This window comes from Mustela lutreola, chromosome 3 (genome assembly GCF_030435805.1).
Source record: "Mustela lutreola isolate mMusLut2 chromosome 3, mMusLut2.pri, whole genome shotgun sequence".
NCBI classification, from domain to species: Eukaryota; Metazoa; Chordata; class Mammalia; order Carnivora; family Mustelidae; genus Mustela; species Mustela lutreola.
Genome location: NC_081292.1, coordinates 58,868,174 through 58,940,262, shown reverse-complemented (window position 1 = coordinate 58,940,262; position 72,089 = coordinate 58,868,174). Strand labels below are relative to the sequence as shown.

General features: G+C 36.0%; 1 protein-coding gene across 1 annotated transcript; it reads left to right on the top strand.

The window, feature by feature from the left end:
* The first annotated feature begins 11,603 nt into the window (after positions 1-11,603).
* On the top strand, positions 11,604-45,437 carry PI15 (peptidase inhibitor 15). The gene is made up of 6 exons (XM_059166188.1): positions 11,604-11,748; positions 12,281-12,621; positions 34,398-34,516; positions 35,447-35,579; positions 35,700-35,815; positions 39,466-45,437. Exons 2-6 carry the CDS (start codon positions 12,349-12,351, stop codon positions 39,599-39,601), a joined length of 777 nt encoding a protein of 258 aa, XP_059022171.1. The 5' UTR covers positions 11,604-11,748; positions 12,281-12,348; the 3' UTR covers positions 39,602-45,437.
* The last annotated feature ends 26,652 nt before the right edge of the window (positions 45,438-72,089 follow it).

The following is a 72,089-nucleotide window of genomic DNA, read 5'->3' as shown; positions in this document are numbered from 1 at the left end:
CTCCAGATGATTCTGATAATGCTAAAGTTTGAGAAGCTCCGCTTTAAGAGAATTAGGAAGGTAAAGTGAATGAGAAGCTGTGAGTGGGTCGGGTGGGGTTTGGGAGGTCGTTGGTGTAGGCCATCTATGCCTTTTAAGGGGAATATGGCAAAATCAACTTATGATATCAGTGTACTGACAGGGATAAAAGATTAAAAAGTTGCTTTTACATATCACAAATCAATGTTACCATTGACATTTTGTACACATTTGTCTTGCATTTGTTGCCCATTTCATTAGAGACTCTCATATGGACAACCACATCAGAGAAGGCATATGGGGTTCCACCATAATACATAGTGGTAAGTATCAAGTGGTAAGTAGATGCTTCAAATTTTTTCAAAACACATGTTATAATCAGTAGTTTACATGTACATGGAACACCAGGTCTACACAATGACACCTTCAAATTAATCAAGGCCTTTATTTTCTATAATACTACATTGTATGGCTTGTATTTACTAATTTTTATATAATCTTTAAATGCAGATAAATTAGGGTGAAACATGATGTGTATGATCGTAGTTGGAAGAAAACCAGAATAATTCCTTCTTCTTCTCCTTGTCTTAATCATTCTTTCATCTCTTTTCTTTGATTTTTATTCTTTTACTTTTAACACGTATCGTTATCCGAAGACTGTTCTCTGACCTTTTTCTCTGAACCAACCCTACTTTAAGTAACTAGTACAATTTCAAGGATCTCACTTGCATCTCTATTTTGAAGATTATATTTATTTCTAGTCTTCTCAGAGTATCTTGAAAGTCTAGTGCTATTTTTGTAATCACAGTCTACTAAATTTTATGGAATTTAGTCTTTGTTTACTTCCAGGTGTATACACTCTTATCTAATCACCCATCTATACCTAACAACATATAGCTTAGGCTTCAAATGAGAGAGTGTATGTTCTGGTTCCTTCCCTACCACCACCAAGATCTTTTCCACCTCTTTTTCTCATTTATATAACCTTCTCAAACTTTACACCTGCTCCCTTGCCGGGACTAAGATGAGTTACTTATTCACATATTAACTAATTCTCTAGTGTTTATTGGTTTCTGGGCAGAACCTGGCCTGCAGTATATTCTGTGTCCAGTACTCATCTATCCCAGTGTGATACATCCTGACCATTACCACTTCCTCACAGCTTGATATTTCCAAGTGGATATCATTTCAGACTCAACACATGCAACACATGCAAACTAACTTCCCATTTATTCCTCAAATGGGATTTTGTTAGTCAGACTTTTTCCCCAAGCTTCTAGGCTTAGAATTTTCGAGGCATGTAAACCTTATTAGTGATTCACTTATGAAACCTTATTCCTTGACTACAATCTAATCACTTTATGTCATAAAATTGTTCTTGTCATTTTTGTCCATGTGCCTAATTTCTACCTATTCCCTTCTGTGGAAGGCTCTGTCTTCCCCTCCACCAATTTTATTCTTAACCATACTTTATATGGTTATTTTCATTTCTTGATAAGAAATCCCCAATTAACATAATATTGGATCTTTTCCTCCATTTAAACATTTCCAGATGACTTTCTTTTATTATTTAGTTTGTGAGCAAATTTAGTTACAAATTCCCTTCTATAATTTTTTTCTATAATTTATACTTAAGACCCTAGGAATGCAGGGTGACTTACTATTTTATTTCTATTGTGATCGCTAGTGCCCAACAGAAGCTTGAAAATGAGTAAATAATTCATAGTTGTTTAATAATTGATAATTCATTTATATAAATCTCATTTTCCTCCAAAATGGTGGCATACTATAGCAACTAAGAGATCAGCCTCTGCCTTCAGAAAGATATAGGTTTGTATCCAAGCTTGAACCCTTTCTTTTCTTTTTAAATGGGACCAGCTCAAGCATTTTCTAGTTTTGTGAACTTGAGTAAATTGCCTAGTTTCATTAAACTGTTTTCTCAGCAGTAAAATAAAGATGTGTGGGAACTTTTCCATAGGTTATAGATTTTGTGAGGATTAAACTTATCTTTTAAGAGTCCCTACTATAAGAAGTCTCAATATGTCATGGCAATTATTATTTGCTATTATGAAAGAGTATTTAATCTAATCTAACTTAATTTAATCTAATCTAATATTTATCCATTTAAAACTAGATAAGAAGAGGGTGCCTGGGTGGCTCAGTGGGTTAAAGCTTCTGCCTTTGGCTCAGGTCATGATCCCAGGGTCCTGGAATCAAGCCCCACATCAGGCTCTCAGCTCAGCAGGGAACCTGCTTCCCCCTTTCTCTCTGCCTGCCTCTCTGCCTACTTGTGATCTCTCTGTCAAATAAATAATAAAATCTTTAAAAATAGATAAGAAAAATGTTAAAATAAAAGTAATAATTTAAAATCATGGCTGGCAAAAATACAAATAGACCAGGAATATAAAAACAGGTGGATATGTAGATATGCAATTCTAGAGTCAACAGCAGACACTGAAATAGACTGTCAGGTTCTGTTAACCTAAGAAGAAAAGGAAATACAATGAATTACAAGGTTTGAAACTCTCCAAAGGAAAAACATACAAATTCTGGTGGAGAAATATTTTTTGCTATTATCTATAAGAAACAGACTTTTCATACTAAGACTTCTGATGGAAACACTAGATGTGGTTGACAACATGTTTAACAATATCCCTAGAATTACTGAGATAGCACCATTCCCCTTTCAGTTAGCACTCTTACACCTGAGGCTCAGTATCAATGTTTAAGACAGGTGAAGCATTATTGCAGCAGGTTCAAAGGAATGTGGTCCAAATTTGTGGCTCTCTGTTGACAATTGGCTTAATCCAGAGATAACATCTGGACAGTCTAGGTAGATCTTCCAAACAATCTGATGTAAACATCTACAGCATATTTCAAAGTCTATGTGTCACAGTTCAAGACGGTTCCAAAAGCAGTTTAGCTCTTTTCTTTTCCTTAATCTCCAAAAGCCTTCACTTCTAGGTAGTTGCATTTGGGGGCAAATAGATCCTCCAGTTTGCTAAAAGAGGGAATTTCACATTCTCACAGGTTAACTCAATCTCTTTTGAGTAAATACTCAGTAGTTTAGGGTTTCTTCTCCATCCTGACCATGAGGACATAAGGGATGGAGGAAATCTTAGGTAATTTCATGATGATAGAGCTTTTTGTTTTTACTAGATTTTATCAGCTCTCCTGGTATTACAGGTCTTCAGAATTTCAATCAGGTTGTTCTTTGTCACTCTTGGTTTGGCTTCTCCACCTCCGCTTGCGGCCTCTGATACAAGGTTACCTCATTCTGCATTGTTGTCCCTCTTCTGTCCTCCAATCTCTCTACCACTAGAGCATGCTGAAAATTGCTTTCTGTGATATCTATGATCAGAGAGAGATTTGGCATATATCACAGTTTCTCCTCTGCTCAATTATGCCATGCTCTCAATGACACTCCTCCATCCAGTGGAAATTTCATACTGGTATGGGGGCACCCTGCAATGTGCTTTCTTTCTAAAAGCTCAAATTGGAAGTGAGTCAACGTCTTTCTACTGTTGGCCTTCTGCTCTGTGTATATGAAATATCTACTTTTTGCCATCCATGCTTCATGTGCCAGGAATGCAAGCTGAAATTATAACTGTAGCATTTATCTTCCTGGTTTTCTTCTTATGTTCCCTGGAACAAGAACGTTCTTTTTATTCCTTTCTGTCTAGAAAAGACTTCTATTATATGAAAGCTCCTTATCCTTGAAGTATCATTAACCCATTCCCTTCCTTGGGATCATAGTGGCAGGCAGTCAGGCTTTGTAGGAACATGATTTAAGGGAGGAATAATCATTCTTGCAGCTTTTCATTTTTGGAATATTAACCCATTATGTATAATTTTACTCAGAAGAATTTTCCAAAACTGTTGATTACCAGATAGTCTGAGATTATTATCAAATGTCTGGAATGGCACATATTTAATTCTCTTTCTGTGACTCTTCATTCAAGCTGCCCTATTGCACACCTCTAATCATGGTATGTGTGAATGACAAATGATGGATTTTGTGATATATAATCTGACTAATGGCTCCACACAGCCTAATATAACCATCCCATATGTTCATTTCTAAATTTTTACTGGGTAGCTAACAAGACTTTCCCACAAAGTTTATCCAGACCTTCTTCATAGTGAGTGAAAGGACCAAGGAGAATTGATGACTCTGGCTGGAGTGCAGATGACTGTTGGAAAGCCCAAGTTTTTTCTGGCTGTGTGCTGAGGTCTTGGATTAGGAAAAGGCCATGCTGATATAGCATTTGTTTATTTATCAAATTTAACAAACATCTTTTGAATACCCACTATAGGCAAAGTCTGAAATCATGCCACGGAAAAGTGCGTTAAAATCTCTCAGTCTACTTGACCACAACATGAACCTCTTGGGTTTTATTTTGATATATTCTTGGCAAGCAGAAAATAAATATCTTATCTTTGGTTCATCGTGCTGTTGTTCTTTTCTAGCAACAACTTCCTAAACATTAGGGAATGGAAATATATATATATATATATATATATATATATATATACACACACACATACACACACACACATATATATGTGTATATATATAATATTTATATATTAAAGGCTATAATATATATTGTATATGTATGTATATATACCTGCATGTGTGTGTACACATATATATCAAATATATGTATTAGAATAGAACTTCAGGGATTTTCATCTCTGTAGGATAACCATACAATTTCTATATGATCCTAACACCTGACTCCTTTTTCCTTTCACAAAATAACAAACACCCACACCCCAACTCCAACTATCTGCCTTTAAGTACTTTGGATTCTTCATGTGTTTTACCAGATATAACCAATATTTCATGCCAGAATTTACCACTGTAACTACATCTTTTATCTACTCACCATGAATGTTTTTTATATACCTCCTGGAGCCAAATAGTTACACGTTCATACTCATTAAAGTCTAATGTATCTAGAAACCTCTTAGTGGAGAATGACCCAGCTTTCCTGCTGGTTGTTTTGTAGATACCAACACAAACATACTGGCTGTTTGAAGAGCTCCTTCATGCCTGTCCTCCTTCAAGGCTGTCAAAGTCCATAAATTTATGAAGGCCAGTTAAGCTGTGAGATTTTTCTTTTCTTTATCCACCAGACACATTGGTCTTAAAAGCCTTGAGATTATTATCCAAGATTTCTGAAGGATGTCTAGGGGAGGCAGGGAAACGTATGTGCCTGTTTTAAAGATTGATTAGAAAACTGAAAGAGTGCCTTTGTCTTTTATAGACCTTGAAGGAACCATAGGCCATGGTGTTCATACATTTTGTTTTAAAGCCTTAAAACAATCCCTGAGATGAGTGAAATCTAACCTGTCTTATTCCAGGCCCATGAAATATCCACAGTAGCAACTACTACATACATGTTCATTCAGGATACCATTTCTTCCATGAATTATAGAAAGCTGAAAGCCTAGCCTTAAATTCAGTAGGACAAAAAAGGTAGACAAGGAGCCTCTAAAACAGTAGGGTTTTTCTAGGAGTGTAGTTAAATTTTTAAGATAAGTGGCTCTAGTCTGTTAGAAGTTCCTATAACAGAATCAAACCCAATGAGAGAGATTCTAAGCAAACTCAAATGTGGCTTCCCTTTTATCTACATTCCCAGTTTTATATGTTTATTAGTTCAGTGAACATACTTTGATCTGTGCTGTTTACCAAATTAATTTTTATCAATAAATTAATGTATTTTATTCTAATTCCATAAAATTAAAATAAAAAATACAATAGTCCTATGTTCTTCATTTTCACCTACATTTGTTCTCCCCAGAAGCTATGATTTTCACAACTATTTCCAGTGGGAAACCTCAGGTTTGGTTATACTTAAAATTGTTAATTTTTACGGTTTTTTTCTGTATTTTAATACAGATCACCTAAAATTTTTTTTCCTTGAAGAAAAATAAAATGATTATTTGAATAATCATAAATAAATGATTATTTGAATAATCATTCAAATATCATTATGTTACATTTAGTTCCTAATTACTTTTTGTTAGGAAGATTAAAAAAAAGATAAAAGAATATTTTTAAAAAGAGAGAATGGTAAATTAAAATGCAAAACCTTGAATCTGGTTTCACAGTACTGAATAATATAGTAAAATAAATGATACTATATATAGATAGTATTATGTATATTTTACAAAATTTATCAACTACTTTGAAAATGCAGTATTTTTGTATTATGCATCATAATTATATATATTATTATATAATATGTAAAATTTGTGTAAGTATATGACATATAAACCATATATTTTATATATATGGTATTAAACAAAGAGCTCAAAATTTGAGAATATTTTGAATGTTTATTCTGCGCCTTTTCTGAACCAATAAATTCATGATCCTCTACATTATAAATTAGACACCAAAACCCTGTCATTTTTTTTTCTTAAAGATTTTATTTATTTATTTGACAGCGAGGGAGGAAACACAAGCAGAGCGAGTGGTAGAGGGAGAAGCAGGCTTCCCACTGAGCAGGGAGCACGATGCAGGGCTTGATGCAGCGTTCGATCCTAGGGCCCTGGGATCATGACCCGAGCTCAAGGCAGATGCTTAGCTACTGAGCCTCCCAGGTGCCCCCAAACTCTATCATTCTTACAAGTCCTCTACCCTTCATCAGTTACCTGCTGTGTGTGTATATATATATATTTGTGTTCAGTTAGCCAGCATATAGTAAACCATAAGTTTTTGTTGTAGTGTTCAACGATTTATTAGTTGCATATAACACCCAGTGCTCATCACAACACGTGCCCTCCTTAATGCCCATCACCCAGTTACACCATCTCCCTACCACTCTCCCTTCTGTAACCCTCAGTTTGGTTCCTGGAGTCCAGAGTCTCTCATGGTTTTTCTTCCTCTCTGACCTCTTCCCATTCAGTTTTCCCTCCTTCCCCCACGGTTCTTCACTCTATTCCTTTATGTTCCACATATCAGTGAAACCTTATAATAATTGTGTTTCCTTGCTTGACTTATCTCTTAACATAATACCCTCCAGTTCCATCTATGTCAGTGCAAATGGTGGATATTCATCCTCTCCGATGGCTGAGTAACATTGCATTGTACATTCAGACCACATCTTCTTTATCCATTCATCTGTTGAAGGGCATCTTGGCTCCTTCCACAGTTTAGCTATTGTGGTCATGGCTGCTATGAACATTGGGGTGCATGTGCCCCTTCCTTTTACTGCATATGTATCTAGGGTAGCTCTATTTTTAACATCTTGATAAAACTTCTTACTATTTTCCAGAGTGTCTACAAGCTTGCATTCCCACCAACAGTGTAGAAGGGTTCCCCTTTCTCCACACCTCACCAACACTTGTTTCCTTTCTTGTTAATTTTTGCCATTGTAACTGGTTTAAATTGGTATTTCATCATGGTAAGGTGGTATTTAATTGTGGTTTTGATTTGTATTTCCCTGATGGCTAGTGATGTTGAACATATTTTCATGTGTCTGTTAGGCATTTGTATGTATTCTTTGGAGAAGTGTCTTCAGGTCTTCTGCCCATTCTTGACTGGGTTATTTGTTTTTTTTTTGGTGCTGAGTATGATAAGTTCTTTACAGATCTTGGATATCAGCCCTTTATGTGAAATATCATAAATTGATTAGTAATTATTAATGGTTAATCTGGTGAAAAAGTTTGCAAACCTCACTTAGACATCTGTAAATATTGATGGCTCTAGAATGCAATTGAGACTTGTAATTGAGTAAGAAAATATTTTAATAAAGAGAAGTTAATATACTGTTTATGCAGTTATCTTATAGTTTGCTGAGCTTTTTTAATAATAACATATTGATCTATACTCTCAAGCCCCCTGTACATTCAAGGCACTTGGACTTGATCTTATGGGCAATGGGCAGCCAAAAGTGTTACATGTAAGTGAGAGAAATTATTCTGTTTGCTTTTCAAGAATGAAAAGCAATGTGACTAGTGAATGAGAGGAGAGACACTAGAGTAATCCTAGAAAAAGAAAATGGGATTAACTTTAAGAAGTCATAATAATAATTTAGAGAGAGAGAGAGAGGAGCCAAGAAACAGACTCTTAGCTGTAGAGAACAAACTGTTGGTTACCAGGGGGAACTGGATAGGGGATGCATGAAATAGGTGATGGGAATTAAGGAGTGCACTTATCATAATGAGCACCGGGTGATGTATGGAACTGTTGAATCACTATTTTGTACACCTGAAACTACTATAATATTGTATATTAACTAGCTGGAGTTAAAGTAAAAAAAAAAAAAAACTAACTGAATAAATAAATACGTAAACAAACAAATAAAGCTAAGTAAAGACTAAATAAAAATAAATAAGTAGAGAAATTTTTTAAAAAGACATAATAATACTATTACAAAAAGGGTAGTTTGGTGAGACATCTCAGAGATAAAATACACAACAGTTGGTTGCCATGGGAAATGGGATGGGAGCTTGGGTAAAACTGAAGGGGAGTAGAAAATACAGGCTTCCAGCTATGAAATGAATAAGTCATGAGAATAAAAGTTACAGCATAAGGAATATAGTAAGTGATATTGTAAGAGTGATGATATAATGGGACAGATGGTAGCTACACTTGTAGTGAACAGAGAAAAATGTATAAATTTGTCAAATCAAGTTGTACACGTGAAACTAATGTAACATTGTGTGTCAACAATGCTCAAATAAAAACAAAATAAATCCACATGTTGTACAAAGCCAGTGGATATATGAAACAAGGGGAGAATGAGTGAGGAGCATAGGATGATTGGGGTCTCTGTCCTGGGGGTGAGAGAATACAATTATAGTTTCTATTTATACAGCACATCACAATTCACTAAGCACTTTCTGGGATATTTATATCTTATTTCATTTTAAAAATCATAAGCATTTTCTCACAGGTTTCAAGGTAGAAAGTAATTGTTACCAATTGTATATGTCATATGTGTGTTTTCTTTTCTTTCTTTTTTTTTTTCCAGTACAATAGCTATATTTCATTTCTGTCACTGTTGGCAAGCATTCCCCTAAGGTTTCTAAACATGTTAGTGGTCTTTTTCAAGAAGATATCTTATAAAGAACCACCTCATTGTTAGTTGTTCATTAATAGTTCTCTTACTGGCAACTTGGATGTATGCCCCTTAATTTTGCAAGTATTTTAAAATTAAAATTACTTTCAAAGCATTTCAAATACTCCTGGCAATAACGTCTGCTTGGAGGCAGAATTTTTAATTCTCCTCCCACAGGTCTTTCCTTTTATGATTCCATAGCCTTGTGGGTTTCCTTAATAGTCTGAAATTCCACAATATAATCCATGTGTGTTGAAAGACATCTGAAATCATTGACATGCCTCAGGGTCTCAGGATGAAGCAACTATCAGCTCTGTCTTCATGTATTTGACTCAAAGAGGTAATCTCCCATTTAGGTCCAACTCAGAAATTCCTTCCTTCTCTTTCTCCTCCTCTAGCCCTCTATTTCCTTTTAGAGGAAACTCATTTGTGGTCCAGACACATTACTCAAGTAATACATTTTTATCCCCATGGAAGTCCCTTAGTTTGAACCTCAGTAGAGGGACAATATCTCTTAGTGGACATGACAAAGAGGTAACCTTGGAAGTAGTGGTTAATTTTTATGAGACTCTAAGCAAGAGCTCAGCCACCCTGGAGAAAGAAAAGCTCATCTCTGATGTTTAGCTAATAAAAGTCCTTTAGTCCCATTTAGGCCAGAAAGCTATGGAGATATATTGAAAGATAAAGGCTAATCAGTGCTAGCACTAAATTCTCAAATGTCCTGGGATCTTTGAACTGGATGGCCACAGACAGGATGTTGCCTAACTTCCTATTCAATTCAGGAATCCTTAACACTGTGTTCTTGAGATTCATTCAAGGTGCCATGAGTACCTTCTGAAGAGGTGAGACCCTTGCTGGACAGCTCCAGTTGTTAAACATCTGTAACTGTGGACAGCCACGTGCATTCTCTCAAGCCGCTCTAATGTTTTATTCTCTTCCTGTTCACCTCCTGTGCTTTTGTGTTCTTGTCTTTCCAGTTCTCCAGTGCTAATTAATTCCTGTTTACAACTTGCAGTATTATACAGTAAGCTCTTCTAAAATGACTTGACTTTAGTTAGGAGCTTAAATCTCATTAAAATCTGGTAACACTTGACCCTTGTTAACATCTAAGACTGCATCTCATCACTGTACTTTGAAATTCAGAGAAACTTCTGGTTTCAAATGCCTTACTGCTCTCTTAAGGAATTGGAAGTTGTAGATCTCACCATAAGATATGTACCTTTTTCCTCCCAGTTTTCGCTGCACCAGTGAAGAGTTAAACAGTACGCATCAGGCCACACATAGTGCTGAAGACCCAACTGGGAATATAGCCCAGGAAACTTGGCTCCCAGTCTGGTGTATTTCTAACCACATGACCGTCATTTCTGATGACTGTAAATTCACATAGTACTCTTCCTGCTGAAATATGCAGGAGACAATCACATTGGTAAACTAGACAAGTCAGTGCATGTAAGTAAGTTCTTAAACGGAATAGTGTGTATCCTCCAGGATTCCTATTGCCACTGACTGAGAATGGTCCACATTTTACTAGTGATATCATGACACATGGCATTTTTGAGGGTCCTTTCATTGTAGATTGCCCTAACATTTGCATTCTTGGCTCTTGTTCTTGCTGGACACAGATTTTGCTCCACTGCCATCTTTCTGAGAAAGCACTTTTTACTGTTGGCAGCTGGCTGCTGCTGTTAAATTCTTCATGGCCTCTATGCTATGCCCTTCAGTATGCTTCCTGAGAGTCTGAACCCCTCTCTGCTTAGATTTCAACTATATGCTTTTAAACCTGAAACAGATGTTATCTTGGCTACTGTCATTTGTCCTGAGCTTCTCTATTCACATTGTATACAAAGCAGGTAAAAGGCAGGTAATTTGCTGCCTTCCTCTGTGGAGAAAGAAAAAAAAAAATGGAGAGAGGGTGAAACAAGACAAAGGGAGAGAATAAATATATAAACTAGAAGAATAAAGCCACATGGAGACAGAAAGTACAACCACTTGAACATCTATCATCCTAATATCATATGCTATAGTTTGGCTACTACTGATCTGCCTGGCATCCCTCTTGAGTCATATTTGTGGCCACCCAGATTAATGATGTGAGCTGATCTCTTGATTTAATATCAGCTTGCTCTTTCAGCTCCCATGTCATTTACTGTCTTATAAAAAATGTACTGCTTGTTACTCAGCCGTCTGTGTTTCAAGAACTCAATCTTTTTTTTTTTTCCTCCTTTTTGTATGGGAACCAGGAACTAGAAAGCTTTAAATAAGGAAAATTAACCACTCACAGAAAAGGTGGAAGCCCAGAGAAAAGGGGTTTGTCTTTTATGGTTTGTACTTCGTAAGCTGTGGGTGTGACTCAATTTCCTCACCACCCACATAAAAAGGTTGCCACCCAATCACTGTTTTTTCTATCCAAAACCCCTCCCCTTTGATTTTGGCTAAGAAAGACCCTAAGAAAGACTGCCCTTTCTGGAAGTTGCAGACTGTGACATATAAAAGCTGTTAGCTGCTCCTGCAGCCAACAGCATTCAAACCTTGCAGAGTTTTGCTCTCTGAGAGCTTGTAATAAGACACACTCTTATAAGAGTTCATGCTACAACCTAGCAAAGAATTTTAAATTTTTGGAAGAACAATATATTCATTTTGGCATTCTGCAGAGGTAAGCTCTTTAGCTCAACAAGTTTATTTTGCATGCATTGGTTTTATACTAGCTTACATTTTTATTTTTATTTTTTTAGAAATGAGATTGGCTTTAATATAACTTTTTTTGGGTTTGTATTCTATCCCTTGGTGTCCATATATGTCTGGGACACATTATCAGAACATTCTCTGTTGTTACCTGTGATGCATTTTTCCTTCTCACTCTCAAGATTAATTTCAATTCCTAAAGTTTTCCCTCTGAAAATATGCAGTAATGTATTACATGGTTCAGGCATTTGGGGCAAATGGCCCACATTCATTTTAGGGTTAGTAATCATGTTGTTTATTTTTCTCTAGCTATAGGAAGTTTCTTTTAGGAATCTGCCTCATAACACCCAGGGAAATGTATAACAACTACTGTAGGTTGTTTCCTAGACTTGAGTTCAATATTTTGAATTTTTCAGAGAAAATCAAATCCAGCGATGCTCCCAATGATAACTTTGTAAATTCATACTCACTGCCACCCCCCACTGTTTTTTCTTTTCTCATAGGTACTAACTCTATCTTTCTGCTTTAAAGCAAAGTACACTTGGTGGCCTCTCCTCCTCCATTCCTCAAAATGATAGCAGTCTCTGCAGTCAGCAGTGCACTCCTGTTCTCCCTTCTCTGTGAAGCAAGTGCCGTGGTCTTACTCAATTCCACTGACTCATCCCTGCCAACCAATAATTTCACTGATATTGAAGCAGCACTGAAAGCACAACTAGATTCTGCGGATATCCCCAAAGCCAGGCGGAAGCGCTACATTTCGCAGAATGACATGATCGCCATTCTTGATTACCATAATCAAGTTCGGGGCAAGGTGTTCCCACCGGCAGCAAACATGGAATATATGGTAAGAGGAATTTGTTTTCTCTGAGTTCCGAGTGAGGATGCTGGATTTAAATTGTTCGTTGAAGAACCTAAAGAGTGTTTATATGTTAAGGGATATGGAGCTCTGCTATACATTTTTTTTTTAAGATTTTATTTATTTATTTGACAGAGAGAGAGAGAAAGAGATCATAAGTAGGCAGAGAGGCAGGCAGAGAGAGGGGGAAGCAGGCTCCCTGCTGAGGGGAGAACCCCATGTGGGGCTCCATCCCAGGACCCTGAGATCATGACCTGAGCTGAAAGCAGAGGCTTTAACCCACTGAGCCACCCAGGTGTCCCTCTGCTATACATTTTAACTTAGGAAAGGTTCTTATATGCCTAGTAAGCTTAAATTTTGTTGCATCATAGAATTAAAGGGAGGGGAGGTTCTCATTTTGTTTTGTGAGTTCTGTAACCACTGATGAATCTGGTCTTACATAAGAAACAGAGATAAAGAATGGGGTAAGTTGACTGACCACATTTGAAAGACACACTTTTTTTTTTTTTTTTTTTTAAATATTCACATGGAAATATTTCTGTGTTTGTGTAACTAATAGTCATACTTTTCAGCTAAAACATTTCTTGAAAAAATTTTTTTAAATTATAGGTTTTGTGTACATAATTTATCTTTGGGTAGGTGTCTCTTCCCTTTCTGGGACAAAGCTCTTCCTGATGCTAATCTATTTGTGTTTTCAGAGAACATGCTGACTTTTTCCTCTTTGTGATTTAATGCTTTGTCGTTCAGATAACAGTGAAGCCAGCACACTTGCACGCTGTTCCAACTTGCCATGAACACATTCTTTGCTCTTTTAAAAATAGGCACTCTATGTTTAAATCACTCTACTTAAGAATACTTAGGAAGTAAAAAATAAAACAAAACCCTTGAGTTGATACTGAAAGGATAGCTGTGCTTTTTTAAGTTGCTTTATTTTGTGTTTTGTATTTATGTAAGCTTATGGTTTAGAGTCCAGTACCTTCTAAGAGCACAGCTTGACACTCCTTTAAGGCAATGATGACCACAGCCTGGTTTTTCTAAGTTGGGGAGAAGAGGTGGTACCACTAACAACTTTTTATAAGTGACCTAAAATTTGATATTTTTCTCAGTTTCTCAATTCATCTCTTCTACTTAAATAAGCTTTTTAAGTTTGACTGATGGCAGAAGTCAAAGTTAGAGGGAAAATAGACTTGCCAAAAGTAAGAGAGTCATAGTTCATAGAAGTACAATTTAGATTCTATGAAAATGCACTTTCCTAGGAGTTTTCTGTAAAGAAATTGGAAGAGGAGATATAATCAGTCCTGGTTTAGGAATAGCATTATACCCTCATGGTTAAGAAATGGACTTTGGAATCTAAATGTTTGGGTTCAAACCTCAGTCCTGAAATACAACCTGTATGAACGTTTCATTTCATTTTCATCATCTTTTATATGAAGATAAACATAATACCTGCCATATAGGGCTGTAATCAGGAAAGTATGAGTTGAAGGACTGAGCAAGTAGATCAGAGCCTTACAAAATAGACCTCCGATAAACAGCACTTTCTAGAAGGTGATATATGGATATAGAAAAAAGAACAAATAAGTTTTTTAGTTACCATAAATTAGGAGAGAAATATATATAAGATTCTAAATGAGATTAGAAAAGTATAATATATAGACTGTGGGTTTAGGAAATAATTCCTGGTGCCAATCACAACACTATGTAGACAAAAGTAGGGTGAAGACAGCTGAAGTGTTTTAGAGGTGAGCTCTTCTGCGTTCAAACCCTAACACTGTTGCTTACTTTGTGACTTTGGACAAGTTACTTAATGTGTGTGAGATTCCATTTCCTTATCTTTAAAATGGGAATAATAATATAGATAATAACCAACCTATATATAATGCAATTCACTATTCTAATGATATTGAAGGCAGAGGGATCATCATGAGTAAAGGTGGGGTACAACACAGTATAAATGGTTGAAATAGCCACATCCTTTCTGGCTATATTTTCCCCCACTGATTAAGTATTCATTCATTCCACACGCATTTATTTAATTTTTTTCTATGTGTCAATGACTTGGCTAATTGTTTCTGTAGATGAGTAGGCCAAGGTGGCATGGACAGTGAATGGTATTAATGGAGTTAGAATTTAGATCTATGGAATTTCAAAGCCAATGCTTGTGTTGGAAAGCATCTTTCCATTGGCTAAGTTTATTAAATGCTCCACTGGGGGGAGCCCCTGAAGGTGTCAGGGTATCTTTGTTCCTCCTTTAAAATGCCAGCTGAAATCTTGTAGTATTTCTATTCTATTCTATTCTTATTTCTCAATATAGGAGCTAAGATATGATTTATTTTGTAAGAACCAGATAGAGTGCTGGTTATGTCAGTAGATATTTTATAAATCCTCCTTCACTCAGTTAAGGTAATGAGAAGTAGTAATTGGAACAGTAAGTTCTATAAAATTAAATATAACTGTATCAAATTGTCATGTAAATACTGCATATTTGCCCATGTACTTACTCATTTATTATTTATTGAGCACTTACTATATGTCAGGCACTATTCTAAACACTGGGTTACATTCATGAATAAAATAGACAGTCCTTGGCTTCCTGGGTAGAAAACCAGACAATAAATAAGATAAATTTTAAAAGTACATAGTACATTAGAAGGTGATAAGGTTGTTAAGAAAAATAAAGTAGGTTGTGGTGAGATTGTGAAATTTAATAGGATGGCCAGGAAAGGCCTCACTAAGAGTGTCCTGGAGAGAGGTGAGGGAGTCCACCACACTGATAGATGAGCGAAGAACTTGCCAGGTAGAGGGAAGAGCAATGGAAAAGGCCCTGAGAAGGACAAAACTGATTAGTTTGGTTAGAAAACTGTGTTCAATTTAATGAAATTGTAAGTTAGAAAGACTGTTTGAATAAATGAAGTCATTGAAATAAGTCACATGGATCCTTCATGAAGTCTCATTGAGGAAACTACAATGTAAGAGGCTACTTGGAGGTTGGAGCACAAACTGTAAATGACTAATCTCTAGGCCAGGCGAAAAATATAGATCTCAATTTACCACATACCTGTTCAGCATTGATTTGGACTGTGAGCAGTCTGAAAGTGAGCTCCATTCCTAACACTTATTATGTAAATTAAACACTTAGGACCCTTAGCTCACCAGGACCACTAGCCACTTGTTTAAGTCCTCATCAGTGTGTGATAGTAGCTGCGGGAACCTCCTTGAAGATGGTCTTTAGCTCAGGGCTTTTGTTAAACGTGCTGGCAAGATGGGGGTTCCTTTCATCCGCAACTTTTCTCTCTGAACCTTCTTTCCAGGCTGTTTCTCTTCATCTTTCTCTTCCTTAACTTATTTCATGATTTACAACCCTGACCTTCAAGTTTTGTCAGAATGCTATATTCTTTATTGATTTTTTTTTACCCTCACGACCATATTCAATTTTTCCTTTTTTTTTTTTTTTAAAGGGGGAAGGACAGAGGGAGACAGAATCTTAAACAGGCTCCACACCCCAAGCAGGGAGCCCTATTGGAGGCTCAATCTCAGGACCCTGAGATCATGACCTGAGCCAAAATCAATAGTCCGTCACTTAACTAACTAAGCCATGCAGGCACCTCATCAATTTCTTGTTCTTTTAACTGCTATAAATAACCCTTCATGTCTGCTATTTTGCTCTTATCAATATCAAAATCTATACTTAATTCTTTAGTTCTTACAAGATTTTTGGGTGCTAAATCTATTTTTATTCACCTTTGTATCTCTATTTGTTTTGAACCAGTTCTTGAGTATAGACAGTGATCAACATGTATTTGATGATTTAATTGAATTCTCTATGAATCATTATATGTTTACAAGTAGCATCAATTTTGATATATATTTTAATGAAAATTTTATTATCATGTATAATAATATTTTATCACATTCACCTAAAGTTTAAAACTAAAATTTTTCCTAAATTCTAAAATAATCCCTCAAAATTAAATGATTTTATCTCCTTTTAAGTACTTGGTTATGTCAGTGTACCTTTGACTAAATAAAGTAGAAATAATTTAAATGGAGTGTTGACATTTATGTTACAGTTATATAATATTTCTTTGGATATTTTGTCCATGATTTTAGTAAAAAATACATATTTAAAATATCTAATTTTCTAAACACAGTATCTTTAAAAAAATAGTAATACAATAGATAGGGCTTAAGATATGCAAGTCAAACTTCTTTACTCTTGGCTTCTGTTCCACAATTAGTTTATTGACAAATTTCCAGAGCTTCTTGGACACCAGCTGTTTTTCATTCTTCTAAGGGCAGCTTAAACCATGACTCTAAACCACAAACCACACTAGTTTCTTAGAATAAGAATTATCTCCCCCAAAGAATGAAATTGCAAGACTCACACATAGAGTAGAATTTGTAAGATATTCCTTGAATACACATCAATTGAATAAATTGATCTTAAAAATGTTGAGTTCCTTCCATAAGAAGATAAGATCCATCGATAACAGAAATCTTTGTCTTTAGAGTAATAAACAAAACCATGAGAAACCAAAAAAAGAAAGAAAACACTAAGCATATAATTCAGCATTATACTGAATATAATGCACTGTTGTGTAGGATTGATGTAATCAGTGAGGTACAGATAAATATCATGGAGAAATCAAAGAAAGAAGTGATAATCTCTTATTGGCAAAATCAAGAAAGGTTCTTTGGAGGAGGGACATTTGAGATAGATGTCCAGGAAGGGGAAGTGTTGACTGATAGCAGATAAAGCAATGCATGCACAAAATCACCAGGAGAGGAGGAGTATAATGTGTTAGCCATATTTTTGAGGAGTTTGAGAAAATACTGAGAATCACTTCATAGAAAAGTGATTAAGGAGGCTATTGAAGTTTTAGAGTAGCGTCAGAGCTGCAGTTTGGAAAGATGGCCCTAGAAGTTGATGTATTTCAAATTGTCAATGAAGTTGACTGGGGAAATGGCAATCACTAAGTTAACAGTGCCACTTCTTTAGGTAAGAAGGAGTCAGACACCTGCCCGTACGCCATAACAGGTATGAACAGCTAACTGAAGCATGGCGTGTGGAATCAGAGTCTTTGTAGTCGGTGTACAAAATGGAAAAAGAGGTGAGGGACAGTGAAAAGATAATGACAGATATGAACCAAGCAACTTAAAGCTGAGAAAGTGTAACATAATTTGACTCTGTTGATAATGTGATCCATTTCATTTGTTTGGTGTCTGCAAGTATTTTTTGCAGAGCTAAAAGGACTTAAGGCTTCTTAGACTTTTCTAGAAAAGAGAAAAGTACTAGTTACCAAGTCATGGCAGGTAGTAAAGTAACAGAAAGCATGACTCCAATGAATGAATGGAGAATAGATTAATCCATCCTTGGAAATAGCCAAAATACTATTTGCTTACTATAATTTATGACTCAGGCAGGAATAATGAAAATGCTGATTTTGTTCATTTGGGCCTTATGTGGAAGAGAATGTTGATGATGTTAAACTCCTTTTTTTTTCTTTATTCAGTAGTTGACCAAACACTTGATATGTCTATCCTTGTCTTTTTTTTTTTTTTTTTAATGAAACCCTATATTGTCCCAGATGGCACATTTTCCTCTCATTTGGGAAGGATAGCTCAATTTTCTTGTTATAAACATGAGAAATTTGATGTGTCTAACCTAAATCTTTTCGATGAATGCTTTTATGACTACTAGAAAGCTACTACTAGAAAGCCTCCTGAGACCTGTTTGCCAGCCAGCAGTGAACTGAGAAAGACTGCTGACAGACTTTCTTCAGAGCTTTTGGAACTCCACATTCCTGTTCTCATAGATGTAGAGCCTTTTAAGTGTCTTGGCTTCTAACAGAGACTGGGCACATTTTGTAGGAATTTTCTTCCAAGGTGCATGTTGCTTAATATTACTTACTGTTACTTATATATGAATGTTCAACTCTTCATGTATGGAGCCAGCTGAAGGTTGAGAACATTTTCTTTGTGACCATTCTGAATTCAATCTCTAAAGTGCAAATGGAAACATTAACACAGTATGATTCAGAACCTTACCATTAGGTGGTAGACAGAAAAGCCGTGAATCTCACGAAGTCCATACATATATGTCAATTATATTTCCTAGTATTACAACACTGCTTTTTTTTAAATTATTTATTTAACAGACAGAGATCACAAGCAGGCAGAGAGGCAGGCAGAGAGAGAGGAAAGGAAGCAGGCTCCCTGCCGAGCAGAGAGCCGGATGCGGGGCTCCATCCCAGGACCCTGGGATCATGACCTGAGCTGAAGGCAGAGGCTTCAACCCACTGAGCCATCCAGGTGCCCCACAACACTGCTTTTTTGAGGGCAAATGATATTTGACCACATACAACAGTGTAGAAAAATAAATCTATTGTATTCCTGCTGAGTATTTGTAGAACCTAGCTTCATATCTGTTCCACAGAGAAGACTCAATAAATATTTGTGGAACACCTGAATGAAGTCTTCTAACATTTTCTGGGCATTCAAACCACTATAGCCACATGTAAAGAACACGTGGCTATAGTGGTCTGATGGGCAAGAGTTATTCATTATTCTATCCTTCATTCCACAATATTTACTCTTGTGCCTGGCACTGGGCTGGGGCATTCAATGGGGAGCAGAAAGACACTCTTTTTAGGAAGAATTGTGAGCAGATAAGTAAGTGCAAATGCTGTGAGTTAGGTGCTAAAGTAGGAAAACATACAGGGTGTTCTGGGATTACAAGAAACATATTTAGCCCAGACTTAAGCTGAAGGTGTTGAAGTAGGGAAGGTGGAGTAGGTGTGGTAGGGTGCTCTAAGAGGTGAATGGTACGTTGAAGGCAAGGGTAAAAATTCAGTATGACTTGGATGTTGTGTATGAGAGAAAAAAAATGATGTTTGATAAGACTGGAGAAGGCAGGCAAAAACTTGTTTAGTTTTATTATAAAATCAAGGGAAGTTACTGAATATTTTAAGCAGGAAGGTTATATAATTCATTTGAATTTCAGAGAGGTTGTTCTGGCTTCAAGGTGAAGGACAGCTGGGTTTCTCAGATTGAAGAACACAAAATCAAGAGCAGTTTTCAGGTAGTCATTCAGTGGCTGCAGGTTTATTATCCAGGGTACACCTCTACAAAGGTTAGGAAAAGTAGCTAGTATGTGGGAGGGAACATTCCTCTACTATAAACATTTTTGGATAGGAGTATACTTTGGTAATCAACATGAACCACTTTGCATAATTGGGGTAAGGTAGTGTCACAGAGACAGTATGGATGGATGATTTTATGTCTGGGAATATACTCAAGAGTCTTTATAAGAAAGTTTCATGTACTTTTTTTTTTTTTTTTAAATAAGTGCTGAGGCTTAAATCCACACAAATCCAAATCTGTTTCAGGGGCCTGGGTAAGACCAAGCCCACCTTGTTCATTGGATATGCTCAGGATAAGGTTTTTTGAAAGCTAATCAGAGGATTTCAGAATAATAGGGGTTGACTAGTCTGGCTCTGGGCTGGTGTCTTGAACTTAACATATCTATTTTTTTTTAATGTTTTATTTTTTTTATTTTTTGTAACATTCACAGAACTTAACATATCTAAAAAGCATGTACTAGTCAGTGGCCATTAAATAGTTATGAACATGAGATGTTTAATAGTCTATGAGAATTTCTGAAGAATGGTGTATTTAGGGGTTAGAGAAAAATCAAGACTAACAGCTTAAACTGGTCAAGGAAAATGCTTGGCATAAAATATATCACAGACTTGAGGCATGAGGTTCAAACGTTTCCAGCCTGTTATCCATAGTGTCTACATCAGGTACCAAACATTTTTTTTTTTTAGGTGAATATGGAATAATGCCCAACAAGTTGTGTTTTTAGAATAAACTTTTCATGACTCTTAAAATTTCACACCACATACTCCAAACTGAAACAGTTGAGAAATGTTGCTTCAGGACACAATTATTTTTCTCTCCTAAAAAGTGCATCAAATTCATGTCTTATAATTTCATTAAATGTGAACGTTCTACCAAATCTCTCTCTCTGCATTCCAGCGAGATCATGTTTTCTGCAGGCAGTAGGTAGGCGGAAAGGCATTTGAATTCTTCTGACCACGTGGTCACTGGCAAGATGTGAGCTATGCCTGTGTATCACAGGATAGTTTAACAATCAAGAAATCAGTTTGTAGATTATTGCGACACTGAGTTGGTGAAAAAAATTAGCCACACATGAAAATGTCTTCCTGGCTCATATTTCCAGTATTAAGTAGTAGGTGATGGATATTATATTTCCGTGGGAAGGAGAATTCTTACTAGAATCCATCAACAAATGATCTTAAAATTTAAAGATAAAACATATATTAAAGAGGGATTTAAGGAGGGGAATTAGTAAGTTTTAAGATATCTAAAATATTCTCTAATTTTTATCTTTCACCATCTGATGTTAATTCCTCTGAAAGCAAACTCCTTATTATCTATATGCAATTCTGTTTCTGACTATTTAGTTGCTTCAGGGTTTATCTGTTTTCACTTTATCTGATGCCTGCTTTGTTGAGATTAAAGCTTGGGGTCTCTTAAACTTTAGGCTGCCAGATAACATGATCAAAAGCGCACTTTACACTGCTTCACATTTTAGGTAGCCTTCTAGTTCACTCGTCATCACCACCATTCCAGTGCCTGCATCCCCAGTGATAATAATGTCTACCATTAAATACACCATTGTCCTCCTAGGGCTGTATTAATAGTCTTCCTGTCATGATCTTGTCTAACCATCAAAGAAGTCTTGAAATATGAAGACAATTTTTCTCATTTAGAAACAGGAAACTTGGAACTTGGAGAGTATAAATAACTTTCCCAACATCACCCAGCAGGTAAACCGAAATGATGAGAAGGAGTTCTATAGGACAAAAAAAGCCCATGCTTTGAAAGGCCATATGTTACATGCTCCCCTTCCTGTATGCATCTCCTGCTCTTGAGACCACTGGCTAAGGTATTTCTCTACATGTATTTGATCTGAGGACCTCATTGAATATTAGAAAGTATTTCTGCACATGGAATCAAATCTTATTCCCAGTATTCCTTCTACCCTTGGTAACCATATAGGAAAACTCTGCATTGTGATAGTGCATCAAGTCTTTGAGAACTGTGAACATTGATGTCTCAGACCCTTAACCTCAAATCACCCAGCTTTTTCTTAGCCGTTAGCTGCTTTGTGTTAAGTATCTATATATGCCTCCTCTTGCATGCAGAGTATGGCCAACATAGCCTATCAGGGAAGGTTGCAAAGAGATATTTGCCTTCTAAAAATACTGAAAAAGGTAAGAATTGTACTATTAAATACATAAAAAATCAGTGTACTCCCCTCACACTTTTTACTCCATGCTGTTTTACATACACACATGAATGGTGTCCATTAAATTGTTTTAGGAAATGGAAGCAGAGTGGCTCTGAGCAAGGAATGTCCTTTCATCCTGTTGTCATTCCAGTTGGGTTCCAATACATATGTGCTCTTCTTACAGTGAGGTGCCTAGAATTTATGTGATCTGAGAAGTGCAGAGTAGCAATGACAAATCGTTCTCCATTTATTCTACTGTGAATGCATCCTAAAGTTAAGTTTGCAGAATTGGCAGGCACCTTCTGCTGATTTGAATCATATTCTTGTATCCTCATGAATTGCATATTGGTCACATCTATGTGTTTTAAATTTAGGTTCAGTGTCATTATAGTGGAAAGTGATTGCCTTTTTATTTTATTTTTTTAACAACATAAAATTCGTGATGTTTGACATCAAAAGTATCAGACATATAAGGAAGCAGAAAAATAGGATATGTAACAAAGATAAATCAGACAATAGAAACACAAATGATGGTATTAGCAGAAGAGAAAGTTGTGTTTTTTTAAAGATTTTATGTATTTATTTGATAGAGAGAGACAGTGAAAGCATGGGTAGATAGAAAGACAGATACGATGCAGGAGAGCTAGGTTCTTGGCCTGCAGAGTCAACGAATGAATCTCGCAGACAAAGGAGAGTGAATAAAGCGATAGAAGTTTATTATGTGAAGATACAGAAAAAGTTCTCAAGAGTGAAAGGGGTCCCCATAGGGTTGACAGTAAGGGCCTTTAGGGTTGGTCTTTTATAGAAAGCTAACCAGGGTACTTAAATCCTTTTAAACATTTCTATTGATATTACCATTGAGCACCTTAAATGGCTTACTTCCTTTTTAGGGTCTGGTTAGTTATTCCTTGCTGGTCACAGATTATCATAAAAAGACACCCACCCCACAGGCCTAGGGCAGGGTCTTTTTTTTTTTTTTTTTTTAGATTTTTATTTATTTATTTGACAGACAGAGATCACAAGTAGGCAGAGAGGCAGGCAGAGAGAGGGGAGGAAGCAGGCTCCCCACCGAGCAGAGAGAGGGGCAGGGTCTTTTTAAATTTTGTATCTTTTTCTTTAAGGTTTTAGATTTTCAGAAAGTTCTGTATATTTTTCTTCCCATGTTATTTGTAATATCTTAGTAATAAAGCCACTTAGATTTCCCATGATGTCTAAATAAGCTCTGTGAATACCATGTTATTTTTGTGTTCATATCCAGGTAACCACAGAATACATGTTCTTTTCTTCTGAAATTGTCACTCTCAGAGCGAATGATGTTAGCACATTTGTATAGCAACATACACAATGATCTCTCTCTCTCTCTCCAATAATTCTGTGTTCTTTGACTACACATTATAAATATTCTCATGGAGTTTAACATCTAGCATCTGTGACAGTGAGGCATATTCAGGACAAAATGTTATTTTTAATTTTTATTTAAACTTCAGTCAATAACAGACCAGAGTATAGAAGAAGGACACTGATATAAGTGCTTACATGTGAAAATTAATAAATGTTAACTATCAGAAACATGCCCTTCTTCTTGAGCATTCCATGTGGTGTGGCAGGGGGTGAGTAGGAACAGGAGAGGAGAGGGGAGGCCCAAAGTTTTCTGCAATCAAAATGCCTCTCCACCAAGAAGGCTTTAGATAATTATTTCTAATCAGAAGAGAACAGAACTACTTTGTAAGCACACATTTAAGATCCCCATTCTTAACATTGATTTGATAAGTCCAGGATTGTGCTAAGCATCTATCTTCTTGAAAGTTTCCCAGAAGATCCTGGAGTAATTTCCCAAGTGGTAAATTTCTTCAATCATGGTTTAGGACACAAAACTGAGCTGAGGAAAATATTACGTGGCTTAAATATCCACTTGTTTGTCAAGAGACTGTACATTGAACAAATTAATGGGTTAACCCAAAGGAAAAATTATCCCAGTGATAATTCTACACTATCACAAAATTTCACTTGAAATTATTCCATACCTAATTTCACAAAATATCATGTGGGTCCTCTGGGTCTGCAACATGATATCATGCTCACTTGGGAATATACTTGATTGACTAAGGGAACTTTAAAAGAAGCAAACTTTTAAGTAGCACATGATTCTTCTGGAGCTTTTTAATATAATGTATTACATACATTGTATATATATATATAATTTGTTATATAATAATGTATTTTTGTGATGTATTACAGTTGGCAATTATTCATTTATTTGTTTGCTAATGTTTTTTGTTATCTGTCTCTTCCCTAAACTTTAAGATAAAGTCCATGTTTGCCCTACTGACTATTGAATTCACAGTACCCAAGACCTCCCAATGAATATTCATTTACTGGCTGTCTAGATGAATGCATTACCTGGGGTCCTATTGGTTAATCTGAAAATATGTGTTTCTTGCATTTTCCATTGTTGAGGACAAAACAGCAGCCCATGTGTGGTAAGTCTGCTGTAGGAGGTTTGGGGCAAATGTGGCTCCAGAACACTTTCCTGCCACCATCTGTGGGTATTAGGAAGGAAGATGCCACATCCATGTGAGTGTAATTATGAAAATGATACCTTACATTAGAATTCATAAACTGTAGGTCCATCAACCATTCTAATTAGTGGGCATATTCAATTTGCTCTGCATGATATTGAACTGTACAGAATTTTACATTTTTAAAAATATTTTGTCAAATGTTAAAGTTGATACATTTTACATATACACCTGTATTTCCAGATTATCCTCAAGAGGGGAAAGTTCTAGAGACATTAAGCCCACTTCCTACTTGTCAGCAATTGGTTAGAGAGGAGTAGCCTCTTTGGGTGGGGCAGATTTGTTCATTTATGAGTCTATTTTTTCCCCATGTAACTGTCCTCTGGACATGCAACTTTGCCATCTTACAATCAATACTACTTTATTCATTTTCCTTACTAGACCGTCCCCCCAACACGGTCATTTGAATATGACTATATTTATACAGAGCTCTAATATTTTCAAAGCACTTAAGTCAAGTACAATTTCACAGCGCAGATTTAGCCATACATAGATTTAAAGCACTGGAACTTTCTTTCCTAAACGCTAGTCATATTTAAGTACATTTACTTCAAATTCTGAATGTATTATTATCTTTTATCCATGCCCTCATTAATTTATATATTGAGGTTTCAAGGCTACGAAGCACTTCTTCAGTTAGGAGTTTCTTGCAGTAACCCAGATAACAAATTATGTTGGCTTTGACAGAGGTGGTAGCAGTAACAGTGATGAGCAGTTGGTTGTATTCGGAATGTACAGTATTTTGAAGGGAATTGCTGATGGAACAGATTAAGATTATGAGGCAAAGAAAGAGTAAAGATGACCACTTAGATTTTTGGCCAGAGCGACTACAACAGCAGTTGGTAAATTTCTTCTGTAGTCATTTCTTCAAGTAGTAAATATGGCGTATGTTGCAACCACTCAGCTCTGCTTTTATAGCACAACAGCAGCGGTAGACTAATGTAACAGTGTAGCAGGACAGAATTGGTGATTCCTGAATGAGAAGATGGGCAATGCCATTTACTGGCAGAAGGAACACTACAGGAATAACTGGTGAGGGGCTAGGAAGTGAAGCGGGGTTGTGACTCTCTGGAGCTCAGTTTGTGGTATGTTGAGTAGAGACTGAAAGTAGTAAGGTGGTTAAAGTAGTCTGGAATTCGACTACTGCAGATAAAATGTGGAACCATACCACCAGCATATAAATGGTATTTCAATCTGTGAGATTGGATGAGATTTCTGAAGCCTTGAATATAGATGAACCAAAGGGGGAGAAAAAGAGAAATAGATGTGGCCCGAGTCCTGAGAACCCTCCAGCACACAGAGGTTGGAGAAATGAGGAGGAGTCAGCATGCATAAGGAGAAGCAGTCACCTGAAGAAATCAAGACAAATGTAGGGTCCTGAAACCAAGAGATGGGGTGTGACCAGGAAGAGTAGGTGGTCAGGCATTCCAAACACTGCCGCTAGAACAAGTAAAATGGTGACCAAGAAATGACCACTGATGACATTGATAAGAGCAGCTTAGGTGCGGTGGAGGTGGGGTGGGAGTGTGCAGTTGTGGACTCAAGAGAGAAGGGAGGAAGAGAAACTGGGAATTCTCAGTTAAGACAACTCTCAGGGAATTTAACTGCAAGAGAAAGGAGAGAATGATGGTTGATTGAAAGATGAAAAGGGGTCAAGAGAGGCCTTTTTTAGTTTCTTTTTAATAAATTTATGTCATTGGCAATGATCCTCTCTAAAAAAAGAGTCCACTTTACATCATCTTTTTATAGAAATTTTCCTCTCCCACCTACATGAAAGGTAGTTCTCATTCTACCTGAGGGAAGTCTTCATTATCTTCTTTCAAGCATTTTTTTAAAAATATTTTATTTATGTATTTGAGAGAGAGAGATCACAAGAAGGCAGATGGGGTAGGGGAAGCAGGCTCCCCGCTGAGCAGAGACACCCCCTCAGATGCGGGGCTCGATCCCAGGACACTGGGATCATGACCCGAGCCAAAAGCAGAGGCCTTAGCCCACTGAGCCACCCAAGCTATCTTCTTTTAAGCATTAAAAAAAAAAAAAAATGGGTGCCTGGGTGGCTCAGTGGGTTAAGCCGCTGCCTTCGGCTCAGGTTGTGATCCCAGGGTCCTGGGATCGAGTCCCGCATCGGGCTCTCTGCTCAGCGGGGAGCCTGCTTCCTCCTCTCTCTCTCTCTCTCTCTCTCTCTGCCTTCCTCTCTGCCTACTTGTGATCTCTCTCTGTGTCAAATAAATAAATAAATTAATTAATTAATTAAAAAAAATGCTTCAGACCTTACTTTGTTATTTTGTAATGTAATGTGTTCCCATATTTTGTAGTTATTTTTGAGGGTTGAGGGAATTTTTTAAATCAAATTCCTTTAACTATCTCCTTCTATAAAGTAGAATCAGTTTCATTAGTTTAACCAATGCCCAGAATTTGCCATAAGAAGGCATTTTCTCTTCTTCTGCCCCACCCAACCAGACCTCAACCCATCCCTCTCTATTCTTACCAAAGCTCATTTCTACCCTCCTGCCTGGTTTAACACTGGGTCTCTATATTCCACTTTCAGTGTCCTTTTTGGGCACATTTATACCTAACAGGGAAAAACCAACCAATTTCAAATCAGAACCACAATCATGCGTGTGAAGCTTTTTAAAAGCTTTTGGCTGCCCTCCGAGGAAATAATTTTATCATCACTTAACTTCTTTGTAATAGTTCTTTCTCACTTTCGTAAGCCAGTACCCCTTTTCCAATTTGACTAACCTAGGAAAAGATCAAACATTCTTAGATGAGTTATTTCTTTAAAACCTCAAAGCATGTCTGTCTAAATTAACTTTACATTTTTTCAAAATATACAAGAAATGGCAACATAATTATGGGACACGCCAAACTCTCTCCAATGGCATTGTCACCATAGTATCTATGACAACAACCAATTTAGAAATGTGTCTCTGAGGGTGCCTGGGTGGCTCAGTGGGTTAAGTGGGTTAAGCCTCTGCCTTCGGCTCAGGTCATGATCCCAGGGTCCTGGGATCGAGCCCCACATCGGGCTCTCTGCTCAGCAGGAAGCCTGCTTCCCCTTCTCTCTCTGCCTGCCTCTCTGCCGGCTTGTGATCTCTCTCTCTCTCTGTCAAATAAATAAAATCTTTAAAAAAAAAAAAAAAAGAAAAGAAATGTGCTTCTGAAAATTCAAAGTGTGTTATTTTTATTTTTAGCATTTTATGTCTTCAAAGATACTATCCATGAGCAGAATAGATTCTTTCAAGAGGCCAAAATTAGTATTCCTGGTTCTTCCTTAATTTAGTCACAATTCATTAATCTTTTGTTCTATTTATAAATCTAGGATTCTGATAGACACATTTATTTAATATTTATTACCAGCAGATTTAATTAATTAAATTTACTAAGCCGCATGTATACATTTCATTTATCTGGGTTTTAAAAGTATTTCAATTGATTTATTGAAAATTATTTTCATACATTTAAGTATCTTTTTAAAAAAAATATTTACTTATTTATTTATTTGACAGAGAGAGAAAGATAGGGAGAAACAGCATGAACAGGGTGGGGGGCAAGAGAAGAGGGAAAAGCAGGCTTCCTGCTGAGTGGGGAGCCTGACATGTAGCTCGGCCCTATGACCTGAGCAGGAGGAAAACAGTCTACCAACTGAGCCACCCAGGTTCCCCTTAAAGGATCTTAAAAGTCTAAGAAATACAGTGACTCTTCAGTTTTAAATTGTGCAGTGCTATTTTAAAAATTTAAGAATTTTCTAATATTTTTCAACTTAAAAACACGTTAAATAATTACTCACTGATGTACTTATGTTGAAATTACAAGTCTAACCTGTTGCTTTAATAGGCACATTTTCTTAACCTTTACAGATTTTTAATATCAAGTACACACAGGTTCCTTAGCCAGAAATTCTTTCCTAATACCTTAAATTTGATTCTTTCAAACAGTCCTACATTTAAATCTTATGTGTGGATTTAAAATATCTTACCCATTTTTTAAAAAGCACTATTTCATTTCAAACAATGTCAAAGATGTGAGGATGTATTCCCAAGTAATTTTTAGGGATGCCTTCTAGTCTGAGTACACTTCTTGTCCAAGATGTTGACTGTGATGGGTACTTCAGATGTCAATGTGCTTCATGATTCTGGCTGTCAGTGTGTTGTGGATACCAAAACTCATGGATGGCTGGCAAAACAACCTTATCCCTGGCTGGATCATGTCACTACTCAATTCTTCTGTCTGCTTATGAAAGTCAGCAAACTTCTCCCATACTGCAACATTCTTTGATTTGACTTGGTATTTCTTTGGCTCAAGCTCTAAAGACTTCTAAACTTGATGAGAATCTACATTCTTTTCATACCCCTCCTATTTCTTGGAGCCAGAACTCTTGCAGATATTTAAATGACATCAGTTTGAATTTGGGATATCTCTTAGGGCTTAGTCCAACTATGTGGTTGCCGCAGACAAGATGCTAACTTTTATTTACAAGTAGAATAGTTCATGATGAATATTTTAGTACAGAGATAAATCAGTCCTTTTATAGGCCAACCAACTAAATGGCTCTAACAGCAAGGATTGGAAGAAAAGCATTTGGAGCAATAGGACACACCTCACACTGTTTTAAGCCATCTTTACTTTGTGAACTAATTTAATCATAATATCTAATTTCTAGCATGTCCTGTAAATGTTTTTGAGTATCCATGCATAATATTTTTTAAAAAAATATTTTATTCATTTATTTCTTCAACAGAGAGATAGAGAGAGAGAGCATAAGTAGGCAGAGCAGCAGGCAGAGGTAGAGGGAGAAGCAGGCTCTCTGCTGAGCAGGGAGCCCGATGTGGGGCTCAATCCCAGAACCCTGGGATTATAACTTGAGCCAAAAGCAGATGCTTAACCGACTGAGCCACCCAGGTGCCTCCATGCATAATATTCTTAATTTTTGCCTCACTTTTAGGAGGCAAGATCAAATTTTAAGTGTTTACAACTTAATTTATTGTGAACTCATCTTACCTATTTAGAAGGGCAAAACCCAAAAATACAGGATGTTCAACCTGGTTGAATAAAATCCAAGTATCAGATATCTAGTTTTTCCAACAAAAGGTAACAAATAGTATGTTACATATTTACTAGACATTCCATAGAATGCACATGTGTGCTCTTTTCTGTTGCTGTATTTTCAGGATCCAATATTGAAATTATTTCTGATTGCCTGGGTGGCTGAGTCAGTTTGTTGTCGGCCTTAGGCTCTGGTCATGATCCCTAGGTGCTGGGATCGAGTCCCACATTGGTCTCCCTGCTTTGCTGTTCTCTCTCTCTCTGTCTTTCTGTCAAATAAATAAATAAAATCTTTTTAAAAATAAAATAATTTCAAATAAATGCTGCACCTACTTAGAAAAATTCAGCAGATATATTACCCATCAAGCATCCAGAAACCTATATGTTAAGTTACATGCTTAAGCAATTTACATCTTCATTTCCTGAACTTCGTAAGTTGTAGGAGTTCTTTCACATGGTTGTGCTTCACCACATTCACTATAATTTAGAGATTCTGGATAGGAAAAAGAAGATCATACTGGACCACTCCCTATAGCCACAATTTTTTTGTTGAAATCTCCTACTGTTATTAAATAAAGTTATTGTTGCTTGCTATTTTCAAACCTCAAAGACCTCTCATCATATTAATAAATTTAAATACCACTAGATCTTAAGGGAATAAATAATGTACCCATTTACTCCTGGAAGCTGTAACTCCAGAAGAAAGACAGATAGCAAACATAGATCTTAACTTCACCAGTTGACGTGGTTGATGTAATTCTTAAATTTCAGAGCTCCCTACTCAAGCTGGATCTTCCCCTCTCTATAGAATGAGTGTGAGCCTTATTTGAGGACAAAGAAGCAAGAAAAAGTATAGCCCCTTTGACTTCTCCTGCAGTGGGTATGTCTGGACCATGTCTCCCAAGGGGAGTCAAAATGACCAGCTCTCTGGGGGGGTGGGATGAAGTCCATGCCTATCAGTCTCTCTAGCATCTTCCTTCAGGAGCATAGAGACAGGCAGAAATCCCTCCCATCAGTTCCTTTAAAGTAAATATGGAGAGAGAAGAAAGTGATTATCCCTTCTCCATAACCATCTTCCCCAAAATTTTTATTGTAATATTTATACATAGAAACTCATGCCTAAAAATGTAGGCATCAGTAATTCTAAATACATTGTCTTCTTAATCAAAATCCCTTATCATGGTTAATAAGGTTTGTACATGTAAGATATTTTTTGGGAATGAAATTGTGGTTCATCCCCCCCCTCAACTGTTACCAACATTTTAATAAAGTAAAAATGCTTTTAGCCATACATAAAGGATTCATCTGTATATCCAAACTGATGTTTTGAGTGGAAATATTTCAGATAAATACAGATTTTGACATATAAAATATGAAGTTTATTTTTATTAAGATTTTTTAAATTTATCTATTTGACAGAGAGAGACACAGTGAGAGAGGAAACAGAAGGAGGGGAAGGGGGAGAGGGAGAAGCAGGCTTCCCGCCGAGCAGGGAACCCGATGCAGGGCTGGATCCTGGGACCCTGGGATCAAGACCCGAGCCAAAGACAGACGCTTAATGACTGAGCCACCCAGGCGCCCCTAAAATATTTTTTTTAAAATATATGAATGAGTATAAAGATAGACTTATACATGGTAAATTACTTCTAAATTCTTAACAGCTTTAAATATTGTTAATTATTTTGAAAAAAATCTGGTTTTATCCTCTCTATGGAATGGAAAGGGCTAGAATTGAGCAAGTTGTAGACCAGTATAACATACATCTTACTGGCTTTGATGCTGGTGCTACTCACGCATATTAAATCATGAGAAGTGGAGATGAAAGGTTCCCCAGAAATGACCTCATCCAATCTTATTTTACAGATGAGGTAAATGGGAGAAAATAATTGACATGTCTTCACCATAATTGATCTTAGTAGTATAATTAGGGTTAGAACATGATATTTTTATTTTCAGGTCAGTGTTATCTGTGCCATGCTGTGCTTATATTTTAGGATAAAACTATAGGAAAGTGTTCTTAGCAGTTCTTGAGCTGAGTATATATTGTAGTTCAATATGTAAATAATACTTAGATGCATTTTTTCCCCAAGTGATTACAATTAATTAAGAACCCATCAGGGGACGTAATTTTTTGATGCCATGCCATCTGGAATTCCTTTGTGAATTAATTATGCTATTTTGTAGTTCAGTGAACTATAATCCATATTTGATTGAGAAAACTTCAAAAGAATAAATACTAGATAAATCCACTATCAGCCTAACAAATACTTTTTTATAAAGATTTTATTTGTTTGTTTGTTTGTTTTTAATATTTTATTTATTTATTTGACAGAGAGAGATCACAGGTAAGTGGAGAGGCTGGCAGAGAGAGAGAGAGAGAGGGAAGCAGGCTCCCTGCTGAGCAGAGAGCCCGATATGGGGCTCGATCCCAGGACCCCGAGATCATGACCTGAGCCGAAGGCAGTGGCTTAACCCACTGAGCCACCCAGGTGCCCTATTTATTTATTTTAGAGAGAAGGATAGAAAGAGAGTGGGGAAGAAGGGAAGAGCAGGAGAGAGAGTGTGGAGCCTGACTTGGAGTTTGATCTCAAAACCCTGAGATCGTGACCTGAGCTGAAATCAAGAGTCCTGTGCTCAAATGACTGTGCTACCCAGGTACCCCAATGTTTTTAAAAGTTAATTCCAGTCCTTAGATCTTGTGACTTTAATTATAAATTTATTTCACACTGTTGATACACTTTGCCCAAATTTTTACAGATAAGACAAAGGAGGAGTTTGAAACAGTAATTCATAAAACTTATCTCTGACCTAAGTAACTGTGAAAACTGTAGTACAAAGTTTCTCATGATAGAGTGTTTTCAGTTTTTGATACTGTATATATCATTGATTGCTCACTGACTAAAATGGCATTGTGTAATATTTTGCCACATTTAATTTAATCTTCAAAATTGGCAGATGATATTCTAGAAAAGTGTGTCTTGTTATAGTTCCTTAAGATGTGGCCATTGTCACTATAGAATTGCTCCAGATTCTTTCTAAATAATTCTCATTTTATACAAACCTTATGTTTACCTTAATGTAATTCTAGATAAGTATATGTAAGATGACATTGCTTTCCTAATTTAAAACAACTTCAGAGTAACTAACAAATTTCTTTTGAAGGTGGCCTCATGGGATGAAAGTGTCTCTGGAAAAGTTCATCCATTATTTTGATTTTTGCCTGTTTTATTTCAAAGTCACTAAAATAAGTTCTCTTCCCTTAAATACATTGTTATCTTAACTAAATATATGTATCCCATCATCCTTGTGTAAAATTAAGCCTCCCTGTGTCCTAGTCAAGCAGTCTCATGAGTTTCTTGAAAGCTTATAACTCAAAGTGAACTCATGACCATCAACCCTAATGTAGGTGAGTCTTACTTATCTCCATACAACCTGGTGAAGGAGAAAGTCATCAAAGAATGATAAAATAAGAAAAATAAAGAATAAAATAAAATAAAAAATAAAATAAGATAAAATAATGAAAAACAGAAAAATAATGATCAGTAGAAGAACATCTATACACTTTCCTATGGGGAGCTCCATGTGAATTTGAGTAATCATAAAATTGACATGTATTTTTTTCATGCAAGTTCTTACCTTCTAACATATGCTACTATCTAGTCAAAATTCGGACAAATTTTTTTCAGAGCGCTAGAATAATATTTAAATATTTAAATAACTTAGGAAATAATGTCATGATACAAACTATCAACTTCAATTAAAACCATTCTACAGAGAAGAAAAATACTAAATTATATTTTTACTAGGGAAAATGTTTGAATGCATTTTTTGTATATTGAGTTACAAGAATTATAAATATTCTCTATTTTGTGTTTTTGTACCAGAAGCATCTAATAAAATAGATTACCATTTTAGGTTGATTTATAATTGGCAGGTCCACAAATTCTTGCTTTCATTTCCCCATACAGTTTTAGAAATGAAAATATCAATCTATATGGTAACTCATATAAATATCTATTAAATCTAAGGCTCATTCAATTTTGTCCCACAGGTTTTTTTAATTAAATAAAAGTTATTATATGTCAATAACACCCTTATCAATGTAAACAACTTCCTTTTTTGAGAACAATTACTATTTTTCTTAATTTATTAATTGAATTATAATATACTATATTTTCAAAGAAGTCTTATGTGGCATAGTTCAAATTATTCTTGATCATAATTTGTTTCTAGTTCATACACACTAAAATTTAGTTCTCATACTATTATTACTACCAAAGATTCAAATGTTGTAAAATATGAAGGCTCCTTGGGAATCGTTACACAACAACATAGTTTGACCTTTAAAAATTGCGGTATAATGTTAGACATTATTAATTTGGGTAGATCAGTTTGAATAAATAATTTGATGATATTAGTTTTTAAGATATATTAATAACATCGCTCCTCGTTGTTATGAAGATGACATCTAAGGAAAATCAGTTGACTCAGGTGGATTAAAAATTCAGTAGTCAGTATGATGTGTCCCCAAGCTACATCTAGATGGATGTGGTATTTTTGTTAGTCCCTCTGTTAATAAAACTGATATTTGGACTTCAGATTTGGATGACACTGTAAGAACAGTAATGTTTTCTGTGATATAATCATATTACATTATAGAACTTTTAATACCAATGGTCTGAATTTGCTTTCTTTAGTGAAAATAGTCTAAGAAACCAGAATTGAAAGAACTTTAGGAAATCGTAGTACCATTTCTTCCTCTTAACTTTTGTCAGTTACTGGCAAAACTGGTAAAGCTCAAGGTTTTTTCCCCTTCACAGGTTTGGGATGAAAATCTTGCAAAATCTGCGGAGGCGTGGGCAGCTACTTGCATTTGGGACCATGGACCTTCTTATTTACTGAGATTTTTGGGCCAAAACCTTTCTGTACGAACTGGAAGGTAGGAAGCAGTTTCACTGATACTGTTCATCCACACATTTTATTACTTAGGGACCCCAAGGGGGAGTGATACCACCTTCAAGTAATATAAGCAAATACTTACTGAGTGCTTGGCCTGGGACTGTTTCAGATGTCTTCAAGGATTATTTAATTGGTTAAAAGGTCCTAATAAGACCAGTTTCCCCTTTCACCCTTGGAACACGCTCTCTTAGCCTGTATTCTTTGCTTACGTCACAGAATCTTTGAAAGGATTAGGCATATGTTATAGCCTATACCCTAACTCTCCCACCTCAGGAAATTTTTTTCAGTGTGGCAGAAACCATTCTTGTGTCTATGAAACTTTCCCATGGTTGCATATATCTATAGTCATATATGTCTGTTCAACTATGGGAAAGTCTGTTCCCAGTGATAGGCTAACTTTTCCATCACCAAGGAATGTCATTATCCAAGATTCCAAAGACCCATTCTCTTCTATATACAAGAGAAAAATCAGGTGTGCTATTATTAAAATTAAAGTGAATCAAGTTTAAGGGAAAAAACACATTTAATTCTAGTATCACAACTACAATTTATTTATCTAATTTTTAATTGTATATATGATTCTGGTGGAGAAATTTTTAACAATATAAAACAAGATAAAGATGAAGATTCCTGAAATTTGCATTTTTCTTTTTGAAACAACCAGACATATACTTAAACGAATATAGTCTCACTTGCTTTAGTCCCGGGCATTTTCAAGCTTGGCCCTACTTGGAGGAATAGGTGATGGTGGTAATTATGAGGTATGGGTTTGCTACTGAGTCATCATGAATAATCTGCAAAAAGAACTCTTAACTTACAACTTAACATGAGTCCACAATAAATTACGACTGCTATACTCTAAGTTCTCTCACTCTCTCTTTCTCTCTTTTTTTTTTTTCTTGGTATCTAGATATCGCTCTATTCTCCAGTTGGTCAAGCCGTGGTATGATGAGGTGAAAGATTATGCTTTCCCATATCCTCAGGATTGCAACCCCAGATGTCCTATGAGATGTTTTGGCCCCATGTGCACACATTATACACAGGTTATTTCAATTGTCTTGTTAATTTTTGATTCATAGTTTCAACAATGCTCTTACTCTTTTGGGGAATATGCATTTTCTTAGCTTTAGCTTCAATAATGATGTATTGGTTTATTTTTGCAGATGGTTTGGGCCACCTCCAATCGGGTAGGATGTGCAATTCATACTTGTCAAAACATGAATGTCTGGGGAGCTGTGTGGCGACGTGCAGTTTACCTGGTATGCAACTATGCCCCAAAGTAAGTACTAGGCTGGCTTCTACTTCTTGGAACTTTTAATGATATTAAATATCTCCAGTCTGCTAGTTATTTTAATGTGAATAAGATTTAATTATAATAGCCTCTAATCCTCAAGTCTCCCGTGACCTCATATACCTGAAAAATAATGAGATGAACAGTTATTTTTCACAGATAGGTATTTCCAGCTAAAATTGTGGGCAAAATAATTTGAGATACAGAAACTCACTAAATTCCCTTCACCCGTTTTTTAGTCATGATAATTGTAAAGTAAATACTGTACTTTCAGGCTTTTGAATGTTCTTTAAAAAAAAGAGAAGAATCTTTTAGGAAATTTATCAGTACTGCACTATTCCCAGCTATCAGTACTAGAATGTTGGCTTATTTTTTTCACTGGGAAAGCAAAACAGAGTCCTTCTTCCTTTAAGAGTAAACTAAAAATTATAGTTTACTAATTTTATAGTTGGCTAAGGAGTCATTCACTGCCAGAAGGGAAAATTTAAATGCTGTGACTTCTTTTTAAATTAAAGCTTTGCCATGATTTAAGTTTCAGTATTGAAAATTTAGAATTTTCTCATTGGGGGTGCCTGGGAGACTCAGTTGAGTTAGAATCCCCCTCTTGATTTCAGGTCAGGTCATGGTCTCAGGGTAGGACTCCACTCAGTAGGGAGTCTACTTCAGATTAGCTCTATCCCTCTACCTCTGCCCCTCCCCCTCTCCTGTATACATGTGTGCACTCTGTCTCTATCTCAAATAAATAAATCTAAAGAAAAATAAAACACAATTTTTTCATTAGTTATATTTTATGGCATACATAAAAGTGTATTGTGAAAATTGATCAAAGATTATAAAATATAGCCATATTTATAAATATTCTTTATAAGATGAGTATAAATAAGCATTTGTTAACATTTGATAAAATGCCTTCCTGATAACAATAACTCTTGAGACGATAAAACCTTCCAATATTTATACATGAGTCTGTTCCCATTTGGAGTAAATAGCAAAATGTGCAAAAGGATTTATGACACTCTTGGTGTCTTCCAAAGTAAGTCCCAAACAAAGATTTTCTCCAGCTTTGCCAATATGGGGAGGGAATGAGAAAACGTTTCACAAATAACTGCATTACTCATTTATATGGTAAAATGCCAGTGGCAGTGTTTTTGCAAAGTTAGAAAAATAGCGATTTTCCCCATGGTGCCCCTTCATAATTATTGGAATAATTAGGTTTGGAAAGTAGAATGTGTTTGCATTACCAAAAACATTGAAACTGTGCATTTGCTTGATATTTTCAGTTTCACACTTTATATTTTCCTATTAAGACTTTACTCTTCTTCTTGACATAAATAGGCCACGGAGTACTCAAATGGTGAAAGAGATTTTTATTTCATTTGTTTAGCTGTTTTGTTTTTAAACATTGATTTGACTTTTCTAATATTATTATTGGTGGGATATCGGATTGTTTTCAATGAGAGATTAAGATATTGTGTTAAAACGCTTAATTTGTTGTAAAAAAAAAAAGCCATTATTTTGAAACCTAGGCAATGAAAGAAGTTTTAAAAACTTGACTGTTATTTGAGTGTGAATTTTCCAATGCCAATATAAAGCTATCTCAAGTCTGTTTTTTAGGGGGAAAAAAAGAGAGAGGTGGAGGGAGGGAAGGAGTGAAAGAAGGGAATTTTAATTAGATGGAATACAACAAAAAATGGAAGGATAAATAATATAAGTTCATTGGTTGACGGATTTACTTCTGAATGTAATTGTCCTCTATTCAGTAAAAATCTGTGATTTATGTAAAAGTTTGTAATATGTAATACTTTTGACGCATAATAAAATGTATTTCTAAGCTTATGTTACAAAAAATATGTGCTGTGTAATTTCAAAAAGTTATGTAGAATAAATAGAAAAATATGACATTAAAAGAGCATAGGTTGCCCATATGCACTTATGGGCTTTGGATAAAGATATAGAGGGAAATGAGATTATTAATATAGAATAGGAGAGATTAGGATAAAGGAGTGAGTTACACTCATAAGAGAAGGGGCCTCCTCAAGTGTTTTGGAGTAAGCATGTGTCATTATCCAAATTATACTCGAGGAATCTTATCCGGAGGGCAGAGTATACAATAAACTAAATGGAGGTGGGTGTTCTTGGAATCTGATGACATTTTGTGGTATGAATCACTAATCAGCATGTATTTCATTTTTATAGGTAACTTTTCCTCCATAAATATTTTGTAGATCAAAGCCTGAATTTTTATAAAGATTTTATTTATGTGTGTATTTATTTATTTGGGAGACAGAAAGTGAGTGTGGGAGAGACAGAAAGCAGCGGGAGGCGCAGGTGGAGGGAGAGGGATGAGCAGGGAGCCCAGTGCAGGACTCAGTCCCAGGACCCTGACCTGAGCCAAAGGCAGATGCTTCACCCACTGAGCCACCCGGGCATCCCAAACCCTGAATTTTTAAACTGACTGATGTCAGCAGATATTTTATGTAGATTCACTTTAAGAGTCGCTGTTTGGGCTTCTTCAGGTTGTAAAGAAGATGAGAACCACCTGTTTCATATTTTAGGCTCTTTCTTACAGTTGTCTTATCTTCAACCCTGACTTTTTTTACTACTGACAAAGAAATTTCCTCCTGACCATTCAGTTTCCTTCAAAATATGGCTATGTTGCTATTTTTAGGGCTAATCACCATGCTATTGAAAATACATCTATTACCTCCCTCATAATTGAACAGTAAGACATTGTAGCTACTACTGACTATTGTAAATGATGAATTTGATGTAGTATTATGATCATGGCCATCAATACAGATGAAAAGATTGACAACACAGTGTTTAACATTATCAAAAAACAAATAGTATTACTAAAAACAAAAGCTATGAGTTTACACATAGGTAAAGGTTTTGAAATCACCTTTAATTGCTTCCCTGAGCCCTTAATCTCTTACCATGACAACTTCTTGCTTATCTCATCATTTCTAAGCCTCCCAGAAAATAGTAAGTGCATATATATATTACCATTCTTAGCATTAGCAGGAGTTTAGAAATGGGAGTGTGTCCTGCCAACATGCTCTAGAAGGCAGTTACAGGGCAGACACAGATGTGGTGATTGAATGAGTATCGAGCCTGGCATCAGATGACTAATGATGTCATCATTCATTGTAGTGCTTCACGTCTTATCTGTAAATTAAGATAATACTAACTGTTGCAGAGAGAAATATTTAAGAAGTAATATATGATAGAAAAATAAGTTACTGTGTAAATAAGAAATGGAGGGATGCCTGGGTGGCTCAGTGGGTTAAGCGTCTACCTTGGGCTCAGGGCATAGTCTCAGGTCCTGGGATCCAGCCTGGGGCTCCCTGCTCCCTGGAGAATCTACTGGTCCCTCTCCTTTTGCGCCACACCTCCTCCACCTCAGGCTCACTCCCAGTCTCTCCCTCTCTCGAGTAAATAAATGAAATCTTTAAAAAAAAAAAAAAAAGAAAAAGAAAAGAAAGAAATGGATATCATTTTCAGTGACTTTCTAAACTTCTCAAAAAGATCATTACATGTCAATCCATGCAGACATATGCTTAAGGACAAGCACATTTCTTTAAATGAGCACTAATAGAGCACTAATGTTATCTTTGTACTTTTTTTTCTTTTTTTAGGGGCAATTGGATTGGAGAAGCACCCTATAAAGTAGGAGTACCATGTTCTGCTTGCCCTCCAAGTTACGGAGGCTCTTGTACTGATAATCTTTGTTTTCCAGGAGTAACATCAAACTACCTATACTGGTTTAAATAAGCTTATCTTTTCCTCCAGGAAACAGAATGTTTTCTGGGACTAATAGGCATATATATATATTGAGTTTTGCACATATTATACATATTTTATAATAATCTTGTTTTCCTTTTATTATTCCTTGTATATAAATTAGTGTTTGTCTAGTTTGTTTGTTTCATCTTTGAGGTAATCAAAACATCCATTTCTATCTTCTGACCTCTAAGCCCAAGTTAGAATGGTGTCTATGTAGTATTGACATAGTTGAGGCATCCAGTTCTAAAACTTACTTTCCAAAAAGAAGATGTTACATTTGTGAGGAATAAAATATATATATTTGACCTGTAATTCATGTGTATGTATGTAGATATACATATACACATAGGTGTATATGTATATTTACATGCAGAGACATGTAATAGATGATGTAATACAGGCAATAATGTAATTCAGTAGTTAACTTGAGGGAAATTTAAAATTACACTATTCTAAAAATATATATGAGGTGCTGGGACATCTTCAGCTCCCATTCCTATAATACCTACAAAGTGATAATTTACGAGATAACATTGAGTGATCTCTGGGCTTAATAATTTAATTAAGCAACCAAGGATTTTATTCTGGAGGTATCTTGTCTTATTTGGGTTCACCAAAGGATATGCTCAACTTATGTAAGGTCACATCATGCATTTTGCTTAATCTCTTTTATTGAATTAGTAATCATGTGTTGAGTGCTTCCTATGTGCAAGGCACTCTGTTAGTTATGTTCTGATAATGCAAAAATCATGAGATACGGTTCCTGCCTTCAAGAAGCTCACAAAAAATATTCAGGAAACAATGCAGCTTAAGATTTCACTGCAAAATTACAGTTTTTTAACAAACTGATGTCAGTGTAAGTTTGAGGAACTAGATGCCACAATGGTCACCTATAGGTGAAACAGGTGATGAGAACACCGTAATATGAAAGGCTTCTGATTAGCAGGAAAATGTAGCTACACCACTTGGAACTAAAAGAGGCTGAACTGCCCAGGGATTACTGTACCAGAGTAAGTATTTGTGAATTCGGAAGGCAGAGGCAAGACGCTGAAAAACCTGACAAAGCCCAGGAGAATTAAGATTTAGGAGACAGGTATGAAAAGTGACAGAGACCAGGTCACTGCACAAAAAATTACAGGTGAGAGCTTCAGAAGGGCTTATCCGGAGAGTCTTGTATATCCTGAGGCCTGTCAGCAGGGGTGAAGGGTGCCAGAGACATGTGAGATGCCAAGGACATTTGCATCTCTTCACATCATTGTTTGGTGAGCATCCCTCCAATCATCATAAAGATCCTGCATGCACAGCATGGTTAGGGTTTGGCAAAGTGACCCTCTTCAGATGATTTGCTAAGGACTACTTAGCAAAGCTTAATTCTGTGTCCACGTAGAAGAATAATTTTTCAGTTCTCCATTAAGTTGGATTGTGGAAATCAAATCAAAGTCACTGTGACAATTTCACTCATGTGGTTTGGAAATGCAATGTTTCCTCCTTCAGGAATTTGCTATTAGAGAAAAAATTCAACATCTGGGTCGAGACATCTTATATTATGGTGTGTGTGTGTGTGTGTGTGTGTGTGTGTTTTCACAAGTTCTGTAATGCTTCCATAGAATTACAGCATAAGCAAACAGGGTTAGTTCCAGAGTGCAAATAACAGAAGGAAGCTACTTGTTTAAAATTCTCTTCACATTTGCAGTTTTTTAGGGCGGAGGCACTGAAAGTTGACAATTAAATCCAGTCAACGAGGGAAAAATTCACCATCTGGAGTTCTGGGTTTGCATGATGACAAACAATTGGTCTGATTCCTTTTTACAAATTAAATGTGGTGACCAAAAGTTTTTGATATCATACTACTCTGCTTTTGTGGGCACATACATAGACTGTATTAAAAATAAATGTTTTGGGAGACTAAACTGGAGAGCAGAAGTAGTTGTAAGTAAGATTCAAGCCCCAGTCTAACTTTTATCTAGCTATGGGCAATTGGAGAGAAAGCTAATTAGTGGGAGGTTTACATGCTTTCTCTACAAAGTATTTCCAACTTACATTTCCCTAGAGTTCTTCTATAGAAGTAGCAAAAGTACTATTAAACAAAGATGACTGTTCTCAGTTCCAGTCCTGTTGCTGGATTGCTTGTGTGGCTTGGTTTCTCAGTTCTGAAAAAGAATAATGATATTTGCTACATATTTCACAGAGGTTCCTCCTATGAGACTAAAGTTACCATATTAATAGCAAATTTATGAATAGTAAAAGCATCATTAATGTTGTGAAACTTATTGGAAAAAATTAAGTTTTATGAGCTTCTCTTTGGCAGAAACTGTCTGATTCTCATCCCAACTTCTTATAGAGTGCCTATAATGCAGTAAGTGTTTAATAAATGTGTCTATGAATATATTTTTAGAATTAACTATAAAGTTAGAATTATTCTATAAACTAGAATTGCAACAATTTAAGGGATTCCCTCCTTTCTGTATTTTATTAAGACAAAAAATGTCTTAAATATAAAGCTCTGGATGCATCAGAAATCCAGATAAGTCATCAAACATACCAGATTAAGACCTAGGATCTAGGCATGAATAACTTACACCACAATCCTTTCCAAATCACAACTAGAGCTATGCATTTATTTGTAACTTAACAACTCAGCTGAAAATATAACGGGTATTTTTGTTATGCTATGTGTACTTTTTAAAGTGAGTAGCGTAAGGTAGGCAAGTGAAATGTTTCATTTTCCAGGCAAAAGCAAATGAAAATTTGCTGATATCCACAGTGTGCTCTGTTTTTCACAGCATTCAACCATGGTGCTAAGATGGCTCCTTCTTCCTGTAATTCCCAGGGGCAGAAAGAGTCTGGGTATCGGATATTTCTTAAGAGCAGCTTTAAACAGTCAATGTTGAGGTTTTCATTTCCAAACATATCACTCAAAAGAAAGAGTATTCTCCATATTCTCCATATTCCACAGTATAGAGCCTCTCTCTATGGCAAAGAGTTTTCAGATCATTTATACAGTAGAAAAGAAAACACTCTGTCACAATACAGGACTTTTTTTTTTTTTTTTGCTTCCATGTCATCAGGAAAAATGACAATTTTAACTCTTAAACTGATGGATTTCTTTACAGAATTGTATTTAAGTCGTGTAGGCACAATCTTAATGTTGCTGGTTATGACAGATAAGTTTGCTTTTAAAATGTGGTGGAAACAATTTTTATTAGTACCATTTTTGCTTCTGTTCAGTAGTCTAAGCGTCATGATTTCTGTGGTCCGTCAGGGTTTCCCCTACCAGCTTCACTTGGCAGCGCCATAGCGTTCACTTGAAACCTTCGTGGAAACATTCATTCGAAAGATCCGTGCAGCTCTAGCACAGAGCTGACCAAACACGAAGGCAAGTTGACCCAGTACGATTTACTCAGACTATTTGGACTGAAACAGCGTGCATTTTTCTCATTAATACATGCTTGTATTAAATCAACTTATAACATCTACAGAAGCAAACCTGATACACATTTAGACCAGCTGAAGTGTTTTATCTTCATACCCTACTAGTAAATGAATATATAAGCTACACAGGCAATTTGATTGTGTCCAGGAAGGAAAAGTAACAGCCTGTGCTCTGTGTTCTCCCCTTTGTAAAACACCATTCCCTGTCTTCCTCAGTATCAAAGGATGCAAATTTTGACATAAATGGAAGCTTTTACCTACCAAAGTGTTTAGGGAGAGTAAAGTTAGATTTCTATCAGTGCCTAACAGTATATTTGATATATATAGTTTCTATAAACAGTATATATATATATATATATATATATATATATATATATATAATATTGTCATTATTTGTGTGGAGAGAGACATATTTAAACACATGCAAAATTATTTTCAAAAATTATGCCATGATATAATTTTGTCTTATGAGAGGTCAATCAAAAGTTTACAAAGTTTAACAGTTCACTCGTTAATGCTGCTGAAATGCATTAAAACCACCATATACTTGTTACCATTTTGAGGTTCTTTTCAGTTAAAGTTTTTACTAAGTGTGAACTATCGATATTGATTATTGATTCTGGTGCTAAATACGTGGTGCTAAATGAATTGTTAGTGTTAATAGTTTTAGTAATGCTCTTTTTATTCATTGTTAAAAGTGATATCCGTTCAATTTCTGATTCAGAAATATTAATAAGATCCTGTTAAATTAATGTTACCCAGAAATGGGCCAGTGAACTCTATTTATCTAACAATCCAACATTACCTAGGTGTTACAGAATGTAAATATAATTTTTTAGAAGTTATCAATTTCCTTTTTTTAAAGTCATTTTTAGCTTGGCAGTGTCCAAATTCAAGTATCACCTGAAGGTTGGAGTACACCTACACCAGTCGTGCTGCGGACACTGGCGCCCTCTGGTGATTGTGAAAATAGATTTTTGGTGGCTGCTTGGGTTGCAAAAAGAGCAGTTTCTTTTGTTCAAAAAAATTTAAGTTCCTCAATATTGGAACTCTTGGGTACTCTTTAAGTCTGACAGCATTTGAAAATGCTTGGCTGTATTGATATAATTTTCGGAGAGGATAAGAGAGAGACTATGTCTTGGCATCCACTTTCTTAAATAATAATGTTTTGTAATGATATTTTAGTTCTAAGGTGCTCATCGAAGTGTTTTTTTTTAAACTAAGTATTACTAAAGTATGTTTTTCACTTGGTTTACAACATAAATACAATTAGAGTTAAAGTTAGGGAACAGAATTATAAGTATGTCTCATTTTCAGAAGTGATTATTTTTATTTAACGTAGTATGTAAGATTAAAAGGAGATATGTTAAAATAATTCATTTCATAAAAAAGGATTACATCTCTATTTTTACTTGTTGGTCTAAAATCTGATAACGTTCTCTGGTCATAGTATTTAGCTAATGATAAAATTGTATTATTCCATTCAAAGTCCTTCTAGCCTAACAGATGTATATAAAAACTTAGAATTATATCACTTGATATAACTAATGAAGACAAAAGTCTTTTGTAAACTTCCAGTTGAGGTTGTCATTGACATTATGTGTAGGTACCACACAATTGTGAGAACCTGTTCGGACAGGAATGTTTCTTATACTATGTTAGCATAACCGAATGAAATATATTTTGAAGCAGTTTTCTACAGTTTTCAAACTTATTTTAAAGCAAAAGAACACTTTTTATGATCTCAATTATATATAAAACTCTAACATATACTGCATACAAAATGGATCTGCTCAAACTCCAAACTTTCCCCAGTGAGCAGAATGGTTTTTCGTAGAGCCCAAGAATTCCATTAAACAGAAAAACATGATCTAAAACATCCAGTTCCCCCCTATTTTTCTCTAAAATAATCAGGTAATTAAAATAAGAAAAAATTTGAGGCACTGAATTATTTCAATACCCACTTCACTTTACTGGTGTGATGAAGAATCAAATGTTAACTTTGGTGTTTGCAGATAACTTACAGGATCTCATGTTTTGTTGTTTGACAAACAGAATTTTGGTACCATTGTAGTTTGGGAATTGGAGATAATTGTGGTGCACATATGAAAACAATGTATTTTTTAAATATCTAAACATTTTGAATATGTACATAATCCTAAAATATACCATATCGATTTACATTTTTTTAAAGACTAATTTGGATAAGTTTTATTCGTTACCTAACACTGTGGCAGTGAAAGGTGCTTTGATTTTGTGATATAATGTCATGAATGTGTACATACATAAAACCTGTGTAAACCTCTGTTCTTATAAAGCATAACAAGTGTAGCTTTTTGAACTCTGCTATATTTTCTTTCTTTCAATAAAATACTATAATTGTTTTGTTTTAAAAGTATATCTGTTTTCTTGTTTTCAGAAGATTTTTCAAATAGACTTAGAACTAGATGGCATGATAATTTTGATAAGGTATGATGAGGTACATCTCTAAAGCAACAATGATTTTATCTTTAATGCATCATTAAAATATACCAATAATCTTCTGTTTTCCTATTTTCCCCTTTCTTTCTTCTCTTCCCTGCCTCAGTCTTTCCTTCTTCCCTTCTTTTTCTACTCAATTCCAAATAATATTTTGAAGTAAAAATATAAAAGACATTTCCATGGAGGAAGAGGAAAAGATCAATGTTCATCAAGAAGTTCTGGCTGCGGAAAATTGTAATAGTTGAATTCAAATATATTTATGCTTCCCCACATAGAAAGCCTGAAGAGAAACCGTAAATGTTCCTGGGGAAGAGGCACACCTCAGGCCACTAGTTGGCCCAAGGATAGTGATTCCTAGGGTGGCTCTACCTTATAGAAGAGTAACTCCTTTCTCTCTGGCGAAATGTACATCTCACAGGCCAGGACGCTGAGAAGTATCTGAATCTAGGACTTTAAAATTCTCCTTATTATATGTGATATTGTGATTTATTATAAGAAATACATATTTGTTCTTCCTCTGATTTCTGACTCAGAGCTTCCCAAATCCTTGGAATTCCTAAGTGTTGACAGAGAGTGAGAAAGGTGTGTTATGTTAATGAGGTGACTTTTAGAAAGCAGGTAAGAATGTGGGCTGGTTGTCAATGGAACCAACCCTGTGATTAGAGGCTTGGAAATTTCAGTCCCACCCCCTGATGTCCCAGGAGGGGAGAGGGGCTGGAATTTGAATCAATAGCCAATGATCAATGATATAATCAATCATGCCTCTTTCTTTTGCAGCCTCCATAGATAAAGACAAACCACAGAGTTCTGAGAGCTTTGGGGTTGGTGAACACAAGGAAGTTTAGGGAGAGGGCACCAGGAGGGGCATGGAAGTCCTTGTCCTTCCCACATTCCTTGCTTGGCCCACCTCTTCCATCTGTCTGTTCCTGAGTTACATCCTTTTATCATAAACTGGCAATCTAGTAAGTAAAATGTTTCTCAGAGTTCTGTGAGCTGCTCTAGCAAATTCATGGAGTCCAAAGGAAGTGGTGGGAATCTCTGATTTATAGCCAGTTGCTCCGAAGTACAGGTAAAACCTAGACCTGTGATTGGCATCTGAACTCCAAGGAGGAAGTCCTGGGAACCCCAATTCATAGCTGGTGGTAAGCATAGGTAATAACCTGGGCATGTGCCAGTCATCTGAGGTGGAGAGCAGTCTTGTAGGACTGAATCTTGACCTGTGGGAACTGATGTTATCTCTGAGTAGATAGTGTCAGAATCGAGTTAAATTCCTAGACACCCCGGACGCCTGTGTGGCTCAGTGGGTTAAAGCCTCTGCCTTGGGCTCAGGTCATGATCTCAGGGTCCTGGGATGGAGCCCCACATCGTTGGGCTCTCTGCTCAGCAGGGAACCTGCTTACCTTCCTCTCTCTCTGCCTGCCTTTCTGCCTACTTGTGATCTCTGTCTGTCAAATAAATAAATAAAAATCTTAAAAAAAATTCCTAGACACCCTGCCTGTGTCTGAGAATTGCTTGGTGATATGTGGGAAGTCACCTAGCCTCTCTCTCTCTCTCTCTCTCTCTCTCACACACACACACACACACACACTGGAATTGCTGCCACAACCAATGAACCATATTTCACCCAAGCCTCACTAACCTGAATCCTTTCAGAGACTCTCTCCAGGAGCCCTGTGGCTCTCTGTCAACTGCTTCTTTTTCTCCTGCTAGTCTTCCCTTTTCTCTTCACTCCCTCATCTTTCAAGCCTCCAGTTCCCTATCCACATGTTTGAAAGTGACAAAGAGAATTGCCTGAATGGTATGTCCACATAGGGGAATACTATGCAAATGAAAAACAGAACAAGAAAAATCCGTGTACACTGGTAAGGAGTGGTCTCCGTGGATATGATACTAAGTGAAAAAGCATGATACACAAGTATATAACTAGAATGTTCCCCTAGTAAGAAATATTAGTGGAAATAATACACATATACTCACAAGCAGTTATAATATATATCTGTTTTTATTTGCAAAAAGAGACATAGAATCATAAATTAAAAAATAATAAAAATGGGGGCACCTGGGTGGCTCAGTGGGTTAAACCTCTGCTTTCAGCTCAGGTCATGATCTGGGGTCTTGGGATCGAGCCCCGCATTGGGCTCTCTGCTCAGCAGGGAGCCTACCTCCCCTCCTCTCTCTCTGCCTGACTCTCTGTGTACTTGTGATATCTGTCAAATAAATAAGTAAAATCCTTAAGAAAAAAATAAATAAAAATAATTACCTGTGAGAGCGGGAACTGGATGGAGGGGACAACAATATTTCAAATAACTTTGAAATGCAATAAATGTATAACCTTAGTGTTGCAAAGACAGAGCTACAAAGAAATAACTTTGTTCAGTTGGCTCTCTGTGGTGGTATTAGGGGGGAAAAGAGGAGAAAAAATAAAGTGAGTAAGTAATTTGGGTCCTCTTTTCAGGAACCAAAGATTTCAATGTAAGAGAAAAGAAGATTATTTCTAAAAAAGTTAAGTAACACTAAAATATTAACTATGAATTTGAAATATGAGTTATTACCTCAAGCTATCTTCTTTATGAAAATCAGTATGTTTAGCTTTGAGTGGTAAAAAAAGCCCTAGGGACCATGGCAATCCAGTAACAATTAATGCATCTATTGCCCAGATGATTATCTCGGATACCATTCACCATTAGAAGTAATGCTTGACATCTCCTCAACTGCCAACAACCTAATCCAAACCACCATTGTTTCTCAAATAAATTAATGGTGTTCAACAAGGAATTTGTGCTCCCAGAAAATGCACAAGAAGAACCATTAAGAAAAGCACTTAAAAAACACAAGAACTCCTACTTTTATTTAATTTTATCTAAAGGAAAAAGGAAAGTTATTAAGATTTTGTACAGGATAATGGGTTGACAGCCTCCTCTCCCCCAGATCCACACATGTAAGGGTCATGTGTCTCCAGAGGCAGTTGGGGCATCCTGAAGGAATGGTGAGTGTACAAGGTGGCCTTACTATGCTCCTCAGGTGACTGTTTGCTTTTAGGGCTTTTGCACATAGTGCATTTTAGTGACTCAGGGAAGAGAATTAACTACTTTTGAAATCCAGCTTTTACTGGACCTTGACAAATATTGGAACCTCAAGATTTAAAATAATTTAGTAATGAAAGCACAAATTAACCCTAAGGAACTTTAACAGTCATAATTACTGTGCTTATCATAACAAGCTTTCTGTCAACCACATTATGAGGAAAAACAATGATGATCCAATCATATGTGACAGACTGGTGGAAGAATTAAAAATCTTCAAGACTATTTGGAATGGTGACTATGCTCTTAAATATTCATTAATGACATTTGTTTTGATATGCTAGCTAGTGACGGTGAAGCTGTCATGATTAGCAAACATTTTTAAACCAATATAAATGAAAATTGTGCTTGAAGCTTTATACTAAATAAGACTTTTCAAAATTGTTGAGTTTATGTTGTCCTATTGTTCTGATAGAAATTGTAAATACTAATGAAATTTAAAATTAAAATAATAGCAGAAATACCAAATAATATTTTGGTGAAGGCAAATGTTTTTACAACACTGATAAAATAATAACATTTTTAAAGGTTTTAAAAAATTTTATTCTAAATATTTTATTTGTTACTTCTTTTCATAAACACACAATATATCAGTGCATGGTATAATGTCTAATGTATAGTGGCATCATGGTATAATTTATATTATATAAAGTGAGTGTGCAAGAGTGTGCAAGATAAAACTTTCTACAAGTAAGGGTATACACCAAAAAGTTTGGAGGTGACAAGTCTAAACACTGGCAGCTTCACTACGTATTTCTCTGCTTCCACTTTTGCTCTTTCACAATCCAGCACCCCACAGCTTCTGGATTGACCTTTTGGAAAGTAAAGCACATTCAATGACTCTGCTGCCCAAAACCTTCTGCTGACATTCCAAGGCACTCAATGCACCCAGTGCACTATCATTACTTCTGCTGGACTGGTTTCTTCCTCATTCTCCATCTTACTCTACTTCTCTTTGGCAGCCCACTTATGCTTTCTTTCTGCAAATTCGTCTGGTCTTTGGGCTTTTTCACTTGTTCTTCCTTGTGACTGGGACATCCTCCTCCCAGACAGTCACACAGGCTTTTTCCTTAGCCTTTCAATCTGCCCCACCAGCCCCCCAACTAATAATTTTCCCACCGCATCACTCTCTAACTCTTCCTTTGCATTTTTGCCTCCATAGAACTACCATATGATAACTGAGCTAAGATCTGCATGTGTGCGCGCTGCTAATTGCATTACATATATTGGTCTACTATCTGTCTCTCCCACAAGAACATAAGCTTCACGAAGGCAGGCACTTTACCTTATTTATTCCCTTATTTTCAGGGCCTTGGAATATACCTAGAACTTTGTAGGTGTCCAATAAATATTTGTGAGATAGATCAGTAAAGGAATGAATGAGGTAATAGATGTAAAGAATTTCTTGCACACAGTTCTTGGTAAGGAATAAATAAATAAATAAATAAATAAATAAATGATTTTTATAATCACTATTACTTTTTCATGATGTTCTGAAAAATAACCACGGATTTATGGAATCTATATCCTTAGAGTTTCTGCTAACAGAATTAATTTGCCACAGAAACAGAAACCAAGCCTGTTTTTCCAGAAAACCATTATCTCTCATCTAAGTTACTTTTATTTTTTAATCTGTAGTTGAAATCAGAATTAAATTAGTATCCCTTTGGGAAATCAGAATTAAATTAGTATCCCTTTGGGAACAGGTCCATGTAATCTGAATGACCAACTTATGACAGAGATTGCCTAGAGAGACATTTTTATGTTGTGCCCCGACTTCACCCTTATATGGAAAAGAATGAGGCAAAGAATGCTGGTTCTGAGAAAACAGCACCAAATTCTTCAACTTTTTCCTGCACTGTTTGTACTTAAAAATGTGAGTAAGCCACAGAGAAAGAGAAAGAAGAAATAAGTAAAAAGAAGTATGTCAAGGTTTGCATTTGCTCAGTAATTCCATGTGAATCAACTAGGACAATCTGGAAATAACAGAATTAATTGTTCTGTGTACAACCTGGGTCTTTCCCCATTATACTTAGTGAGTTCTGGTACCCAGAACACTGAGACAGTGAGAATTCTATTTTGACTGGATTCATGAACTGAAACCATCAAACCAATGTGAAGGAGAAACATATTCAAGTAGGAAAAAAAAAAAAAAAAAGAAGTCTAAGAACGTGAACTATCTTTTTGGAGATAGAAAATAAAATGATAAATCTTACTATATAATAGAACAACGATCTAAACCTATAATTGTATTAATGTTTTGGGATTATAAATCTTTCCTAAAGTAAAACATAATGTCCATTTATTTTTAATACTTTCTTATTTATTAATAAACAGACTCATAACAGTGTTGGGCAGCCTTTTGTGTTTTTATAGATAAGAAAGCATTATTTTTTAGTAGTGTTTCTCAGTAAGAATGATGTTGACATGAGGGGTGGGGAAATATTTTGTTGAGACAGACTGTCCCTGCCTTGAAAGGTATTTATCATTCCTGGCTTACCTGAATGTTAAATCCCTAGAGAAATTTCTTCAGGTTCTACAGAATGGTTAATACAGAAATTACCTGTATACATTTTAAATGGCCTTCTGGAGGGGGAGGGGTGCAGTAATACCCCTGATTTAGAACCACTGATAGAGGTATTCATGAGTAAGCAGTCAAAACCAAACTAGTCTGGTGAATGCATTAAACTCCTCTATGGGTTATTCATTCCTATATTTCATTATAATTATGCACACAGGCACTCATTTTTCTAATTGTTTTTTTTTTTTTTAAGTTCTAACTATGTGTCAGACTCTATTCCAGGTTTGGGAGCTATGCAGTGAACAAAACATAAAAAATCCATACCTTCACAGAATGTATATTCTAGAGGTGAGGACATTGACAGTAAACAAATTGAGATATGGAATATATCAGAGTGATAAATGCTATGGAGTAAAAATAAGGTAGATGACAAGTGGGAAGTACAGGAAGGAAGTTTTGCATGAAGGGTAAGGAAAAGCCTAACTAAGGTATCTTCAGCGAAGATATGAAATATTTGAGGGAGATAGCTACGTGGAAAATACACCAAAGCACAAACAGTGTAGACCTCTAGGGAAGAAGTTTCCAGGCAGAGGAAGAAAGGGAGGGGAACTATGGACTAGGCTTGTGGTGGATTGAGAGAAGAAAACAAAGTTGGAATGAGGTCAAGGAGGCTCCAGACCAGGTGGCATGGGGTAGACCATTTAAGGGTCTAAATGAAGTGGAAAGTCATTGAGAGTTTTAAGCAGACAGGCATCAGGACCTGACACATTTTATAAGGATCTCTTTGGCCACTATCTCCCTGTAGAGAGTCAGAAAGGCTGTCTTTATTAAGACTTGGTTTGTCGGGGCGCCTGGGTGGCTCAGTGGATTAAGCCGCTGCCTTCGGCTCAGGTCATGATCTCAGGTCCTGGGATCGAGCCCCGCATCGGGCTCTTTGCTCAGCGGGAGCCTGCTTCTCTCTCTCTCTCTCTGCCTGACTCTCCGCCAACTTGTGATCTCTCTCTCTGTCAAATAAATAAATAAAATCTTTAAAAAAAAAAAAAAAAAAAAAAAAAAAGACTTGGTTTGTCAATCATTCTTTCTTTCTCTTACATTTTTACTCTTCCTCCAAGCCCAGAATAGCACAAGTCATTGTCTTACCTGCTTTTCAATCTCTCACTATTCAGTTTGTTCTTTCCTTTGAGAACCAGCAGCATTTGAACTGTGTATGTACACTGTCTTAACACTCTTTAATCCCTCACTGTTCATCTAGTCATGCCACGTCTAGTCATTGATTTCAGATCCTGGTTACCCCTTTCATTGTTGATGTTTTTCAATCATCTGCTTATTCCATAATATTTCTTGAGTACATTTACAGATCAGCCAGTAGTCAAGACAAAAATCAGACAAAGTACCTGCTTATCAGAAGCTTACATTGCATTGGCAGAGGGGAAGAAACAAAGAAACAAATAAATACATAATAAAATGCCCAGTGGAGGTGATTGTTATGAAAGCAATAAAACAGGGGAAGGAGATAGTGGATAAAAGGTACTTTACACAGTGGCAGTCAAGAAGGGTCTCACTGAGGAGATGAAATTTGAGCAAATACTTGATGTTTGTTCTTCATCAAATGAAACTGCCTGGGAAGATCTATGTGATCTATTTATTGAACACAACTAGTGCTTATTTTCTTCAGCCTCTCTGCTGCATTCAATGCAATCTTCATTTTGTTTTGTTTGCTTGTTTTTAATTCTTCTCTTTGGATTGTGTACTCTCTTTGATGTCTATTACCTCTAGGACATTTCAGTGGTTCAAGTGAGACATAAGTAGATTCTTAAATATGACTGTGAAAATAAAAAATATATATATATGACTGTGAAACACCCAATTGCTATATCAGTCTCTCTGAGGCCAACGCTGACATGTAAATTCCCTGCTCAAATACTTTCCTTCACTTCTTGCCCACACAGAATAAATGCAAAGAACATTTCCTCACATTTAACCTCCCCTGTGCTGAAGGGAGAATTTTTATTGATAGCTTTTTCTGGCTATGCTTCACACACATTTTCTACAGATGAACCAACCTAAATGTCTCAACATCTTTGGTCTTGTGTAGTTATGTTGTCCGGATGCTTGTGTGTGTGTGGGGCGTGTGTGTGTGTGTGTGTGTGTGTGTGTGTGTGTGTGTATTCCCCAGAACACACATCTTATGGCTTTATTTTACCTCCTTGGGCTATCTTTGGCTTCTAGCTTGATGTTACAAGCTTATTCTTTTTCCTTTAAGCACCAATAACACTGAATGACACCTCAATTATTGCATTTGCCTGTTAGTTTTCCTGATTGCATATTCAAAATCATTCCAAAAATCTTATTTTGAATGCTACAAGGTCTATGCTAGGGTCCTCTTGGTATCACAAAGTATTAGCACAGAACAGCCTTTACCTAGTGAAGCAATTAATGCATTCCTGTGGTCAACCTGCCGCATTATTTGTGCCTTAACCACATATCTGCAGATACGTGAGTGACCAACAGATGCCACTCTTGTAACTATCTGTGGTAGCACACTTCTGTTAAACACTCACAGGGCCTTAAAAGAATTTTGTCACCGGACATTCAGTATTTCTTTTGCATTACTCATATTAAATATAGAAACAATAATCCATACATGCTAACAAAATCTATACCAAGAATATGCAAATGATCTTAAGTTTCCCAAACTTTGACAAGATAATGTACGTCATTCTTTGGGTGGACAAACAGGTGGGTGGTGATTTTCTTGAAGATATCTGAGATTGTAGTTGAAGAGAAACACTGACTAAGAGCTTGAATAATTGATAAAGGGTTGTAAATACTAAATAATTTTTTAGTGTTATACTTTATGCTTAATTAAAAGTACTTTCAAAGGTGTATCTACTCTAGGTATTTTATATTTAATAAAAATTTAGAAATCAAATACAATATAAGAGTTGATCCCCTTATTCAGTAACTCTACTGATTTGGGGGGGAAATTAACTTCATAATTCCAATAACTCGTTCTTAATTGACTCCAGGAAGTAAATACTATTCAGGACAATTTAAAGCACCTATTTAGTTGTCTAGTTTTGGGGTTTTTTTTTTTTAGTTTTTTTTTTTTTAAAGATTTTATTTATTTATTTGACAGACAGAGATCACAAGTAGGCAGAGAGGCAGGCAGAGAGAGAGGAGGACGCAGGCTTCCTGTGGAGCAGAGAGCCTGATGCGGGGCTCTATCTCAGGACCCTGGAATCATGACCTCAGCTGAAGGCAGAGGCTTTAACCCACTGAGCCACCCAGGCTCCCCTTTTTTTAAATTTTAAACAAGCAAAATACACAAACAAAAATAAAGACATATAATGGCATAATAAAATAATTTTTATTAATATGATTATATGATTAATAAAAATTATTTTTCATGTTTTGCATACATACACATTTGTGCATAGGGAGAACAAAGAGTCCATATTATTTGTGGTCTGATCATTTCACTAGGGAAAAATATAGACAGTTACAGTTACAGTATATTACTAAATTTGCTGTAATGCAGTGTTCTAGGAGAGAACCTAGGGTTTGTGAGTAGGTATGGCTCTCCCAAAATTTTCTGAAGGATCTGCTGTCTGAACTAAGTCCTCTCTCCTTCTACCCCTTCTCCATGATACATAATTATAATGCAAATTTTACATTCTTCTGATTTACTGAGACTTTTCCCCAAGAGCTATGAGACATTTGCCAAGGGATTAAAGAAGCTCTACAACCCCAATTACCATATATATACATATGTATATAAAGTACCCTAAGCACATCATAGTCAAATTGCTAAAAGTCAAAGACAATGAAAGATCTTAAAAGCAACAGGAAGTAAAAGCCCATTGTCAGTAATAAAATAACAAGACTCATGGGTGACTTTTCAACAGAAGATGGAATGCAAAGGAACAATGTCCTTAAAGTATTGTATTAGAAGTAGAAAACCTCCAACCCAGAATTCTATATTTGAAGGATAGAAACAATCCTTCAAAAGTGAAGATGAAATCAACATAATTGCAGATTAAAAGAAAACAAAGCTGAGAGAATTATTGTAAAATACCTATGTTGTCAGAAATATTAATGGGGGGGGGGTGCCTGGGTGGCTCAGTGGGTTAAGCTGCTGCCTTCGGCTCAGGTCATGATCTCAGGGTCCTAGGATCGAGTCCCGCATCGGGCTCTCTGCTCAGCAGGGAGCCTGCTTCCCTTCCTCTCTCTCTGCCTGCCTCTCCGTCTACTTGTGATTTCTCTCTGTCAAATAAATAAATAAAATCTTAAAAAAAAAATTAAAAAAAGGAAAAAAAGAAATATTAATGGGAGTTCCTAGATAGAAGAAAGTGATCCTACCTGGAAAAATAAAACTATAGGAAGAAATGAAAAGCATTAGAAAGGTGTCTATGGGAATAAATATAAATGAATATTAGCTGTTTAAAATAACAATAATAATGCCTCATGCAGTTTATAAAATAAATATGCAATAATACATATGCAGCAATAATCTAAATAATGTAACAATAATGCAATAATGCAAATAGTTTAGGGAAGACAAATTTTCCTTTCTTCCATTCTAGGTTCTCTGGTTAGTCTAATAATTAAGTTGACATAAGACAGATTGAAAATAGAAAAGCAAACTTACTTTGTACATATGGAAGCCCATAAAAATATGGAACTCAAAAAAGTGACCAAAGCAGACAGCTTTTATGCCTTTTAGACAAAGAATAAATTTGTGAAGAATTGACAGGACAAAGGGGTTTGGGATAATAAGTTAATGAAGAAGTAATAAGCTTTGTTTATACAGCTTTCTTAGCCCTAAATTCCCTATCCCTGATTATAAGGGTGTCTCTCTTCCTCTTAGTAAAACGTAGGTACCTTTTACATGGGAGATTTATTTATTGTTTTCAGGAAGACAAAGGAGGGTCACAGTGCCTTGCCCTGGATTTTTCTCAAGTAACTTTAATTCAAAATAATCAATATGCCAAAATGGCATATTTTGATGTGGCATATTCTGCTCCCCTTCAGGGATAAATGGAATTAAACTGTTACATTGATGAGGAAATGGTTGCAGTATTAATGTAAATAATGCTTTAATTAATCATACTTGAGGGTGCCTGGGTGGCTCAGTTGGTTAAGCGTCTGACTCTTGGTTTCAGCTCAGGTCATGAACTCGGGGTCCTGTGATAGAGCCCCCTTTGGGGTCTGCACTTAGTGTCGAGTCTGCTGAAGTTTATCCCTCCCTTTTTGCCCCTCCCCCCTGTATGTGCATACTCATACACTCTCTCTCAAATAAACCCATCTTTAAAAAAAGAAAGAAAGAAATCATATTTTTATCTCTAGAGTAATTATTTAAGGAATAGTTAAACATTGTAAGAATAAGAACCTAGTGGAGCAGGAAAATGGAAAGAAATTGATTAATTCAAAGAAGTCAAGAAAGGAGGAATCAAAAAACAAAGAGGAGGTGGACAAATGGGAGATAAATTGCTGGATGTTAGTTTAAAATCCAGCTATGTCAGTTTTTACTTACATGAAAGACTCATTAATTCTTGATTCTACAGGAAGATTAAAGAATTATAAGGTTTGTGTACCAAATAGCATAGCTTGAATATCAAGAATTGATAGAATTAAAAGAAAAAGTAGATAACTCAAAATCATAGAGGGGGGAGTTTAACACATGTCTCAGTAAGTGACAGAATCAGCACACACAAAAATTTAAAAAGGCATAGAAGTGCTGATCAGCCAACATGGCTTATTTGATACATATAGAAGATTTCACCCAAGGGCAGAATAATGTTTTGTATGGATCATTTACCAAATGGGACCATATGCTGGGCCAGAAAGCAAGACTTACCAAATTTTAAACCACAAATAGTATATTCTTTGATTTCAGTGGAATTAAACGAGAAAAAAAGATAAATATAAAGAAAACAATCCCAAATGTTTAAAAATTAAGGAATTTATCAATGAGCCAAAGCTGAAACCTAGAAATAATAAGATTTTTTTAACTGAATGATAATGAAACAATGACATAAACACTTGGGCGCTGCAACAAAAGTAGTATTTAACTATATATTTATAGCTCTAAATGCATGTAGCAGAAAAGAAGGAAAGTTAAGATGTAACAACTTGAGCTTCTATCACAAGAAGCTAACAAAAACAGCAAAATAAACTAAAAGGCTGTAGAAGGAAAAAAAGTAAATTGAAGAGAAGAAATCAATGAAAGAAATCAGATGTATAATAGAAAACACAGATAAATCAAAACAGATTTTTTGAAAGATTAATAAATGTGTTACATTCTTAAGCTATATCAAGAGTAAAAAACTAAAACTGATTATAGAACTTACAAATATTAAAAATAATAATAAAACATTATAAATGGCATTATGCAAATGCATTTGAAAAATCTGATGAATTAGAAAATTACTTGAAAAAAAATCAAAACTACTATAAGACAGAATGAAAAAGTTGAATAGCTTGTAATTAAATACATTATTTCAAAGAACTCTTCAGGGCCAGATGATGTCCCAAGTGAATTATGCTAAACAGTTGAGGAAGAAATAATAATAAAATTCCAAAGACTCTTCCAAAAAGTTGTAAAATGAGGGATAGTTACCAGTTTGTTTTATGTGGCCAGTATAACCTTGGTACATCAATGAGGCAAGGACATTACACGAAACAATAACTATCAGCCAATACCTCTATGCTAAAATCCTAAATAAAATAACCAAATAGATATCCAAATATAGACATAAAAGATAATATGATATCCAAATAAAATATCTAAATATATATATAAAAGGCAGCTTTTATGTGTGCTATTACTAATAAGTATTTAGTTTTGCAACTTAAAGTTTATTTACTCCTCAGAAATCAATCAATATAATTCTTAACATTATTAGAATAAAAGAGAAAATTCATACATCATCTGAATAAAAGCAGAAAGATCATTTGATAAAAATTAGCACACTATCTTTGAAAAAATGAAAATGCCTCTCATTATTTTGGAAAAGACAGGAACTTGCCTTAATTTGGTAAACCCTACTGACAAATGTCTTGTGCTACCATCATATTTAAGCTGGCTCAATACTGCACAATTTTCTACTGAAATAAGAATGAAATAATAATGTACATTACAATCACTTCCATTCAGTATTGTACTTAAGTCTTACCCAGTGTAAAATAATAAGGAAATAAAAGATACAAAGAATAGAAAAGAAAAATTAAGACTGTCATTATCAATGCAAGACATGAATATAATGCATAGAAAATCCAAAAGAGCTTACAAATAACTAGAATTAATTTTTAAAAATCACTGAATATATCAATGTCTGTTTGAATTTCATCTTATTAGCAACAAGAGTAAATAAAATTTAAAAAATTCATTTACAATAGTATCAAAATACAAAATGTCTAGTTTCAAATTTAATGAATATGTGCAAGGCCTTTACCACTAAAAAATACAAAAATTGGGGTGGATAGATGAAATAGATAAAAGGGATCAAGAGTACACTCATCATGATGAGCACTGAGAAATGCATAGAATTACTAAATCATTACATTTTACACCTGAAACTATTATTACACTGTAAGTATAATTATAACTCAATTTAAAAAGTACAAAAAAAGAATGAGGGAAATTGTCACAGTTTGTCAATAAAAATGTATAGCTTTTACATGCATTGGAAAATGTAATATTTTTTTAAAAGATTTTATTTGTCAGAGAGAGAGAGAGAGCCTGTGCACAAGCATGGGGGTCAACAGGCAGAGAGCAGGCTCCTCACTGAGCAACAAGCCGGATGTGGTACTCAATTCCATGACCCTGGAATCATGGTCTGAATGAAAGGCAGACACTTAATCAACTGAGCCACGCAGGTGTCCTGAAAAACTCAGTATCTTTAAGATGCCAATACCCTTCAAATTAATCTACAAATTCAGTGCAATCCCTCTTAAAGTTCCATTGTATTTTCTATGAAAACCGATTAGTCGAAGCTGAAATTTACATGAGAAAGCAAAGAACCTAGAGAAGCCCAGACAATCTTGAGTTGCAGGAGTAAAACTGGAGGACATACATTACCAGATCTCAGTACTAATTTCACAACTACTGTAGTTAAGTCAGGAGAGTCATGAGTCATGAGACCCTTCGGATGTATAAACGCAGGTCATATGTTTGGGGGGTGATTGACAACACATATCTTGGGGGGTTTAGAGATAAAGGAAATTTCTAAAGGAATTTTTATATGTTAAAGTAAACTTACAGGATCCTGGGGGTCGGGCTAAGGTTGCCTTTTGCCCTTAGCAAAGTATTAACATTGAGGCAGTTGTGTCCCTAGAACAATGTCGCTCTGCCTGTTTTAAGGACTTGTCAATGGGCTATGGGCAGCAAGGAAATTTAATAATTTCTCATCTGCCTCTTTTTCCCATATCAGAGACTATCTTCATGATTTGGGGATAGACAAACATTTCTTAAACAAGACACAATAAGCATTAAAACTAAAAGAATAGGTTGATATATTGAACTTTATTAAAATTGAGACCTTCTGTTTATCAAAAGATGACATCAAGAAAATGAAAAGGCAAAGCATGAATTGGGAGAAAGAGTTTATAGTGCACTTCTAAAAGTTTTTATATCCAGAACTATTAAGTGAATCAATATAAAAAAGACATAACTCTAAGAAGTGACAAAACATTTGATTTTATTTCCAAAGGTACAATAAGTTTTTGCTCAAAATTTCTTGGTTATTCTTTATAGCATCTTATTCCCTTTCTATTCTTATAGGCTTATTTTATTTATTGCATAAATTAAATGTAGTTATTTTATATTCTATATCAGCTAATTGTATCCTCTACCTCACACATGACCCAGATCGAGGCCTGGGTTAAAGCCAAGTTACTCTAAGATGAGCTTCCTTTGTTTTAGTTAGTCTCATAAGGATGCTACCAATCTGGAACTACTTTAAGTTCCTTGATTGAGATTTTTCAGACCTCAAAGACAGAGCCGAGCTGGACTGGAAACATTCGTCTTGTCAGGGCTGGCTTGTGGTTGAAAATGAAATTTCAAGGACAATTTTATTTTCTTACCACCTACTGCCAAGATGCAGTCAGGCAAGTTTTCCAGCTGTCCCCTCTTGTGTGGTGGCTTTATTTCTCATCTTCTCTTATGCTGATGGAGGCCATCTTTATGTGACTATTTTCTATGAGACTACCCACCTGCTTTCTCTTTTGTTATTACATTCTTTGGATTCCTCGCCTTTTCAAATAGGGTTTGAAAGATAGTTGTATAACAAAAGCAAGAGGATCTTCAGCTAGTACATGGCAGAGTCAGGACTGGACTCCAAGCAATTTAAACTCCAGACTGTGTTTTTAACCTTAGTCAATTTCATATGTAAATTTCTTGACAGAATAACTAGTGAATTAGTAAAAAGTTGATAAATATTGAATAGTGACATTGCCCCTAGTTAAACAGGGAATCACTGGTTATAAATCATGACTATTGTTATAGAGTTAACCCCCAAGTGATTACAGAAGTGCAAGGAGTTGCAGTAAACCAAAACAAGGCACGGTGTCTTAAAAACCTTCTGGACGTGTTGCTGTGTTCCCCCATAATTACATCAGGAGAAATGATACAGTCTTTGGATCCACTATTTGACACTAAATCATCAAACCCTTCTTCATGAAGGTTTTTGATCCTTTCCTGAAGTTAGGAATGTTGCTCGCTATAATTTAACTTCCGGTGTAATCTTATCATTTGTAAAATAAAACATTTTTTACATTTTGACTTTCCTCCTCCCAAATCAAAATAACTCTTTCACTTTTACGATTTTAATTTTATGAAAATACCACGTTGCCCACACTCTCCTCTGAAATATTGCTAGGTGATTCTATTTAAATTTCTCCCTTTTAGAAAGCTCATCACATTTCTCACAATCTTGACAAACAGAGATTTCCCCTACAAGTTTGAAAGAGTACATGTTTCAGTAATTTGAACTCTTAGAGATAGATGGTTGAGAAACAATTCCAATACGTAATATGTTAATATGATAATGAAAGTACATTCACATAAATGTATAGTTAAAAAGCCTTTAACATTTGGGGTGCCTGGGCGGCTCAGTTGGCTTAACAGCTCCCTTTGGCTCAGGTTATGATCTCGGGGTCCTGGGGTCAAGCCCCCTTTCCCACCTCCTGCTCAGTGGGGAGTCTGCTTCTCCTTCTTCCTCTACCCTTCCCCTGTTTGTGCTCTTTGCTCTGTATCTCTCTGGGACTTAACTGAAACTTGGTTTTAGTTGTTCTGAATACCTTTTTCCATTCTAAATTTCAACAGAGTGGGAATATTTTCCCAATCTAGAACTCTAGATGCTGAAACTAACCAGATTCCAACATGAATATAAAAACAGAAATAATATATAATTTAACCACAGTGCAATGCAATTTGGTGACTTTAGATGTTTGATTAAATGCTATCTTGTTATTCCAAAAGTCTAACTGGATATCTGGATTGGACAAAGGGTAGACTGAGAGTTGGGCATATTAAATACAAATCAAAGAATATGGAAGGTTAATATTTTTATGATAACAAGAAACTAATGCTAACTCCTGCTCTGCCAGATAGATTCACATTGTCTCTAGACTTCTTTTGTTTCATCATGAAATAGAACTTTTCTTCTGGGGCGCCTGGGTGGCTCAGTGCGTTAAACCCTTTGCCTTCAGCTCAGGTCATGGACTCAGGTCCTGGGATCGAGCCCTGCCTCGAACTCTCTGCTTAGCAGGGAGCCTGCTTCCTCCTCTCTCTCTGCCTGCCTCTCTGCCCACTTGTAATCTCTATCAAATAAATAAATAAAATCTTTAAAAAAAAAAAAAAAGAATTTTTCTTCTGGCTCTCTCAAGTTCACAGTTACTTGAAGAAAGAACTGAATTTGAAACCTGCCTCAAAGGTGCCCCACTTTATATTGATGAATAATTCAAACAAACCTTTTGATAGAGCAAATGATTTGAGGAAGAATGTAAGGAATGAACATAAGATATCTTTATTGCTATCAGTTCTTGTTATAAAAAGTTAATTTGCTAAAAAAAAAAGTGGATACAATTTTCACTACACTCCCATTTAAAGTCTTCACATAGACTAAAATTAATTAATTAATTAGTTAATTAATTAATAGGTTTCCATGGAGGACTGGATTGAAAGGACTTTAAAGAACAATTCAAATTCCTGCTAACAATAGATAGACAAGAAATTATATCCAATGGGGGAAGAAGAGTCCATTAAACTAAAAACATAGGAAGCCCCTTGCTCAATACAAGCAATCTAATTTATGGTACCCGAGGGCACCTGGGTGGTTCAGTTGGTTAAGCAGCTGCCTTCGGCTCAGGTCATGATCCTAGAGTCCCAGGAGCTAGTCCCACATGGGGCTTCCTGCTCGGCAGGAGGTCTGCTTCTCCATCTGACCTCTCCCCGCTCATGCTCTCTCCTCTCCTTCTCTCTCTCAAATAAATAGATAAAATCTTAAAAAAAAAAAAAAAGAATAATTTTTGATACCCATCTTTTCCCCACCTGCATCTGCCAGAAGGGGAGCAACATGGCAATTTGGGGCATGGACTATGAATGGACAAGGATCTACACTGATATTGGGACAAGAAATATGAATGGACAATTATCTACACTGATATTTCCCCTAAAATGTAAGCCAGTCTGTTCATTAGTAAGATCATGGGAGCCTGAAAGAGACCCTGTTGAGCAGAGCTCAGCTGCTCCATTTAGAAACTAGCCACCACACCTGTGTATAGTTCTTTTCCTCCATTTACAGTGTGATCACTCTTCCTATGGAAGCCAAAGGAGCCTAGGATTAGTTGTTGGGCTTCCACTTGAAATAGTTACCTTTCAAGAAATTTCCCCAACTAATTCTTTTGCTGCCATCAGTTAACCTGAGGTTAAGAGAAGAAATAATTCCAATAAGCAACTGCAGATCAAGCAACCATTATCCACTGTGATGGCAGCAATTCTAGACCATAAAATAATTCCAAGGTTTGAAATGAAAATATGAGGGTTATGAAGATTATTTTCCATTCAGTCATTATTATCTTTCTTGGATTAAAAGTTTCAATTTCACCAGATTCCTCAGATCTGTTTCTTTTTAGAGTTTTGTTCAAGAGTTGCCTTTTTTTCTCCCACTAGTTTTGCTTCCCAGAACAAATAAGCATTTCTACTAACCACGGCCGGCAGTCTGGCTGGCTCCCCAGCAGAGATCTCAGTCCCTGCTTGTACACAATAATGTTTCAAAAGGTAGAAAACCAGCTTCTGGCTCAGAGGAACCTTGGGAAAAAAGTTTACACTCTTGACCTACATATAACACATCTCTGTATTTGGGATATCAGCCCATTATTTCTTTGAGGATTTAAACAGCTGGGGATTCGCCCTTCACCTTCCAAGTGCAGACATGTCTATGGGCTCACCTGATTTTAATAGACTAGCCCCCCTCTCTGTGCTCTGGATGCCACATAGAATGGAAAACTGGCCGGCTTCAGTTCTCTAAAGTTGTGCTAGCTCTTATGTTCTTAAGGAGCTATTTACTTTATTGAAGCAGGGATTGGAAAAGGGTTTCAGTGACTAAATGATTTGTACTGTTTCTAAGTTTATACAAGAAGCTGAGGCCTTGCTCAGGCACTGAGGATTGTTTTAATTATTCCATCTGCCCTTTCTCCTTTGATACCATTGTCAGTATTGGCACCGTCTTCTAAGGAGTACATGAGATCTTCCACACACTACAGAATACACCTATCTTTATATTCTGTCTTGAAGCACACACAGCTGTCTTGGGGAGATTTCTGCAGTATCCGCTCACAGCAACACAAAAAATAGCTGCTTTGAATGTTGTGGATAAAGAAGAGTGCTGGAAGGGGGCCTGAGTGGCTCAGTGGGTTAAGCCTCTGCCTTCGGCTCAGGTCATGGTCTCAGAGTCCTGGGATCAAGTCCTGTGTTGGGCTCTCTGCTCAGCGGGGGGCCCACTTTCCCACCTCTCTCTGCCTGCCTCTCTCCCTACTTGTGATCTCTCTCTGTGTGTCAAATAAATAAATAAGTAAATCTTTTAAAAAGAAAGAAAGAAAGAAAAGAGCTGGAGACATTTTTCTGGTGGAGTCTGCCACCCTTGCTTTGTCCAGGAGAGTAGGTGGAAAAAGCTATGTTCTTGAAGACTTTGTACTTCTCCCATGTATATTTAACACCTATGGCTGGACAAGGTAATGGAAGTGTGGACTGGAGATTTCTGGAAAGTGAGTTGGGATGAGTTAAGAGAAAGATATTGTGAGACACTGTGATATCCACTCGTGCTAGCAATCTCTAATGCTCTTGGACTGCTTGCATCTTTTACTGCTCTGTTTTTCCAAAATTTTGGCTCTGATCCATTCAAGTGTATCTAATTGGCAGAAGTTCACTTTGTGTGTATGATTGTTATAGTTTATTTTTAATTACAGTATTTACTGTGTCTAATTCTCCTATTTGTAACGATCCAGCTTGGGGAAGGACCTTGATGACGCCTTCATCTTTCCACGGGCTTGTCTGGGTAGATAGCCACAAAGGGAGTAGCCCATTGGTGGGCATGAGGTGGGTCTCAAAACTGATGTGGGGACTGCATAGCCTCTGCTTTGTTACCCAGCAATTTCAAATGCCTTTTCAGTTTTCAGGTGTTGTGATTCTCAAACTGGGTCAGGAGCACATAAACTAGCACTGAAGGTCTGGTACCTTCTACCTAAGCGAGAATACCGAAAGGAACTTAGATAAGTAATAGGTTAATGTCCATACTCCCACTGGTCATTCTAGGGCCTTGGTATCCCAGTTCTTTAGAACTCACTTCTGACTGGGCTCTTGATTTGTCCTTCTAATTCTCCCATTGAATAAAGTTCCATCTCTCAATTACAGAGATCTTCTCATTACATAGCTATTATCAGCTAGAAAAATTCTGTGAAACCTCACCTATACAATTAAACCTGAAACCCTAAGTTTTTGGTTCAATCTACCACTGCTCCATAAATGATATTTGGGCACCAGAATGTGAAAACAATTACTAACACGTGCCTTTTCCTCTTTTAATTGTTATCCCTGCTTTAGATCTCCTTTCAAATTTATATTCTCTGGACTAATGAACTAAGCCTGAGGCCTGATTTTATTTATTTATTCATTTATTTATTGCCCCTCTCTGTCCTGGAGCAAAGGGACAGCAAAGGGAAGACAAGTGTGTAGGGGAGAGATTCCTTTGTAGATTTTACTTCCTCTCACCATATCCTCTTCTGGCTCATCCCAATACTGTCCAAGCCAGCTTGATTTTATTTCTGTAATACCTTCCTAAAAGCTACAGAACATAAAATAGGCAGAATAGCATAATGGTATAGACTCTGGAGACAAAAGATTTGTTTGAATCTGGCTTTGATTCTTTACAAATTGGGCTCATTGTCTCAGTTTGTCTTCTATAAAATAGGGGTAAAAACAACCTCATAAAGTTGTTGGGATGATTAAGAAATCATATATAAAGGACTTCAAACAATGTCTGGCCCTTAGACGTCTCTCAAGAAGTGTTGGCTATTTCATATGTTCTTTGTTCTTGAAGAAAATGTAATGATTTCTTGGGTGGATCTGCCCATCTCACAGTGCATCCTAAGCTAATAGTCCGCCAAGTTGTTTCAGGACTTTGCATCCTCAATTCTAGACCTACTCTTCATCTCTCTCTAGAACTCTCTTCCCCAGACTTATACATGAATTACTTTTCATCATTAGAACCCCATTTAAACAGTATCTCTTTAGGGGTGTCCGGGTAGCTCAGCCAGTTATGCAAGTGTCTTGGGCTCAGATTATGATTTCAGGGTCCTGGGATAGCAAAGTAGAGTGGAGAGCAAGTTTTATACAGATAAAATGATAGATTTGTCAGCAGATATGGATTAATATTGAATAAATGTTGAAATATTATAAGGCCATAAGAAATTTCAAAACAGAACATCCTTGTTATATTTGCTTCTTTGAGAAAAATTGGAGAATTTGCATATATTCAGAAAATCCTTAGATTAACATTCCTCTGCTCCCCCCACCCTGCAAATGACCCTACAGTGATTCAGTGTTTTATAGTCTTATTGATCATTTTGAAATCCAAAGTCTAACTTTGTTATATGCAAATTTGAATTGAACCTTGATATCACACTGCAGTGTACTTAAAGCATTGTCTAAAACATAATCAATTGGCAAATTCTGCACCAGAACCAGGAAATCTTGGGTTTGATGGGGCCAGACTAAAAGCGATACATGTTGTGTGCAAATGCATCTCAGCTTCCTCATGCCCTTTTTCTTGGGTTAATTATCTTCTTGTAACAAAAGAGAAAGGCTAGAGTAGACGACTTAATACTTTATATTCCACCAAGATGATATGCCCTAGGAGTCACTGAATATCTTCAGACTCTTGTTTAAATATCAAGGCAGCTGGATTCAGCTAGTTTATATTAAGTGTCCAGGAGGAGGCATAATTCAATGATTTGTCAAGGATACAGGTAAGATGCTATCTGACCCTCCACTTCACAGAGATAGAGTCTAATACGATTGTTAAATACACTGAAAAAAGAATAAAGTGCATTACTAAATATAATATGGTTAATTCTGTTGCTATTTGAAAGCTGAGAAAGTACAGTTAAAAATGTTACTTAACTGGGGCACCTGGGTCGCTCAGTGGGTTAAAGCCTCTGCCTTCAGCTCAGGTCATGATGTCAGAGTCCTGGGATCGAGCCCCACATCAGGCTCTCTGCTCAAGCAGGGAGCCTGCTTCCTCCTCTTTCTCTCTCTGCCTGCATCTCTGCCTACTTGTGGTCTCTGTCTGTCAAATAAATAAATAAAAATCTTTAAAAAAAAATGTTACTTAACTACCATTTGTTCCACATTGACTTTGCATAGAGCCACTGGATACTTCTTTTTTTTACTTAAATTATTTCACTCAATGTTTAAATCTGGTGCTTGAAAACTGCCTTTTCCAGATGTACTTTGTGGCTTGAGATAGAAGACAGTATAGGAAAAGAGACAGAAGTACAAAAGTCCTTAGTACCTTTGAGAAACAAAAGTAGTTTTGAGAAACTGCATGTAGCAACATGCAGATTGAAAAAAGGGTCCCCTGAAACAGAGGCAGGAGCTGCGACTGTGAGGATAGGCTGCATCCAAGGGATGAGGGGCTCTTCAAAACAGAGAATCCAGAAAGTCTGTTGGCCAGAAGCATCCACTAACCCAAACTGCATGTGTTAAGACCACAAAACAACTTTTTCAATAAGACATATTAGTATTACCATAATATATTATTGGTAATATCAATAATATACTCTTGGTGTTACCAATAGTATATTGGGGTTACCAGTAAAAATCAATTTAGTTATATTTTCAATTTTCAATTTAATATATAAATTGATATATTTTTAATGGTAACTCCAATGCATGTTAAGTTAACCTAAGATTTTGTTTATTTTGTTATTATTGGATTATAAGCTACTTATTGATTAATTTTGATGTTGTCAGAGAACTGATATTTCATAAAAGCTGGTATTCACAGAGAACATTCTGACGCCTTCTTAGTTCACCATTGGTCTCTCCCAGTTTTGAGTTTCATAGTGCTTTCATAGAAGGGACTTGAATAGAGCCAGGTGGCCCCAAATATCACAGCCACTATAACTTGACCACATAACGATGAATTTCAGACTTAGTTCTTATGCTTTTTTGAAGAGCATAAATCATGATTTTCAACTTTTTTTGTCCTTAACAATAAGCCATAAATCAGACTGAGGTTATATCATCTGGATGTGTATATGCTTATACATTGTTTAGTGAAAGTTTTCAAAATTTTTTTCATAGACTCTGTAAGACAAAATTTTTGAAAATATGATATAATTAATGAATTTAATAGACTAGAAATTTAAGAAGTACCAGAGTGATTTATCTTACAAAAAAAGGAATGTGAAAAGCTTATTTTCATGAGTTTTTAAACAGCTCTTTTGAGCTATAATTAACATACAACAAACTCCCCATATTTAAATTATCCAGCTGGATAAGTGTTGTGTGTACTCAGGAAACTATTAGCACAATAAGATAAGGAACAGAATGTCCCCATTACTCCCAAACTTTCCCATGCTCTTTTGTATTGGCTTCCTTAGCCCTCTCCTTGATCCCAGGCATCCCTAACTGGTTTTCTGTATATATTTTACTAGAGCTTTATGCATGAAATTATATGCTGTACATGATAAACAGATAAACAGATACTGATGAATTTCAAAATAATATTGACTGAAAAAAAATCCAGACCCCCCAAAAAGGTGTATTATCAGAAGTTTTTAAGTCCAGAGTTTCACAATGATATTTATGCTCATGTTTTATCAAGAGAACTTAAACTGCTTTATAAACATTTTCAGTTTATTTTGGAAAAGTCAAATTTTTATTTAGTAATTGTACAAAGTTAGGGATGAAAAGGAATTTAATCTTAAATACAAGTGGCAAAATCAACAAGTTGGATTCTCCAATGTCACAGAGCTGATTGATTAAACCTCAATACTTTATAGATAGCCACCTTAATTAAAAAATAATAATAATAATAACTAAATACTTTATAATATGGTTCAACTTTAGCCAAATATCTCAGAAGGGCATAATGAAAATTAAGTCAGAATTTCAATTCCTTTCTTTTTATGAGCAAGTATTGAAACCGACTTATAAGTTTCTTAGTAAAAAATCCTGCCAGTGAGCAAAACTATTAGAAGCCTGGAAGAGCAATCTTCTCTTTCATCTTGAGAAAACCATTAAAATATTATTTTATGTTTTTATTGTAGATGTCTCATCTCAGTTCAATGATCTCAGACTTTCCATGAGAATTCTGACCAAAATTCTCAAAATCTTTGATGGCAGGTAATTGCTCTCTCCTATATCATATGTTTAGATAATTTTTAAGAAATTATAATAACTCTATTCTACTCAATTACCATGCTTGAATGCACAATTGGAGCATGCATGAATGAATTCATCGGTCTCCATTTGATTCATTGCTTCTATAGTCAATGTGCAATCTTAACCTAAAGAAAATCATATTATATTTCAAGCTACACCTCATTTTAACAATGGTAATCATAATTTCTGATCCAATAACTTCCAAATCTGCCTGGAAACGTTAGTGACTCCTGAATGAGCCTCCTTTTCACATTAACTGAGAAACAGATTTCAGGACAAACTTCCACCAACCATGAAAAATGGAAATGAGAATCAGGTTTGAGTTGTTACATTTCGGATGAAAAAATCAGCAACAGAAGAAATCTCAGTGTTTGATAGGAACACACTGCACTGAAATCTACATGGGCGTGCTATCAGAGAAACAGTGGTAGACCATAAAGTGAACTGTAAATGGTAAGAGTTTCATTAGTTAAAGGGAAGAGCATTCCAGGCCAAAGAAACAGCATGTACAAAGAGTGACTTTGCAAAGTTTACAGAACAAATTCTCCTGGCTAGTAATACAATTCTTCTTGGACCTTTCTTTGGTAAATCTTTGTAAATTTTTGTTACAATTTCTCACAGTTAGATTTATGTCCCTAGAATTTAAAAAGCAATTTTGTTAATCAATTGGTATATGTAACTTCTTCCTTAATATAAGATTTTTTTTCTCCTGGAAAAGTTGACAACTTCCAACTGACCCTTTGTCACTTGCTGCCTTCCTGTATTTAATCACAAACATTTGTGAAAGTCCTGCCTTGAAACTCGGAGACTCTGGGTATCAAGTGGGTCAGTTGGAGTTTCCTTTATATAGAAACACTCACATAACCTGTGTGAAAAAATTCAGAAGAGTTGAGGCCAATTTTCAGACTCTCAGGACACTAAAATTAAGACTCTTGAGCATTTTAATTACATGAGAAAATATATATATATATTATATATATATATATATATAATATATATATATATTCCTGAGTTCAAATAGAATTGAAATACTTATTTGCTATCATGAACTACAGTTTCATCATTCATAAAAGGAAAACATTTGAATATGAGTCACTCATGTATCATCTTTTACAGTCCTATCTCTGGACAGAATGAAAGCTTCTAGAGGAATAGAGACAAAAATTATCCTGTAAACAAAGAATAGCAGTGTAGTGTAGTGAGAGTGTAGCATGTAATGGTAACCATCCCCACCGTCTCAGGCTTGTTTTTCTTCATCATACTTATGGTCATAAGACAAATGATATAATTGTGTTTTTTCCTATTTTCCCTCCCTTTCTAGAATGAACCACCTAAAGGTTTCTTTGTTTTCTTCACTGCTGCTTCTCAGTGTCTGGAATACTCTCTGGCACTACCAGATCCTACCAAGAGAACTAGATCCTACCAAGAGAACTAGAGATACAGGTCAGGCACCTCTTTCATGACCCAGTTTACCTTGGGTGTTCTTATTCATTCAACACCAGCTAATAGCTTCATTTAGGACTGTATATACTTCAAGCACAATTTACTTTGTCTGTATTCCCCCTATGTAGACCATCCTCAAAGTCATTAGTCTGATTCCTTACCATGCTCTCTTCCAGGCAGCTGTGTCTTATTGTTGTCTCACGTGAATTTCCTCCCTCTCAAGTTTTTGTCTTCTGGATTCTCAGAATGTCCTTGTCTTCTCCTTCAATCTATTTAATAACTGTTTGACATCACAACATTTAGCTCTCTGTTCCACCTTTTCCTCGAAACTTTCTGGACCCTTTCAGCTTGCAGAGAGCTCTCAGCCTTTGCTGCCTGTTCCACTCAGTCTCTTTTTTAAAGGTACTCTGCTCTATAATACCAAGATTTATGGCTGCATCATCTCCTCAGCTACATAGCATTATTCTGAGTGGCAAGATAAATAGATTTGACTGTCTTTCATAAAATCTGGTTCCTCCAGGGGAGCCTGGGTGGTTCAGTGAGTTCAGCATCTGACTCTTGATTTCTGCTCTGGTAATGATCTCAAGGTCGTGAGATTGAACCCTGCATGGGACTCCACACAGGGTGTGGAGTCTGCTTAAGATTGTTTCTCTCCCCTCCCCCATCTCTCTCCCTTTCTCTAATAAAATAAAACAAAATAAAACAAATCACAAACCCTGGTTCCTCTAATAGATCAAATAGTCATTCATTCTCAGTATATATTTGATAAATAAATTCATGAACGACAAAAGATTAGTTTTAAACACTATCTCAGGGAACTGCTATCACCTCAAAATGAGATTTATGACTTCCTTTCTGGTAGCAATGATTCTACTGGTGATATCAAGAGTTGGGGTAGGGGTGTATGCAGAAATTGGGGAATGTGTTATGATGGCTCCTCTCTTCCTCATAAAGAACATAAAGGGATGGAGTTACCACCAGGTTGTAAATCTTGGGACTGTAGGAGCAGAGAAATAGAGAACATGGTCCCAATTGCCCATACAGATCTAGTGACGACAATTCCTCTTTTGAAGGTGGGGAGAAAAAGCAACCTCACAGGAGTAGTATTGAGAGGAGAGAAGGAACTAGAGAGTTCATTAAAAAACTGGGTTGGGACTTGAAGCCAAATACCATAATTAGAATCTGGATATTTAATTCTTTCAACTCCAGTAAGGATCAGGGAAGCAAAGTTATTTATAAGTGGCTTATCTTTGGTAACTAAAGCAACTGTACCCTTTAACAATATTGATTATTTATTGAGCACATATTATGTTCCTAGCACTGCTTAGGGGTCTTCAATATATACATATGCAGGCAATACTATATAATTATGTTCATTTTTTTCCTCCTCCTCTGCTTTCTTCTTCCTTATCATCATCATCATCTTCTTCTTCTTCTTCTTCTTCTTCTTCTTCTTCTTCTTTTTGTATGAAGTTTTTACTTAAATTCCAGTTAGCTAACATATAGTGTGATATTGGTTTCAGGAGTAGAATTTTGTGATTCATCACTTACACATAACACCCAGTG

Bases quoted from the DNA above. Each gene is read 5' to 3' on its own strand.
- PI15 (XM_059166188.1), top strand. From the start codon at position 12,349: ATGATAGCAGTCTCTGCAGTCAGCAGTGCACTCCTGTTCTCCCTTCTC. The intron at 34,517-35,446 runs GTAGGAAGCAGT...CTTGGTATCTAG, and splicing joins CTTTCTGTACGAACTGGAAG to ATATCGCTCTATTCTCCAGT. The intron at 35,580-35,699 runs GTTATTTCAATT...TTATTTTTGCAG, and splicing joins TGTGCACACATTATACACAG to ATGGTTTGGGCCACCTCCAA.